Here is a 72,089-nt window from a genome sequence, read left to right as displayed (position 1 = left end):
CAACAGTACTCTTGCTAATCCAAAAGTTAGGTGCATAGTAATGTCAGTTAGGGTGGCCATAGCTCACTAGCCATAAAATTGTAGTCAACATATTAATGAAGTAAAGTCAGATGTAGAGATATTTTTGAGGCACTGCATATTCATTTGTGTATCTGATTGTCTAATTCAGTGGTTCCCAAACTCAGGGCAGGGGGCAGATGTAACATGTGCAGAGAGTTAGATTTGGGTGGGTTATATTGTTTCTGTGCAGGGTAAATACTGGCTGCTTTATTTTTACACTGCAATTTAGATTTCACTTTGAACACACCCCACCCAAATCTAACTCTCTCTGCACATGTTACATCTGCCTGCCCTGCAGTGCACATGGATTTGCCCATTAGCTAACAAATTTGCTTCTGTGATCAGGTCTAAATTAGGGCCTCAGTGCTCAAGGAACACTAACGGTCCAGGTTTTAAGTATATCCATGATAAGCCACAAGTGATTTATTTAATACCTCAGTCGATATAATTTAACCATCTTATGCTGAGACTTGGGTATACGTAAAACCTGGACCATTAATGCTGCTTGAGGACTGTGTTTGAGAACCACTGGTCTAATCATTTTCTTAATCATTGCTTATTAAAAATGAAAAAGGAAATAGATTTAAAAATCTCTAATGAAATATGATTGTTTTAAATTATTTTACAAACATTTCGTAGACACTGCATTTTTTAGTGGACTTTTGTATTTTACTTTTGTTATAATGTTATGCTTTTTCTAATTGCTTGCTATCCATTTTTCAATGTCTATTAAATTTAAATGTTTTCAATAAAAAAAATCCAAGTATTTTATATTTGTACTTACAGGCACTTATATTTACAGGGAAAAAAAAGCATTTTTACATGAATACAGACATTATTTTATATTTCATTAAAAGATAATAATGGAAGAGATGTGTTCTTAATATTTAATTCAATCTATTTCAACATAACTCAGTCGGAACAAATTATAACCCCTGATTTAGCATCAATAATAAAAAAAGACATATTCATTATATTTCTAAAATTTTACATCAAATATTAAATTTCATTAAAGCACTCAACAGATTAAATATCATTTATGACAGGCAACATACTGTCTTTATTTCTGTGGCAACATATGATTTGCTTTATAAGAGAAGTATAAATGCAGATTGCATACATATGTAAAGTACAGAATATTGCTCAATTTATTTGTTTAATAAATTAAAATGTAAATATGTCTAAAGGTCCTAAGTGAATATGTAATTTAAAATCATGTGTGAATAATGTCTTACTGTAGTACTGTCACTTACCGTCTAACACAGGCATTCCCAACCACGGTCCTCAAGGCACACTTTTAGGCCCTACACACTGGCCGATTTTTTGAAAGATATGAACGATCTCGTTCATAAATGAACGAGAACTCGTTCATATCTTTCAGTGTGGAGATTCCAGCGATGAACGATGCGCGGCCCCGCGCTCGTTCATCGCTGGTCTCCCGTCGGCTGTGCATGCAGGCCAATATGGACGATCTCGTCCATATTTGCCTGCACTTCAATGCAGCCGCGTGACGGGGGGAGTGAAGAAACTTCACTCCCCCCGTCACTGCCCCCCCCCCCCCCCCCGCCGCCGGGTCGGCCAGTGAGTAGGGCCCCTAACAGTGCAGGTTTTAGTGATATACAGGCACAGGTGACTAAATTAGTAGCTCAGTTATTTTGATTTAACCATCTGTGCTGCAGCCTGGATATCACTAAAACCTGCACAGTTGGTGTGCCTTGAGGACCATGGTTGGGAATGTCTGGTATAACATTTACCTCTCCTATAATTGAGGCATATCTAAACCTCCTCTCAATGGGGCTGTGACTGTCTCATGTTGGGGACATGAACACTTAACAGTGGACATGGGCGCTTCTCCATTAGCTTCTCCATAAACTGCACCCAACTGTCATTTCCTTTCCTAGAAATGCCTTGGAATTGCTGAGCACACAAAAGGCACCAACTACTGTTGCTGTGATATCTGTCCATCATGGTGACAAACCTTCCTACTTCATGAGTTGGAAAAATGTGACACCTGCAGGATTGTGGTAAAGCCCTGGGCTGTTCCACTAAAAGCAGGATGGTTGGGATGTATACTGTAGTTCTCATTCAAATATTTATTTTAATATTGTATGATGTTGTTAAGTGAGAATAGTTTAAATCAGGGCCGAATTAAGTCTGGTGGGGGCCCAGGGCAATGAAGGTGTGAGGACCCCCAACAGACACACTACCTGAATGTCACGGACCAGCAGCCTGGCCATGGACAGCGTGCCAGTGCAGCTCACACTCAGTGTCTAACAGGACTTTCTTTCACCAACCGACGAGACTGTACACACAGGTCCTTAGAAGCTGCTGATCATGAGCAGCTGAGCTACTGGAGAAATAGAAGAAAAAAAGAGCACAGCAGTAGGGATGGATGTGGAAAATATGGCAGCGGGCGAGAACGGTCATGCCGGCGGGGTGACTGCAGCCTCACTCTCAGACCACAGTATCACGCAGCTTTTCTCCCCCAGACTACAGCAGCAGCAGGCGGTATGATTATTGCCGGCAGCAGCGCCATGCACATGTGCTGCCACCTCCCGCTGTGTGAGCTGCCATGCTGGAGCTCTCAACAGCAAGTTATCCTCAATATAAACTGCCCTAGGTATCACCGGAAAGCAATACATTCATTAGAATATATATATATATTATATATATATATATATATGCGCGCACACACACACATATATATATATATATATATATATATATATATATATATATTAGGATATTAATACCTACCGGTAAATCCTATTCTCCTAGTCCATAGAGGATGCTGGGGTCCACTTCAGTACCATGGGGTATAGACGGTTCCGCAGGAGCCATGGGCACTTTAAGACTTTTTAATGGTGTGAACTGTCTCCTCCCTCTATGCCCCTCCTCCAGACCTCATTTATAGGAACTGTGCCCAGGGAGATGAACATTTCGAGGAAAAGGATTTACTTTTATACTAATGGTGAGATTCATGCCAGCTCACACCTCAACCATGCCGCACAACATGGCATTCAACATGACACACGCCACCAGGCATGAACCAATTACAGCAACATGCTGAAACCAAATGAAACACAACTTGTGTAACTATAAAGAACAAACTGCACGTGAAGTATGCACTGGGTCGGGTGCCCAGCATCCTCTACGGACTAGGAGAAAAGGATTTACCGGTAGGTATTAAAATCCCATTTTCTCATACGTTCTAGAGGATGCTGGGGTCCACTTCTGTACCATGGGGTTATACTAAAGCTCCAATATGGGTGGAAGAGTGCGGATGACCCTGCAGCACCGATTGACCAAACTTGAGGTCCTCATCGGCCAAAATGTCAAACTTATAAAATTTAGCAAATGAGTTTGACCCTGACCAAGTAGCTGCTTAGCAAAGTTGTAAAGCCGAGACACCCAGGGCAGCCGCCCAGGATGAGCTCACTTTCCTAGTAGAATGGGCCTTCACCGACTTCTGTACCGGCAAGCCTGCCGTAGAATGAGCGTGCTGAATTGTCCCTCTGATCCAGCGCACAATAGTCTGCTTAGAAGCAGGACACCCAATCTTGCTGGGAGCATACAGGACAAACAGAGCCTCTGTTTACCATATCCGAGCTGTTCTTGTGACATAAATCTTCAAAGCTCTAACCACATCTAGAGACTGTGACTCAGTGAAAGTGTCAGTAGCTACTGGCACCACAATAGTTTGGTTTATGTGGAAGGATTAAACCACCTTTGGAAGAAATTATTGACGAGTATCACTGACCTGGTTTGGGAGTGTTGTGGACTCGGGGCTTCTTCCGATGACCGGGAAGAGGAACCGCCACTGGGTCGTAGTAGAGATGGCCGGATGTAGGTCTTCCTCATGCAGAACTAAGACGGCAGGCGGGAGGCCCAGAGGAATTCTTGTAGGTCTCCTGTAAGACAAGACTTGTAGAAATAATGAAGGCTGGGGTACTGAGATATTGGAGACACTGTGGTATTGGAGGCACTGAGGTACTGGGAGTACAGGGAGTGCTGGGAGACCCTTGGAGGCACGGAGGTGTTTGGAGGCACGGAGGTGCTTGGAGGCACGGAGGTGTTTGGAGACACCGAGGTGTTTGGAGGGACGAGGTGCTTGGAGGCACGAGGTGCTTGGAGGCACGGAGGTGCTTGGAGGCACGGAGGTGCTTGGAGGCACGAGGTGCTTGGAGACACGGAGGTAACTGGAGGCACGGAGGTGCTTTGAGGCGCGGAGGTGCTTGGAGGCACGGAGGTGCTTGGAGGCACGGAGGTGCTTGGAGGCACGGAGGTGCTTGGAGGCACGAGGTGCTTGGAGACACGGAGGTAACTGGAGGCACGGAGGTGCTTGGAGGCACGAGGTGCTTGGAGGCACGGAGGTGCTTGGAGGCACGGAGGTGCTTGGAGGCACGGAGGTGTTTGGAGACACCGAGGTGTTTGGAGGGACGAGGTGCTTGGAGGCACGGAGGTGCTTGGAGGCACGAGGTGCTTGGAGACACGGAGGTAACTGGAGGCACGGAGGTGCTTTGAGGCGCGGAGGTGCTTGGAAGCACAGGATGCTTGCAGGGACAGGATGCTTGGAAGCACAGGATGCTTGCAGGGACGAGGGAGCTCTGGATCATAGCTTCCACAGGAGAAACGAAGATACTCAGGCATCGGATCTCTGCCTGGTATCTGATTTTAAATTCCCCGCCCTAGCCTGATTGGCGGAGCAGGCAGGTGACGTCAGACCTGCTCCGCCTCCTTGCCCTCGCTTGTGATGGCGGCGCCCTTGCTTCCGGGAAGCCGCCGGAGAGCAGCGCCGACCCGCCGCTGAAGCCGGAGACTGACAGGGGAAGAGAGGCGCCGGGCAGACCAGGCCACCCGCAGGGACAAGCGCGGTCGCCGCTGCCCGAGGTTCGTGACAGTACCCCCTCCTCCAGGAGTGGCCCCTGGACACTTCCCGGGCTTAGTCGGATGTCTGGAGTGGAAGATCCGAATCAGACGAGGAGCCGTTACTTCAGTAGCCCCAATCCAACTTCTCTCCTCAGGTCCATAACCCTTCCAGTCCACCAAGTACTGTAATTTTTTATGAAGATAACGAGAGTCCAGAATAGCTTTGATTTCAAACTCCGCTCCAGCTTCTGCCACTACGGACGTTGGCCTTGGGAGTGCTGAGTGGAATCGATTCAGTATGAGGGGACGGAGTAGAGAAACATGGAAGGCGTTAGGTATGCGAAGATGGGCAGGCAAACCCAGTTTACAGACCACAGGATTTAAGACTTGTAGCACAGGGTAAGGACCGATGAACCTTGGGGCGAATTTCATGGTGGGCACCTTCAACCGGAGATTCCGTGTGGACAGCCATACCCTGTCCCCAACTTTATATTGAGGTGCGGCTTGCCGTTTCTTATCTGCAAAGAACTTGTACCGAACAGAAACCTGCTTAAGATTAGCATGAACCTTTCTCCAAATTTGTCCAAAGTGTCGTAGAGTGGACGCTACAGCAGGAACCTCTATTATCGGAAGGCTTGGAAATTCCGGAACACGGGGATGGAACCCGTAGTTGACGAAAAATGGTGATTCCCCAGTGGAAGAATGAAACAAATGGTTATGGGCAAACTCCGCCCAAGGCAACAACTCCACCCAGTTGTCCTGTGAAGGAGAGAGATACAACCGAAGAAAAGTCTCTAGATCTTGATTGACTCGTTCCGTTTGTCCATTTGTTTGGGGATGATAAGCCGACGAAAACTTAAGTTTAATGTGTAGAGTTGAACAAAGGGCTTTCCAAAACCTTGCGGTGAACTGTACTCCACGGTCAGAAACAATCTCTTGTGGCAACCCATGCAAACGAAAATGTTCTCGGATAAACAATAGAGCCAGTTTCGGTGCTGTCGGAAGACCAGTCAAGGGCACAAAGTGTGCCATCTTCGAAAAACGGTCAACGATAACCCAAACGGTGTTGCAACCCTTGGAACAGGGCAAGTCAGTGATGAAGTCCATGGAAATGTGAGTCCAGGGTCTCACAGGGATAGGCAGAGGACGAAGTAACCCTGCAGGAGGCAGACGAGGAGATTTATGTTGTGTACATTGGGGACACGAATTAACGCAATCTTGTACATCCTTCCTCATGGTGTTCCACCAGTAAGACCTTTGCAGAAACTTGTACATCTTCTGAGCGCCGGGATGACCGGAAAACTTGGAGTTATGGACCCACAGTAGTATTCCTGGGCGGAATCTAGCTGGTACGGACATTCTTCCAGGAGGAGGAGCTGGAGTAGTTAAAGCAGCAGAGACAGAAACTGGATTCAGAATTAAACCCCGCTCCGGAGGTTCATCCTCGTCTGTGGGAACCTGTGAACGGGAAAGCGCATCTGCTTTAATATTGAGAGTCCCGGCACGGTACTTGATAATGAACGAGAATCGGGAAAAGAAAAGTGCCCATCTCGCCTGGCGAGGATTCAAACATTGTGCGGATTTGATGTACAGTAAATTCTTGTGATCCGTGTAGATGGTAAACACATGTTTAGCCCCTTCTAGAAGATATCTCCATTCTTCCAAGGCAGATTTGATTGCCAAGAGTTCCTGGTCTCCAATAGAGTAATTTCGTTCGGCTGGAGAGAATTTACGAGAGTGGAAGCCACACGGATGTAATTTCTTATCAGAGGAATGCTGGGAGAGGACAGCCCCCACCCCGACTGAAGATGCATCAACTTCTAAGAAGAAGGGTTCCTCGAAACTTGGTTGTTGGAGAACTGGAGCCGTCGTGAAAGCTAACTTTAAGCGAGAAAAAGCTACAATGGCTTCCGGAGGCCACAAACTAGGATTAGAACCCTTTCTCGTCAGGGCAGTAATGGGTGCAACAATGGTGGAGAAACCTTTAATGAATTTCCTGTAGTAGTTCGCAAAGCCCAGGAACCTTTGTATTGCTTTCAGGGAAAGAGGCTGAGTCCAATCACGAATGGCCGACAACTTTTCCGGATCCATGCGAAGCTCCGTCCCCGAGATGACATAACCGAGGAACGGAATAGATGTTACTTCAAAGGTACATTTGGAAAGCTTGGCGTAGAGATGATTCTCTTGTAAACGGTGTAGCACCTCTTTGACTTGAGTCCTGTGTTCGACAAGATTCTTGGAAAAAATCAGTATGTCGTCCAGATATACCACAACGCTCTGATACAGCATATCACGAAAGATTTCGTTGACGAATCCCTGGAAAACCGCGGGAGCATTACTAAGACCAAACGGCATCACCAAGTATTCGTAATGCCCATCTCGGGTATTAAAGGCAGTCTTCCATTCATCCCCTTCTCGGATGCGTATAAGATTATAAGCTCCTCTCAAGTCGAGTTTTGAAAAAATGCGGGCACCACGAACCCTATCAAATAACTCTGTGATTAGTGGCAAGGGGTATTTATTCTTAATAGTAATGTCGTTTAGGCCGCGGTAGTCGATGCATGGTCTCAACCCCCCGTCCTTTTTCTTCACGAAAAAGAAGCCTGCACCAGCAGGGGAGGAAGAGGGGCGAATGAATCCCTTGAGCATATTGGACTTAATATACTCCGACATGGCTTGAGTCTCGGGAAGAGACAGAGGATATGTGCGACCACGAGGTGGCGTCTTCCCTGGGACAAGGTCAATAGGGCAGTCCCAAGGCCTGTGAGGTGGTAACAGGTCAGCAGCTTGTTCCGAAAATACGTCCTTGTACCCTTGATATGCCTCCGGAATGTGCTCTTCATCCGTTTTGGAGGTAACACGGAGCGGACAAACAGGAGTAAGACAATTAGTGTGACAAAAGGAACTCCAGGACAGAATTTGTGACGACTTCCAGTCGATGTGGGGGTTATGACTTTTCAGCCAAGGCATTCCAAGAACCAGATCATGGGGCATTTCTGGGATTACCAAGAGTTCCAAATCTTCCTGATGTAGAGCCCCGACCCGCAGCTTAACTGGCCCCGTGCGCCACATTATGAGACCTTTGGAAATTCTAGTCCCGTTGATAGCCGTCAGTGAAATTGGCCGCTCGATAGGCCGTAACTTTAAACCCAAACTTTGGGCACAGAAGGAAGAAACGAAGTTCCCTGCAGCTCCGGAATCCAATAGGGCTTCACAAGACCTGGAGACTGAATTGGAGACTAGAGTTACTGGAAGCAAGCAGTCCGAAGTTGGAGAAGCTTTTGTCGTAACTCCCAGCTTGACTCCTCCGGAACAAGCTAGGTCTGCCCGTTTCCCGGACGGACTTTACAAGATTTAAGAAAATGATCTGCGGCTCCACAGTAAAGGCAGAGTTTACCCTCACGACGACGCTGTCGTTCTTCCGGAGACAGTCGGGAGCGGTTAATTTCCATGGGCTCATCTGAGCTAGGTGAGGCCACCGGCCTAGGAGTAGGATTCCGGAACCTGGAACGATCCGAACGGTTACGTTCTCTTCCACGCTCCTGCATCCGAAGATCCACCTTGACGCAAAGGGAAATCAAATCTTCTAATGGATCCGGCAGATCTCTAGTAACCAGCTCGTCTTTCAGCCGGTCGGAAAGACCGTTCCAGAAGGCAGCTCTCAGGGCATCATTATTCCAGCGTAGTTCGGAAGCAATGGTCTGGAAATGAACCACGTACTGGCCCACGGAACGGGCGCCCTGCCGAACACGGAGCAAATCGGAAGAAGCAGTGGTCATTCTGCCGGGCTCGTCGAAAATCCTTCGAAAGGATGAGATGAAGTTGGTGTAGTTGGAAACCATGGGATCAGATCGTTCCCATAATGGAGACACCCAATCCAAAGCAGAACCTTCCAACAGAGAAATAATATATGCTACCTTGGACCGGTCTGTAGGAAAGTTGTGTGCAAGTAGCTCGAAATGTACCTCGCACTGGTTCAAGAAACCACGACAATTTTTGGGATTCCCATTATAGCGGGACGGAGTAGGCAACTGAAGGCGTGGAGTGACACCGGCCGATGGTTGAACATTGCTGGCAACGGCAACTGGTGCGACTGCTGGAACAGGAGCCGGAATTACTGAGGCCAGAGACGCCTGAATCTGATCCAGACGCCCGGACAACTGCTGGAGGTACTGCATCACCTGACCTTGTGCTGCTTCCTGACTTTGCACTCGAGAAGCCAGGTTCTGGATGGCACTAGAGTCCGTGTTCCGATCCCCCGAGTCCATGAGGCCTGAGTATACTATCACTGACCTGGTTTGGGAGTGTTGTGGACTCGGGGCTTCTTCCGATGACCGGGAAGAGGAACCGCCACTGGGTCGTAGTAGAGATGGCCGGATGTAGGTCTTCCTCATGCAGAACTAAGACGGCAGGCGGGAGGCCCAGAGGAATTCTTGTAGGTCTCCTGTAAGACAAGACTTGTAGAAATAATGAAGGCTGGGGTACTGAGATATTGGAGACACTGTGGTATTGGAGGCACTGAGGTACTGGGAGTACAGGGAGTGCTGGGAGACCCTTGGAGGCACGGAGGTGTTTGGAGGCACGGAGGTGCTTGGAGGCACGGAGGTGTTTGGAGACACCGAGGTGTTTGGAGGGACGAGGTGCTTGGAGGCACGAGGTGCTTGGAGGCACGGAGGTGCTTGGAGGCACGGAGGTGCTTGGAGGCACGAGGTGCTTGGAGACACGGAGGTAACTGGAGGCACGGAGGTGCTTTGAGGCGCGGAGGTGCTTGGAGGCACGAGGTGCTTGGAGGCACGAGGTGCTTGGAGGCACGGAGGTGCTTGGAGGCACGGAGGTGCTTGGAGGCACGAGGTGCTTGGAGACACGGAGGTAACTGGAGGCACGGAGGTGCTTGGAGGCACGAGGTGCTTGGAGGCACGGAGGTGCTTGGAGGCACGGAGGTGCTTGGAGGCACGGAGGTGTTTGGAGACACCGAGGTGTTTGGAGGGACGAGGTGCTTGGAGGCACGGAGGTGCTTGGAGGCACGAGGTGCTTGGAGACACGGAGGTAACTGGAGGCACGGAGGTGCTTTGAGGCGCGGAGGTGCTTGGAAGCACAGGATGCTTGCAGGGACAGGATGCTTGGAAGCACAGGATGCTTGCAGGGACGAGGGAGCTCTGGATCATAGCTTCCACAGGAGAAACGAAGATACTCAGGCATCGGATCTCTGCCTGGTATCTGATTTTAAATTCCCCGCCCTAGCCTGATTGGCGGAGCAGGCAGGTGACGTCAGACCTGCTCCGCCTCCTTGCCCTCGCTTGTGATGGCGGCGCCCTTGCTTCCGGGAAGCCGCCGGAGAGCAGCGCCGACCCGCCGCTGAAGCCGGAGACTGACAGGGGAAGAGAGGCGCCGGGCAGACCAGGCCACCCGCAGGGACAAGCGCGGTCGCCGCTGCCCGAGGTTCGTGACAACGAGTTCTTAACTCTGCCCCATCTTCATGGAAGATCAGGTAAGGGCTCTTGTGAGACAAGGCCCTCCAACTCAGACACCCGCCTTGCAGATGCCAAGGCCAAAAGCATCACCACTTTCCAAGTGAGAAACTTCAATTCTATCTCCTGCAGAGGTTCAAACCAATCTGATTGAAGGATCTGCAACACCACATTAAGGTCCCATGGTGCCACTGGAGGCACAAATGGAGGCTGGATGTGCAGAACCCCTTTCACGAACGTCTGAACTTCTGGAAAGAAGGCCAATTGTTTTTTAAAGAAAACTGATAAGGCCGAAATCTGGACCTTGATTGACCCCAATCTAAGGCCCACATCCACACCAGGCGGCAGAAAATGGAGAAAACGTCCCAACTCAAACTCTACCGTAGGAGCCTTCTTGGATTCACACCAAGACACATATTTTCTCCAAATACGGTGGTAATGTTTAGACGTTACTCCTTTCCTGGCCTGTATAAGAGTGGGGATGACTTCCTTGGGAATACCCTTTTGGGTTAGGATCCGGCGCTCAACAGCCATGCCGTCAAATGTAGCTGCGGTAAGTCTTGATACACACACAGCCCCTGCTGTAGTAGGTCCTCTCGAGGAGGAAGAGGCCGAGGATCTTCTATGAGCAACTCCTGAAGATCTGGATACCAAGCTCTCCTTGGCCAGTCTGGGGCAATGAAGATTGCTCGAACTCTTGTTCATCTTATTATTTTGAGAACTTTTGGAATCAGTGGAAGTGGAGGGAAAACATATACCGACCGAAAACCCACTGGGTCACCAGTGCATCCACTGCTATTTCTTGAGGGTCTCTCGACCTGGAACAATATCTCTGAAGCTTCTTGTTTAGATGAGATGCCATCATGTCTACTTGAGGTACTCCCCAAAGACTTATCACCTCTGTGAAGACTTCTTGGTGGAGGCCCCACTCTCCTGGATGGAGATCGTGTCTGCTGAGGAAGTTTGCTTCGCAGTTGTCCACTCCCAGAATGAAAATTGCTGACAGAGCTCTTACATGTCTTTCTGCCCAGAGGAGAATCCTTGTCACCTCTGCCATTGCCGCTCTGCTTTTTGTTCTGCCTTACCTGTTTATGTACGCGACTGCTGTTACATTGTCCGACTGGATCTGCACGGGATGATCTTGAAGAAGATGTACCGCTTGTAGAAGGCCGTTGTAAATGGCTCTCAATTCCAGAATGTTTATGTGAAGGCAGGCTTCCTGACTTGACCATTTTCCTTGGAAGCTTTCCCCCTGTGTGACAGCTCCTCAGCCTCGGAGACTTGCATCCGTGGTTATTAGGACCCAGTCGTGAATCCCAAACCTGCGTCCCTCTAGTAGGTGAGAACTATGTAGCCAATACAGGAGCGAAATCCTGGCTTTGGGGGACAGGATTATTTCGGTGCATGTGTAGGTGGGATCCGGACCACTTGTCCAACAGGTCCCACTGGAATACTCTGGCATGAAATCGGCCAAACTGTATGGCCTCATAGGCCGCTACCATTTCCCCCAACAACCGAATGCATTGATGGATCGACACGCTTTTGGTTTCAATATTTGTTTGACCACTTTCTGGATTTCCAGAGCCTTTTCCACTGGAAGAAATACTCTCCATACTTCTGTGTCCAGAATCATCCCTAAAAAGGACAATCTTGTCGTCGGTTCCAACTGCGACTTTGGAAAATTCATGATCCAACCATGTTGTTGGAGTATTGACAGGGAGAGTGCGATGTTCTGCACCAACTGTTCCCTGGATCTCGCTTTTATCAGGAGATCGTCCAGATAAGGAATTATATTGACTCCTTTTTGACGAAGGAGGACCATCATCTCCGCCATCATCTTGGTGAATACCCTCGGTGCCGTGGAGAGTCCGAATGGCAACGTCTGGAACTGCCGCCGAGACTAATGCATCCAGCCCATCACCAAACAAGGCCTCACCTTTATACGGGAGAGCCTCCATATTTCTTTTGGAATCTGCGTCAGCATTCCACTGGCGAATCCACAATGCCCTCTGAGCCGATACTTCCATGGTAGTGGTTCTTGATCCCAAGAGACCATTATATTTCATGGTTTCTAGTACGTACGCAGCAGCATCTTTGATATGACCTAATGTTAGGAGTATCTTGTCTCCATCTATTGTGTCAATGTCTAATGACAAGTTTTCTGACCACTTCTCAATAGCACTACTCACCCACGCACAGACAATGGTAGGCCTGAGTAGTGTCCCATTGGCCACATCAATAGATCACTTCACTCACTTGTGCCTGTCGGCTCCTTAAGTGAAGCCATTCCAGGCGCAGGGAGAAACACCTTTTCTCTTTTATGACAGGGCCCTGTCTAAAATGCGGGGTAACTCCCACCTTTTGGAAAAAGGTAAGCTGCCTGAATTCCTTTTGGGAATCTGAAATTTCTTTTTAGGTTAAATCAGACTCCCTCCAAGAGACTGTTCAACTCCAGAGGTGGAGGGAAAATTACATTACTTCTTTACTAAAGTAAACCCTCTCCTTGTGGTAAAAGAGGGGACTTCGTAACTTCTAACACCACCTTTATAGCTAAAACATGTTTTGGATGCTTTTTTGCTAACTTAGGACCTATTCCCCTGGAATCACTAGTGTCGACACAGGAATCAGAGTCCATGTCGGTATCAGTTTGTACTACTTGTGCAAATTTGTATGTGACCCAGAGGGTTCCCTGTGGATGAAAGGCAGAACTATTAAAAATCACATCTTCAACAGATTATTTTCAGTTTTCTGTATGAAATTCAGTCCAACCTCTTACTGATATGATTCACACTATCATGTAACCTTTCACCCAGTCAGGCTCTTGGTGTCATATTACACCTCTGTGTCCCTAACATGTCTCCCACAGAGGAAGAGCTCCCTGCCACAGACATGTCACACACGTGCACAACCACACCACAGACACTCCAGGACTTATAGGGGACAGACCCATAGTAAAATCTGTCAGAGGGACACAGATAGGATTTGCCAGTTCACAACCCAGCACCAGTAACACAATGTCTGTGAACAAAAAAGGCCCACTGACATGCAGCGCTTTTATAATGTTAATCACACAATTATATAGCACCAAATTCACTGTGGCCCCCCTGTTTTGCAACCTGATACTTGTTCAGCAGTGGAGGAGGACCAGCGTTCTTCTCTGCAGTCTGGAAGAGAGAAAATGGTACTGAGCAGTGTGCTGGCTGACTGAGGAGAAAGCTTCACTCTTCAATGGCGTGTTTCTCCTCAGCTTTTATGAGGTAATTTTTTATACTGGCGGAGGAAGGACTGTGCCTCAGCAACTTATGCCCCTTATTTATGCCAGTATCCATAGGTTTCATGCTGCCCAGGGTGCGCGCCCTGCACCCTGCACCTTGCAATGCCTGTGTGTATGTGGGCAACATGGCGCGCTGTGCTCCCGCCAGCCATACGGTACCTTTAACCGTCACTTTCTTGATTGAAGATCTGTCTTCTAACACTCACCTGTCTTCTGGCTCTGTGAGGGGGTGACGGCGTGCTGTGGAAGTGAGCATCTAGGCATGGCTAGCGTTCAGATCCCTTCAGGAGCTAATTGTGTCCTGTCACCCAGAAGCAGAGCCATGAAACTCTTCAGGAAGTTGGTTCCTACTTCTGCCCCCTCAGTCCCATGAAGCAGGGAGACTGTTGCCAGCAGTTCTCCCTGAAAATAAAAACCCTAACATAAGTCTTTTCAGAGAAACTAGAGTGCATCCAGTCTGCCTGGGCACATTTCTAAAACTGAGGTCTGGAGGAGGGGCATAGAGGGAGGAGCCAGTTCACACCCTTAAAAAGTCTTAAAGTGCCCATGGCTCCTGCGGAACCGTCTATACCCCATGGTACTGAAGTGGACCCCAACATGCTCTAGGACGTATGAGAAATATATATATATATATATATGCTGCATATATACAGTATATATATATATATATATATATATATATATATATATATAGTGTGTTGGTGACTGTCTTACTTTGAAAGCCATAAGTGTGGCAGGTAAGCTTTAAACCAGATAAGCACTTTTTCCCCTATGAGACAGCAGTTGCCAGGTTTCTATAAAATGTATGGCTCTGGAGCTACCGCAGGTGGCTCTGCTCAGATGTGCAGGAGCAGAGCTGCTGCCATGCGGGGAAAGACTGGAGAAAAAAGCTGCACTGCATGGGTCACCGGCGCCACTGCCTGTCATATAGTTTGACAGGCACAGCGGCGGCTGGTATTGGACATCCCCGCAGTTCCCAGCCATGTAACGTGTCACTGTGTGGGGGCTCTTAATGTGTGCACTGGCGCCTTTGCCTGTCATATAGTTTGACAGGTGCAGCGATGGCCGGCAGCACCGAACATATCAGCAAAGTAGCACATCCATGTGTGGGGGCCCCAGGACGGCCGCCCCTTTCACCCCTCCCATAATCCGACCATGTTTTAAATTGTACTTGAATCGATGGTTGTGCAGATTGGACACAAGTGGAAGCTCTAAGGAAGCTAAAAGTTAAGATAGAATAGTAAAGCAATGTGGTCCATAAGAGACTATTTTTAATATCTGTATATTTTTAAATGCTCATTCATTCAAATTATTTTTATTGAATTGTTTCAAATGTGTGTGTGTGTGTGTGTGTGTGTGTGTGTGTGTGTGTGTGTGTGTGTGTGTGACAATCCAATAAAATTAAATATTAACTTCCAACTTAATGATTATCTAACTCATGATAATTAAGTCAATATCTGTGAATGTACTATACCACACAGTATATGTCTTCTCCGTTTTTATGTACATACCCGGAATATTACCTATGGATTGATATCTTATCCATAGAAGATTTTGATTGTGACATAATATGTGACAATATAATAATATTTCAGGTTTGAAAAAGAAGTCCCCTGCGACAATCACCTCTACGATGCCCTGAACACCGACGGCCAACTCCAGTCACTGCAAGTCACCCAAGTAGAGGTGGAGGCACTTTTCAAAAGGGCCAAACCCAGGAAAGCACCAGGGCCCGATGGAGTGTCACTATCTGCCCTGAGAGCCTGTGCGGGTCCTCAGGGCTGTGTCCTCTCACCCCTGCTCTTTTCTCTGTATACAAATGACTGCACCTCAGTGATGAGATCAGTAAAGATCAACAAATTTATTGACGACACCACTGTCATCGGCCTCATCAAGGACGGGGACAAATCAGCCTACAGACGGGATGTGGACCGTGTGGCCCATTGGCGCAGCCACAACAACCTTGAACTCAACCCAAAAAAAACCCAGTCAAGATGGTAGTGGACTTCAGGACGAAGTCGGCTAGTTCACCTCCGCTAATGATTGCTGACAGCGTGGTGTCACTAGTGGACTCCTTCAAGTTCCTGGGGACCATAGTAACCCGGGACCTTAAATTGGGGCCCAATGCGGATGCCACTGTCAGGAAAGCACAGCAGATGTTATTCTTCCTCAGGAAACTAATGAAATTCAGCATTACACAGAAGCTTCTGCTCCTCTTCTACTCTGTGATCGTGGAGTCCGTACTGTACTCCTTGATACTGGTATGGTACGGCTCCACCAGCACGAGAGACAGATGCAGGCTCCAAAAGGTGGGCACAACTGCAGAGAAGATCATCCTGGTCGACCTTCCCTCAGTCCAGACCTATACCTGTCGAGAGCTAAAAAATGTTTACATCCTCTCTATGGTTCCCACAATTGATCTTAAAGGAGCTTCTATGAAAGTGCTCTTTCTCAACGATTTTACTAGTACAAAATTAACTTGAGATTATACAACAATGGTCCCCAAGCAGTGTTGGACTGGATCATGGAGGCTCCACTGGGGGAATGCAGTGGTAGGGGCCCATGCTTAGGGTTGTGACCAGTCTCCAGTCGGGTTGGGTATGCTTGATCAGTGGTATCCCAGCAGCAGAATGCTGGCGGGGGGGGGTACAAAACCCTTGTGTTCTTGGTGCACTCACCACAGCTTCTATTCCCACTCTATGGGTGACGTGGACACCCATGAGTGGGAATAGTACTTGCTAGTCAGCATGCCGACTGTCTGGATTCTCAGGGGGTGGGATGTAGGGGGAGGTGTTGTGTCTTGTGGTCTCCTTACCGTTGGTCACATAACTACAACCTGTGGTCAGACACACAGATGCTTGGCTAACCATTAGAGAGTGCATGCCTGGGCTCCTTGATAAATATGTACAGTGAATACTGCTAGTGCTTGCATGATAATGTACCAGACTGATAACAGCAATGCACTGTAGATAATACAACATAATCCTGCTCATCGTAAGGTAACATACCATATGTATCACTAACCTGGTTTGGTAGTGTTGTGTACTCTGGGTTTCTTCCGGTGACCGGGAAGAGGAACCGCAACTGGGCCGCAGCAGAGATGGCCGAATGTAAGTTTTCCTCATGCAGGATCAGGTCGGCAAACAAGAGGCATGCGTGGACGCTGAAGGTCTCCTGAAGGACAGAACTTGAAAGGTGGTGGTGATTCAGAGAAGAATACCAGGTGCTGGAGGCACAACTGCGCTAACGTGCACTGGGGCTTGGAGACACTGAAGTGTTTGTAGGCGCTGAAGTGCTTGGAGGCGCTGAGGCGCTTGGAGACACTGAGGTGCTTGGAAGCGCTTGGAGGCACTGAGGTGCTTGGAGGCGCTGAGGCGCTTGGAGACACTGAGGTGCTTGGAAGCGCTTGGAGGCACTGAGGTGCTTGGAGGCGCTAAGGCGCTTGGAGGCACCGAGGTGCTTGGAGGCGCTGAGGCGCGTGGAGACACTGAGGTGCTTGGAGGCGCTAAGGCGCTTGGAGGCACTGAGGTGCTTGAGTCACGGAGGTGCTTGGAGGCACGGAGGTGCTGGGAGGCACGGAGATGCTCGTAGGCACAGAGGTGATTGGAGGCATGGAGATGCTCGGAGGCATTGAGGTGCTGGAGGCACGGATATGCTCGGAGGCACAGAGGTGCTGGGAGGCACAGAGATGCTCAGAGGCACAGAGGTGCTTGGAGGTACGGAAGTGCTTGAGGCACAGAGGTGCTTGGAGGCACGGAGGTGCTTGGAGGCATGGAGATGCTCGGAGGCACAGAGGTGCTTGGAGGCACAGAAGTCTGGCGATCAACACTCCTGGGGAACTGATGATACTCAGGCACTGATGCAGTGCCTGAATTTATACTTCCCACCACCAGCTGGTTGGTGGGAAGTGCCTGATGACGTCACCCGCCCAGACGCCGGGCCGAGCGACGGGAGCCGGGAGCTGCCAGCGAGAACGGCCGCAGAGAGGACCAGCGCGCCCGGAGAGGTAAGTAAGGGACCCGGGGCAGTGGCGTGACAGTACCCCCTCCTCTTGGGGTGGCCCCTGGACACTTCCCAGGTTTTGTAGGGTGCTTGGCATGGAAGATCCGGATTAGTCAAGGAGCTGAGACCTCAGAAGCTCCTATCCAACTTCTCTCCTCAGGACCATAACCTTTCCATTCTACCAGATATTGCAGGTTCTTATGAAGATAACGAGAGTCCAGAATAGTTTTGATCTCGAACTCTGTCCCAGTTTCAGTTTCTACCGAAGTGGGGCTTGAGGGCTTAGAAGGAAAACGATTAAGGATGAGATGACGAAGGAGAGAAACATGAAAGGCATTTGGTATGCGTAGATGGGAAGGTAATCCCAACTTGCAGACCACAGGATTCAGGATTTGTAGCACAGGGTATGGACCGATGAACCTTGGGGCGAACTTCATGGTGGGTACCTTTAGCCGGAGGTTACGTGTGGAGAGCCATACTCTGTCACCAACCTTGTATTGAGGAGCGGCTCACTGTTTCTTGTCCGCGAAGAACTTGTATGGGACAGAAACCTTTTTAAGACTAGCATGAACCTTACTTCAAATTTGTCTGAAGTGTAGTAGAGTGGAAGTCACAGCTGGAACCTCTCCTGTTGGAAGAATTGGTAATTCCGGAACTTGTGGGTGGAAGCCATAGTTGGTGAAGAACGGAGATTCGCCAGTGGAGGAATGAAATTAATGGTTATGTGCAAACTCTGCCCAAGGCAATAACTCTACCCAGTTGTCCTGTGAAGGGGATAGATACAGGCTGAGGAAAGTCTACAAGTCTTGATTCACTCGTTCTGTTTGCCCATTAGTTTGGGGGTGATAAGCGGACGAAAACTTAAGTTTAATTTGTAAGGCCGAGCAGAGAGCTTTCCAAAACCTTGCGGTGAACTGTACCCCTCGATCAGAGACTATTTCTTGAGGCAAGCTGAGCGACCTGGCTCAGGGAAACGCGTTAAGGCACTGCTGTGGAATCCCAACCTTGTCGAGCCTGATCCAGATAAGGACTTCTTTGCATACTTGGATTTCCAAGGACTAGACTTTCAAACCACTCCTTTTCAGCACAACCAGCAAGAATATGGAAACCCCTTGAATATCTACACAGACGAGCAATTATTACCATCTTTACATGGAACTGTGTGAGAGGTACTATTAAGGGTATTACCAGCTGACTGCAAAAATAATTCTAAGGAGGAGGAAATCTGCACTTTAATAAGTCCGGGATCACTAAAATAATGGTTGGGTCCTTTCCAGCAATTTGAATCAATATTACCTCAGAGCCAATCTTTATTTTTTATTTTTATTTTATATTACATTTTAATTGTATGGTTAATTCCTAATACCTTTATCCTCACGCTTTTAATACATGTGATAATTATGTTTATTAAATATTACAACTGATCCAGTGGTATTTGATTCATTGAATAATTGGTGATACAACTCCTAGCGCTGGTACCCCATTACTTATTTCTTGAGGCAACCCATGCAACCGAAAATGTTCTCGGACAAATATTAGAGCTAATTTAGGAGCTGTCGGCAGACCAGTCAATGGAACTAAATGCGCCATCTTCGAAAAACGGTTGACAATCACCCAGACAGTGTTGAAACCTTTGGAATAGGGCAAGTCGGTGACAAAGTCCATGGAAATGTGAGTCCACGGTTTCAAATGAATGGACAGAGGAAGAAATAACCCAGTAGGAGGTAGGCGGGGAGATTTATGCTGTGTACACTGTGGACAAGAATTAACATAATCCTGTACATCCTTCCTCATGGAGTCCCACCAGTAAGATCTTTGCAGAAACTTGTACATCTTCTGGGCGCCGGGATGACCGGAAAACTTGGAGATATGGGCCTACTGTAGTATCCTCGACCGGAATTTAGCTGGTACGGACATTCTTCCAGGGGGAGGACCTGGTGTAGTTGAGGCAGCGGAGTCAGAAATTGGATTCAGAATTAAACTCCGCTCAAAAGAATCCTCTTCATCTGTGGGAGTTTGTGAACGGGACAGTGCATCCGCTTTAGTATTGAAAGTCCCGGCTCGGTACTTGATAACAAAAGAAAACCGAGTGAAGAAGAGTGCCCATCTAGCTTGGCGAGGATTCAAGCACTGTGCGGTTTTGATATACAACACATTTTTGTATCAGTGTAAATGGTAATCACATGTTTGGCCCCTTCTAAGAGATATGTCCACTCTTCCAAGGCAGATTTAATTGCCAAGAGTTCCTGGTCTCCAATAGTGTAATTTCGTTCAGCCGGAGAGAATTTACGAAAGTGAAAGCCACACGGATGTAATTTCCTATCTGAGGCGTACTTGGAAGCGCTTGGAGGCACTAAGGTGCTTGGAGGCGCTGAGGCGCTTGGAGACACTGAGGTGCTTGGAAGTGCTTGGAGGCACTGAGGTGCTTGGAGGTGCTAAGGAGCTTGGAGGCACCGAGGTGCTTGGAGGCGCTGAGGCGCGTGGACACACTGAGGTGCTTGGAGGCGCTAAGGCGCTTGGAGGCACTGAGGTGCTTGAGTCACGGAGGTGCTTGGAGGCATGGAGGTGCTTGGAGGCACAGAGGTGCTGGGAGGCACGGAGATGCTCTGAGGCACGGAGGTGCTTGGAGGCATGGAGATGCTCAGAGGCACGGAGGTGCTCGGAGGCACAGAGGTGCTTGGAGGCACGGAGGTGCTGGGTCGGACCCAGGTTCAAAATACCATGTCGGACCCGGGTTTGTGGTGTGAAAGGGGTATCAGCCAACCAGTGGTTTGTTAAAATGCTGATAGGATCCGACAGGCTGAGCAGGGAAGGAATATATGTACATCATGGGAGGTGATATCAAGTCAGGACACAGGAGGTGGCTCCCGGTCACAGACAGACTGAAGGTGAGAGGGAAGATTTTGGGCAAGGGGAATGTAGTGGTAATGTGTAATACAGGTAAGGGTTCTAACTGGGTCACATGTTCTGGAAATACCGAGCTAAGGACCCTACAATAGTTATCTTGAAGAGACCGTTAATTTAATTTCCAGTGCCAATGGTGAGGTGGTTGCGATGTGAAGTCAGGGAGATGGGAGCATGATCTAATCCTGTTATCTGGCCAATAGTGTAATCTACCAAGAGATCTTAATGGGACAGATTTAATCTATGTGAAATTAGGAGCCATGTGTAGGAGAGTAAAAACTGTTGTCCCTCTGCCAGATGAATGTGCCGCTTGGTGTCCACTAATGGAAAATCATGTAGGGACGATCAAAATTTTCTGGCTTTCTTAATCACTTGCCTGGCATGGTCATATCAGCACAGGACGGGACCAGTCAGATAGACAGTCTGGGAAAATAAACTCCCCACTGCTGCAGCTATCAGAGAGACCAGATGGTCCCTCTGCCTCCCTGCACCCTCCCCCAGTGTTTGCTGTGCTGCCGAAGGTGGCTGTCTGGGCTATTAAAATAAAAGTTGCAATGGTTTTGATTTTCCTTATATTCCAATGGTGCTGGACAATGTTCCGATGTTTTAAAAAATTATTATCATTTTTTACAAATATATATTTAAAAAAAATTTTTTTTTTTTACTAAAATCATTTTGGATAAGTTGAAATACATGTTCTTCACCTAATTTACTCATAAAAAAACAACAATTTCTGAGAGTTTTTTTTAGGGAAAAATTAAGTGGTTAAGGGAAAAGTGAAGAGCTCTGGAAAGAGGCATCTAAGGAATGTTACAAGGCCCAATTGAAATCTCCTCCAAACACCAAAATCCCTTCAAATTGGTCTTCTATTTGTTCTAGGGGTTTACGCACAAAGTTAGTTTGACCCTGGTTTGGGCATATATAAATTAACAAATGAATACCTTTGATTGGCAATTGTAGCCATAACTAACAAAAACCTTTCATCTCAGATATGTCAATTTTGTCTGAACATATTTAGGAAACAAGATAGCCACAGAATAAATGTAAGCAAAACCCAGTGAAAAATGAAGAGTGTAACATCAGAGAGCCTCCTTTTTTAAAGTAGATCTCCTGCAAAAAAGCTACATTGACTTTATCAGCTTGTAACAAGCGTAGATGATTGCACTATAGATTGAGGCCCTTTACATTGTTAGACCGATCTTTCAGAAGGCTGTCTGGAAAGCAGCGTGAGATATCTGCATGGGGAAGAGATTGGGGAAATGGGGAGGAAAAGACAAAGAGACCTCCCACTCACTGCTTGACCCATTCCAGTCTGGTTTCTACTCTCTCCACTCCACTGAAACTGTCCTCATAAAAGTCTGCAATGATCTCCATGCAGCCAAATCTAAGGGCCACTGCTCTCTGCTTATTCTTCTTGACCTCTCTGCTGCTTTTGACACTGTGGACTACCCTCTACTTCTGCAAATCCTTCACTCTCTTCGTCTGCATAATACTGCCCTCTCCTGGCTTTCCTCCTACCTCTCTGATCATTCCTTCTCTGTCTCCTCTCATGACGCTAACCCCCTCGACTTACACTAACTGTTGGTGTCCCCCCAGGTTCTGTTCTTGGTCCTCTCCTTTTCTCTCTCTATACGTCCTCTTTAGATTAACTCATTAGGAACTTCCAATATCACCTCCATGCTGATGACACTCAAATCTACCTTTCTTCTCCTGATCTCTCCCCAGCTCTCCTCACTCGTACCTCCAACTGTCTCTCTGCTATCTCTTCCTGGATGTCCCAGCGTTTTCTTAAACTCAACATGTCCAAGACTGAGCTGATCATCTTCCCAACTACCTGCACAACCTCACCTCCCACAATCTCATTATCCATTGATGGCATGACTATCTCCTTTATCCCCCAAATATTCTGTCTTTGTGTAATACTGGACTCCTCCCACTCCTTCAAACCACATATTCAGCACCTCTCACAAACCTGTCATTTTCATCTCAAAAACATTTCCAGGATCAGACCCTTTCTCACCAAGGATGCCACCAAGATCATTATCCACTCAATGATTATTTCCAGATTGGATTACTGTAATCTCCTCCTAACTGGCCTTCCTGACAATTACCTCTCCACTCTAAGATCGGGCAGATATATCTATGGATGGATCGCACAGTGTGCTGTGCATACACACTGCCCAATCCATCTGGGATTGATGTCATGAACTGGGCGGGCATGTACACATGCCCGACCAGTTCAGCTGTCAATCACCACCGGCTGCTGCAGCATGTGTACGGGCGGATGGCTGGTCACCCGTATACACACAGCGATGCACCAATATATCGGTAGATATATTGGCCATTGGCTGTGCTGCTGGGCCGACATGATATGTCTGTGAACGACGGAGTTCACAGACATATCGCCGTGCACACTGGCCGACGGACCCATGATATATCGTCCGTTCAATAGAATGCCCGATATATCGGCCACTGTGTACCCACCTTTCGTGTAATATTGGCTGAGCTAGATACTTTACAGGCAGTTATAAAGTAACTGTTTATTCTTTTTTATAGTGTAATAGCTTGGAAGTTACATCTATTTGTCTAAGTGTGTCACACTGGTGATGTTGTGTAACCCTAAGTGTCACACTGGTGCTGAGCATTAATCCTTTGTGCAAATGCACACTGCATCTGCTGGCCAGAGCTCCATATAGGGCAGCATTAACCCTTGGTGTTTTATACTTTTTTTGTCACTGCCTGCAGTGCAGCCCAGAGTTATGCTAATATATTTTTTGTACAACTGGTGTGTGTTGCAGGTACCATGCCCCACTGCATTCAAATAATTAATTATATGCCCTGTTGATTTGCAGGCTGTACCCCACTGCTTTCACATACATTTAAGTAATGTGAGACCACAGCATGAGATGTCATTTTCAAAAAAATTTCAAGCAAATAGATAATACTATTGTATGTGTTGTACACCATTGTATTCACATGACATAAGCAGTGTGATTGGTCTTAAAAAAAAGTTAAAGCAAATAAATAATACTATATTTGTTTTTTTGTACAACTTGTACATGCTGTACCACACTGTTCACATCACATTTTCAAGGAAAGTTCAAGTGAATTAATAATACTATTAAACAATACTTGTTTTTTGTTACAAATTGTGTGTGTGCTGTACCCCACTGCATTCCCATCACATAAATAGCATGAGTGGTCATTTAAAAGAAAAAGTTCAAGTAAATAAATATACTATTATTTTTTAGTACAACTTGTGTGTTCTGCACCCCACTGTGTTCACATAAATATAAGCATTGAGTCACTATGGATCTGGCACACACTACCTTGAAAAAGATCCCAGTTTGGGATTGAAACGCGTCGGTGCGGCAGGGGGACAACCCGTTTGGCAGCAGGCAAGACCAGTGACAGGAGGAGTAGCAGGAGTGTCCGGGACTCCATTACATACTACCATGCTTTGAGAACTGTATTTACAGTTCAGAAACAGCTGGTAATTATCCTGCTCATCCTAAGGGGAGCACTGCCTTTATTGTGTGTATTCTATGATAGAAAGAACAAAATGTTTTATTGATGTTTTTAATGTAATAAATGGTGTTTCACTATATGTGGCATTCCTCCCCCTTTTTTATGTGAACTTTTGGAGTAAATGAATAACAGTTCACCAAAGGGATATCTCTGAAGGGGAGATGACAGCAACTTGTTTTAGCGCCAGTTAAGTCCCACCTTTAATTTTGTCTGATGTATTATTGGTGAAGGGTTGAGAAAAACCTTCTTAAAAGGAAGGGATTTTTTTGGCTGCTTAGTGCGCCTGATTGGAATTCACTAATTTTTACATTGATAAACAGAACAGGAATTAACCTTTGCCATAAGGGTTACGGCCACACTCCAGAACTGTTGGATCACTGGTCATTCCCATCAGATATGAAAAAAGTGCCTACCATGCCACAGCCATGCCAGCATTGGGCTGAGGAATGTGGGTATATATGAGGAATTTTATCAGGGGACAAGTTCCAATGGGTGTATACATTGTAGGCCATCTCCCCCCAATGCCGACACTAATTGAGGCTTTAGCGATCCGACTTCTGATTCAAGACCATTCCTCGTCTTCAAGCTGTATGCCAAGATCACATTCCCTGGCTGTTTCAAAAGATTATTTGTGGGGGAATTCGAGGGCCAAAATGGAGTGGTATAGCACATAAATGGCACCACTACAATCAACCGAGTATAGGCATTGGCATTCAAAAAGGGCTGGTTGGTGAAAGGGTATAGAATAGCAGTGAATGTGGACAAAATGGTGAATCTGCAGGTAAGAGTAGTGCAGTGCGGCAGGGAGGTAATAGCATTCTTGAAAATCTGCCAAAGTGGATGGAGCTGATTGGCCAACAATGTGCATAAAACTGGTGATTCCGGCTAACAGCCAGGGAGCAGCCCACTTGTCAGAAAACCCTGGTGGGAACAGGGGGTGTCTGCAAAGAGACGTTAAAGTAGAGGGATAAGTCATAAGAGAAAAGCATTTGTTAATTGTGTCCCATGTCATCAGGGTGAAGTGGATAGATATTGGCCGAGGCTGGTCTTTGAGTACGGGGCGGCCATGGGAGAGCGTCTAAGCTGAGATCTGGCAATAACACATTTTCAATGTCATCCCACTTTTTTTAAGTCTGGGGGAGAGTGCCAAGAGATAATGTGGCTCAGTTGTGTAGCATAGTAATAGTTTTGCAGTAGGGGGAGGCCTAGACCGCCACTATCTATGGATTTGGGCAATACTAAATTACTTAATCTTGTTTTTTTTGCCTGCCCATATGAATTTTCCATATAGGGCTTGTAGGGATTGTAGTACATGTGCGGAAACCCTAATCAAAAGTGTTTGGAATAGGTATAATTATTTGGGAAGGGCATTCATTTTTAGAGCATTGAGCCTGCCAATCCTGGATATGTATAATGATTTCCAGGTTGAAATGTCATGTTGGAGCCATCTGAGGAGGGAGCGTAGTTGGCCAGGTATAAATGGGAGTACTGTTTGGTGACATAAATACCAAGATAACGGATCTGAGTGGGTCACCATTGAAAATTATAAGTGGTTTCTAAGTTCAGTCGTGTTTGGCATGGGATGTGAAGGGACAGCGCCTCAGATTTTCCTTCGTTGATTTTGTAACCTGACAGGGAAACAAATCTACCTAATTCATGTAGCATGGAGAGAAGAGACACTGTGGGGTTGGTCAAGGTAAATAGAATGTCATCTGCAAATAACAATATTTTGTATTGTTGGTTACCCAGGGAGACTCCGGAAATGACATTGTTGGCTCTAATTTGAGCAGCTAATGGCTCAACAAAAAGCATGAATAGTAAAGGTGAGAGGGAGAATCCCTGCCTAGTACTGTTACTCAATTTAAAGTGTGCAGAGCAGATACCATTGGACGTGACCACCGAAGAAGTGGGCCGGGTCCGGATGACATGAAGGAAATGACCACCGAGGCCGAAAGTTTCAAGGGCATGGAACAGAAATGGCCAGGAAACTCGGTTGAATGCCTTTTCGGCATCCATTGCCAGGATCACCGAAGGCAGCTTCAACCGATCAGATCGATAGTTCTATGTGTATTGTCTAGTCCTTGGTGATGAGGGACAAAGCCCACTTGGTCCAGGTCTACTAGGGTTGGTAATACCATGTTAAGTCGGTTGGCCAGGATTTTGGCAAATAGTTTGAGGTCAGTATTCAGAAGGGAAATGGGCCTATAGTTAGAACATAAAGTATGATCTTTGTCCTGTTTAGGGATGACGATAATCTTAGATCATGTGGAGTCAGGGTGAGAATAAGAGCCATCTAGTATTGAATTGAACAGTTTGGCAAGACGGAGAACTAAGAGGGTTGTAAAGTATTTATAGTAAATCATGGGAAAACTGTCCGGGCCAGGCTTTTGGATGGTTTCTGAGTTTTAAGGGCTTGTGTGACTTCCTCTTCGGAAATATCCTGGCTAAGACCGAGATGCGTGTGAGGACTAATGGATATGAGAGCACGAGAGGCGAGATAGTCCTTACATTGTTGTGAAAATGTAGGGGAGTTTAAGTGTGAGGGGAGGTTATATTATTTTTCGTAGTATTCCCTAAATGTTGAGTTGATGGTGTTGGGATCATAGGACAGTGTGTTAGTTCTATCCGTCAAAGAGACTATTGCTTGTGCAGCACATTTAGCCCTCAGTTTGCCAAGAGGGTGTCAGCTTTGTTGCCTTTGTCTCAGAATTTATGACCTAACCAATGTAAGGTTTTTGGCTAAAATGTTGTGTAGCTCGCTTCTCGCTTTATCCAGCTGTTTTAATATCGTGGCAGAGCGAGTGTGTTTATGGTCAGCTTCCAACTGATGGATTCGGGCTGAAAGTGTGGACATGTTGGCTAGTTTGGTTTTCTTATGGTGAGAAGCATAGCAGATAATTTCCCCCCTGATCATCGCTTTATGAGCTTCCCATACCATGCACAAAGATATGTCAGGTATGGTGTTAGTCTCAAAGAATTCAGATAGTTTAGTAGACATGGTAGTCTGGAAGTCTGGTACTTTCAAGAGTGTTTTGTGAAGCCTCCAGAAATGCCCATCAGTGTAAGGGGATATGAGATCAAGGTGAATTACTACAGCAGAGTGGTCGGACCAGGGAACAGGGTGTATGGTTGAGTCAATAAGGGAAGCAGTCAAAGACACACAAGAAAGTAGCATATCAATTCACAAATAGGAGTCATGAGGATAGGAATAATAAGTATAATCCCTGGCTGAGGGATAGAGAACTCTCCAAGTGTCGAACAAGCCAGCATCGGCCATTTGCCTCCCCAAGGTCCTATAGCTAGCAGGGCTAGAGGGAAGATGGGTATTACTTAAGTGATCTAGGGTGTGGGAGACAATAGAATTGAAGTCACCTTCCAGGATGACCTTACCATGGAGAAAATTGTGTAATTTCAGGGAAAAAAATGAAAAAATGCAGATTGACTTGTATGTGGGGCATATACAGAGGCTAGAAGCTGACCTTTCAGGATAAGGAAATGCCCATTATCATCTTGAAGAGAGTTGGTCAGTACAAAGGGAACTGAGTTACGTATCAAGATTGCCACTCCACAGCTCTTTGACTGATTATTTGAATAAAAAACTGTCGAGTACTGTTTGGATGACAATGAGGGATGGTCTCCATGTTTAAGGTGAGTCTCCTGTAAAAAAAGGATGTTGGCAGAATGAAAGCAGGCACATGAGAACAGCATGGAGCATTTTTGAGGAGTGTTAAGACCCCTTGCGTTCAGCGTCAAAACACAGAGCGACATGGTGGGTGGAGGTATGGAATAGACCTATGGAAGGAGAAGGAGAGGGAAAAAAGAGAAGCGGGGGAAAAACAAAAAAAGGGGAGTAAAGTGATAAAATAAAACAAAATGTGGGTATAGACTTCCCGAAGAGGAGGTCGGCCACACAATTAGAGCACCCAGGCAAAACGGGGGGTGCCCTGGGTTGGGAGCGAGAGAAGGTAAAATAAACCCCAATTGGGGGCGCTAAGGAAAAATTCTACCAGAAGACTGTATGTTAATTTCCTATAGGTAGAGGAGGGGCGTGGTCTGGCAGAGGGGGAGAAAGCGGGCTGAGAAAACACATCCCAAGCCCAAAGTTACAACGTCAAACAGTAAGTACAGATATATTAGTCTATGAATACATTAAACTGCAAATACAACAGAAATATTAATGATATAGTATCTCAAAGTCCCTATGGTATGATGCTAAGGAACCAAAACAAAGGGGAAATCAATGTTGCCTCCAGAGAGCCATCACCTGAGGGAGGGCAGGGATACATTAATAGAGATTTTGCAAGGTCCAATCAGATGAGGGCACCATCATTCATTGCAGTTAAAGAGGAGGCAGGCCGAAGGTCCAGCTGCTGGAGTAGACTTTTACTTTCATCAGAGGTGCAGATAATGTGCTGATGACCATTGACGTCCACCAGAAGATGGAAATGGAAACCCCTACAATACTTAGAGCAATGGTCATGTAGAGGTAGTGTAATCTCTCGATGATCTCTGATTTTGGCTATAGCAATGGGTGTTAAGTACTGGAATATCTGAAGTTTCGTTCCTTCAAAAAGTATCTGGTGGGATTTACGGCTGACCTACGGAATTTGCTAAAAGTGGGAAAGAAGGCTCTTGTGTGGGCGCACTCTGTACAGGAAAAAGTTCCTATGAAATATGTCAAAGAATGTTTAAAACATAACTGTTATTGGTAATAATGTACCCATCTAAATGATCCATGAAAAAAAATATGGATTTAGAAAAAATATTAAAATGTTCTGGTCTCTTTTTAAGAAGAGTGATTTGAAAGGTTGTAGACACAGAATTGTCATACCACCATTTCCCCTGACCAGTACAGATTTCTGTATTAATCGGACCGAGGAGTGGTCAAAGCATTATTGTAGGAATATCCAACTATAATCACTATTATTAAGTGGATATGTTGCTAATCAATGATCACCAGACTCTAGCACCTGAATCACTTGACAAATGTCACAATTGTGAGTAGAAAAGACATTGGGCTGCACTGAACATTCACTGAGTAAATAAAGAGATATAGAATAGAAATAGTGGTGATACTGCTGTTGGAGAGTTCTTCTCACACAGAGAGGACACAGATTCCTGCTCTACAACACCAAGTATTCCCAGGCACTCTCCTTTCCTGGTACTGACCCGGCCCAACGCTGTTTATCTTCCAAGATCAGACGAGATCGGGCGATGGCAGCGTGGTATGATAGTAGAGAATAGTATGATCAGTACGCCAATGAGAGTGCACCTATATAGGAAGTAATAGGTAGGAAATGATAGAAAAATGAAAAACGAGAAAGAAATTGAAAGATAAGCAAAAATAGGTGGATCTGCTTTCCACGTTAGGCACGGTTCAACAGTACCCACGTCCGTGGTTCTGTGATCCGTGGATCGTTCATGAGAGTCCACGAGACAGGTAAAGAAGTGAATGAATCTAGATTGGTGTTCTTGATTGTTAGGGTTATGACCCAGACTGGGTAATAGATTAAGTTAATGACACAGAGTATTACTGTGGATACGGTTTATCTAACAAAAATGATCACCACAGTAAATTGTTTAGGCAGCCTGCCCCCAAATGCTGTCACTAGGATCTTCCTAGGAAATATCAATTATCACAGAGTATGGTGCTAGGCGGCGGTATTATCGCCACAATAAACAAATAAGTTAATTAGGCAGCCTGCCCAAAAATGCTCTAAGAATAGTAAATGAACACAGGCATGTATATAGCATGCACAATGAATTTCCTACACAGAGAACACAGTGATGAATTTAGCATGCCAACAATTCAAAATTCATACAGATCAAATGCAAACAAATGCAAAAAAATCAAACAGTATCATACAAATTCATAATCCTAAATAGGAAGAAAAAAACAGCTGACCTGTGATTAGGAATGAACCTGACAGGCTATATCTGTCAGGTGCCGCAAAGAAATAAATGAATAAACATGTAGGTGAAAATGTAAAAGATAATAATGTGCTGGCCTCTGTTGGAGACTGGAAGTGTAGCCCGTATCAGAGGACAATACCTTACATATGGAAAAAATTCTATGCTCTAATAGGCAATTAGTATAGATGCACTGGTGGTGTGCCTGAGTGTGATATTGCTGTCTGTGTGTCCACAGAACAGCGGGGGCTTACAGCACTCCAATCAGAGGGCAGACGAATGGATCAGCGCATGGTCAGGTGCAGAAGGCTGGTGCCATGTAGTCACTCCATATGCAGACCCCCGTGGGAAGACGCGTTTCACCCGTATCGGGCTTGTTCACTTCCGGGTTCGGATGTGTAGGCAGGGGGACGAGTTTAAAGCAGTTTGCTTGGTGCATCAGACCAGTAAGCAGAACGAATGCGGTGGGCGGTGGCGCCGCGTCAGCGGCCACGCCCGCCGTCGCTAGGGGGAAGTGCAGGAATGTTGCGCATGTCAGCTAGTCGCTGATGGAGCCGGAGTCGCCATGTTGGAAAAGGGATGAAGGTAAAAGAGATGTGAGCATGTCTGGGGACCTTACGCGAGGCCCTAAACGCCATTGTAAATAAGGGATAAGATAGTACCAGATATGTAGAAGTGTGGGCAGACGGAGATTCACAAAAGTTATTGATATCAAAAATGTGTGCCTTGCAGGTTAGAAAAAAGTGGATATGAGAGACTATAAACTTAACAGGATATGAAGATATTAATGAGTATAGACAAGAACATTGTTGAATGACATTGAAAGGAAACAGTTAAGGGAAAATGGGAGGAGAGATGAAAGAGTAAATAGGAAATACCGTATATAGGATAAATGACAGAAAAAAGGGAAACCAATAGGGGCGTACGGGAAATGATAGAAGGGGAAGAATTGGTTAATGTGATTGCATTATGTGCAAAAGGTGAAATGAAATGACAGTGAAGGTACTGGAAAAATGAAAGTGACATGGATTTGAAAATGGGAAAAAAATGCAAATATTATTAAAATATAAATAAACATGAAAATAAAAATAAAAATAAAATAAAAATAAAAATAAAAATAATAAAAAGTAAAGATAAATGAATAAAAATAATAATAATAATATAATTAAAAAAAAAAAAAAAAAATTGATTGTGTGCTGAATGGATAAGATAGAAAGGTGAGGGTGAATTGTGGACTGATGATATAAATTAGCAGTGTGACTGGTTAACAAACATTTAATTAAAGTTGGTGCCTCTTAATCGAAAGGGGAAAAGAATGGCAGGGGACATGATAATGAATGGGGGGGAAGGAGGGTGATGGGGGTAATAGATGGAATGTGGGAATACGAGGGGGGTGTGAGTGTAGGTAAGTGAGGTGGAATAGGGTGTTGAGAGGAGGAAATGGAAGATATTGCAATAGGGAAGGTGACTGGGATTACATGGTTGGACCTGGGTTGGGACACTCTGGGATGCGGGAGGCAGGTGAATATGAGGGTGAGGTGAAAAGTGAGATGCGAGTGTGATTAGTGACAAGGAACTAGGAAGGAAACTAGGGGCAAAAAAAAGGCACCGTAAGTAGGCAGATAGGATATAAAAGGTGCATGGGAAGAGCAAAATAGTGTAAAGAGTGATCATAAAGTGATGAAGTGAATTGGGGAAATGAAAGGGGAGGTGACTAAATGAGATAAATGGTGTATTGTATTAGGGAATACAACAAGTATAGGCTGGAATGGTAGAACTGTTAATTCACAGGAAACCGCGTAATTTATATTTTCGTTCATACCAAAGGGCTTCAGACTGTTGAGGCGAAAGATCCACTCGCTCTCTTTTTTATAGAGTTCTTTGGTGATGTCTCCCCCTCGTATGCCCAAATGAACGCGGTCCAAGCCAAAGACCTTAAATTCTTTGATGGATCCTTTATGGTGAAAGTGAAAATGCCTGGCAACTGAGGTAAGCTGTTTCATGCGTGCCAGATCTTTTGCAAAATGTTCCAGGACCCTTTCTTTTAATTTACGTGTGGTCATTCCAATATATTTAAGATTGCACCCACAAGCTATGCAGTAAATCAGTGCTTGGGTATTGCAGTTGAATTTTGCATTGACCACACGGAAAGGAGCCAGAAATGGATGGTTTTTTGGGGGTGGATGTGACAAAATGGCTACGTACTAGTTGGTCTTTTATATTCTTAGATCGACACCAACTCATCTGTAATGGAGAGTCCAGGAACAGGGATAAATCTGGATCCAGCTGTAGGATGGGAAGGTGTTTAGTTATAAAATTTTTCAACATTCTCCATTCAGGACAGAATGTCCCTATAAATCTTAGGGTGTCATCCAAATTTGGTGTCCTCTTTCTTCTTCCGAAAAATGAAACTCTCCCTCTTGACTGCTGTGGTGGCCGAGTATGCTCGTTTGAGTGAGCGTTTACTATAACCTCTGGCTAGGAGGCGTTGGGTAAGTTCTCTGCTCTTGATTTTAAAGACTTGATCCTACGAGCAGTTGGAGGAAAATGTGAACTGGTTTGAAAGAGGAGACTATTGGTTGCAGTCTCCTTGCGATATAATTCTGTTTCCAGAAAGCCTGTGTCAGATTTGTAAATATTGAGATCAAGAAAGGGGACCATCTCCGTGCTGATGGTATGAGTCAATGTAATATTGAGATTATTGGTGTTAAGGAGTTGAATAAAGTCCATAAGAAGACCTCTTTCTCCGTTCCAAATAATGAATATGTCGTCAATATATCTTAGCCACAATGTCACGTGCGTAGTGTATTTTTCATTGACGGTATTGAAAACGTAGAGGTGCTCCCACCACCCCAAAAAGAGGTTCGCATAAGTGGGTGCACATGCAGCACCCATTGCAGTTCCTCTTACTTGCAGAAAAAATTGATCTTGAAAAAACAAAATAGTTTTGGGAAAGAACAAAGTGAAGTAATTTTAGAAGAAAATCCGAAAAATCCTTTTCTCCTCCTTGGTCCAGGTAGTACTTGACTGCTGTCAGACCATGATGGTGATTAATACTTGTGTACAATGCCTCCACATCCAGAGTCACTAGGAGAAAGTCATTCTCAAAGTGTATATCATGAATTTTACGTAATAGATGCGATGTGTCCTGCAAGTAGGAGGGTAAATCAAGAACAAATTCACGTAAGTGTAAGTCCAGAAGTCGACTGGGTTGCTCCAAAAGCCCACCATTACCGGACATTATTGGTCTGCCAGGTGGCTGATGGGCATTTTTATGGATCTTAGGCAAAAGATAAAAAGTAGGTGTTTTTGGATTCTGGACAGTAAGATATTGTAATTCTTGTTTAGTGATGGTGCCTTGGGTAGCAGCCTCTTGTAATAAGATATTATAGGCATTCAAAATTCTGGTGGTAGGATCGCTGAGAAGTTTCTTATAACATGAGAGATTGTGTAATTGTCGATGTGCTTCAGTAATGTACATTTCACGAGGCCAGAGTACAATATTACCACCTTTGTCGGATGGTTTTATGATTATATCATGCCAAGTTCCCATTTCTTGCAGGGCTTTTCTTTCTTTGAATTTGAGATTTTGAGAAGAGTGGTGAAGGCCATTTCTAGTTTGAACATAGAGATCATCAAATTCTTTAGACACCCGGTTCAAAAAGACCCTGACCTCTGGGCTGGTATTGTCAGGAGGAAAAAAGGAAGATTTGGGTTTACATTTCGGTCTGTGGGTGATTGTTCCATCCATATTGGATTCCATTTGAAGTTCTTCTAATTCCTGAATGGCACGGAGGTCATCTGTGGTCAGTTCTGAGCTGCACGGATTCTCCACCTGTCTATGTTGTTGCCTGGCAAATAATTTTTTGAGAAGAAGCTTCCTCCCAAAGAGCCTCAGGTCCTTTTCCCAGGAAAATCTTTTAAAGGGTCTGTATGGTGTAAAGGAAAGTCCCTTTGCAAGTACCTCCATATGGTCGGTAGAAAGAGGCCTATCAGATAAATTGCTAACCTGTAGTTTGGAAGGATTATTGCGATCTACCGCACCGTCTTCCTCTGTCGAGCTGGATATCGGGCGGTCCTTTGTGTGTCCCAATCTGGATTGCATCTGTCGCTTCTTCTTTCCACCTCTCCTGGTTTTCCTTGATTTCTGATACGGCCTCTTGGCCTCGAACCTTGGCCTAAAAAACGTGGGGAGAAGTCTTCAATTTCTGACTGGATGTATGGGGTATTTTCAAATGTTTCACTGGCCGAATCTCCATTGTTGGAGGACTCGAATTCTGAGAGGGTTGGGTCTTCCCTCTGTTTTCTAGTCCTGTTAAGGGGTGTGGGATTCCACCTAAAGATGTCACCTCGTGCGAAATCACGTTTATCCCTTATAAATTTGTTGCGTTTGCGGTCCACTTTTGCTTGTTCGTACTGCGCAATTTCTTTTTTGTGTTTCTCAAACGCAGTCTGAAAAGATAGATCCTTTTCCCAGGTTTCCAAATTTTTGCCAAGTTCGTCTATTTCTTTATCTACCTGATATAGGAGTAAAGTGTCATGTTTCACCAGGAGATGTAATAACTCATAAGAGCACCTCAGAAGTGCTGCCTCCCATTCGGTCTTCAAGTTTTCAGTCGCAAGTGGGAATGAAGGAAATACTTTGGGTCTCAGACCCCGAGGTACAATCTTGTGTTTAATGCAATTTTCTAATGTCGTAACATCCCAAGATAGGCGTGTCCTCCTCTGTAAGCTTTTTTGTAGTCTAGAGAAGGGGTCCTCCAATCTGTGTTGGAAGAAGATTGTTCGTAGGTCTCAGAGAAGGGATCCCCAAAATTCTCCAAATTTTGACGTTTCAATAAATCCGTTTTCAAAGAGAATGTCGTCATGCCAAATGATGAGTTGCACTTGGGTAAGGTTTAGGTAGGAGATGACCTACAATCTGCAAAGAAACTGCTAAAAGGATCTATGGGTAAGGAAGGAAAATAGAGGAGGTTGATACAAAGAATAAGTGAAGACCGTGCCAGGCAATCAGAGACTGTATTTACAACAGTAGGGTTACTTAGAGCAGAACTGGGGCGATCGGGCACAGGTCACAAAATACAATAATGTATGTACATGAGAAGACCAAAAATGGACAATTAATTACCCTTAATAACGGGAACGAGAAAATATCTAAGATTTTCTCCTATGTATGCTGTCCTTGTTGGTGGTGCGCCCAGAGCCAGAAAGTACATAGACTAAAAGTGGGAGAGAAAGAAGGCTCTTGTGTGGGCGCACTCTGTACAGGAAAAAGTTCCTATGAAATATGTCAAAGAATGTTTAAAACATAACTTTTATTGGTATTAATGTAAACATAATTTACCCATCTAAATGATCCATGAAAAAAAATATGGATTTAGAAAAAATGTTAAAATGTTCTGATCTCTTGTTAAGAAGAGTGATTGGAAAGGTTGTAGACACAGAATTGTCATACCACCATTTCCCCTGACCAGTACAGATTTCTGTATTAATCGGACCGAGGAGTGGTCAAAGCATTATTGTAGGAATATCCAACTATAATCACTAACCTGACATATAGATTGGTAAATGCTCAATTAGCTTAGTGATATCATTCAGGTGCTCGAAAGGAAGGGGTATTTCTGAGCAAGAAAAAAGGCAATTGTTTCCCCAGCACACTGAATGGATAACAGTAACCAGATATAAATCCCACATGATAATAGAATTCAGAGATCTTCGTTACACATATTTGCGCAAATGTGTGGTTAAGCCCCAAAGCCGCATCAAGGCCTCTCTGTATATTTGGGGTCCCTAGCGCTATATCTAGGTGCAGGGTGTGGCACCCCAAAACACCAGAATGAGCCAGAAAGCGCAGCGTGACATACCAGTGTAAAAAACTATAGTGTTAATAAATTAGTATTTAGGAAGCCGAAGCTATAGAGGGGGTGATACAAACATGAAATGTAATTAAAATAGAGAAATAGTGTTAGAAAATTAATAAGTGAAAAGTGTTAATAGATTGTAAAGGTATGCCACACTAAAGCCATCCAGCTCAGCCAGTCCAGAGGCACCACACCTCACACCTCACTTACCCCAATCTGGGTCTAATATTAACCAGCAAGGAGTCACATGATAATGGCTCCTTACTAAAATATGTCTAAGCTAAGAGCTACTTACCTTGGAGCAACCCCATAATGCTCCATGTGGCATGTTAGGGCCTGCACCTCCTCCTAATGCAGAAACCTCTCTGCCTCTCACAACAGACATATAGATTGGTAAATGCTCAATTAGCTTAGTGATATCATTCAGGTGCTCGAAAGGAAGGGGTATTTCTGAGCAAGAAAAAAGGCAATTGTTTCCCCAGCACACTGAATGGATAACAGTAACCAGATATAAATCCCACATGATAATAGAATTCAGAGATCTTCGTTACACATATTTGCGCAAATGTGTGGTTAAGCCCCAAAGCCGCATCAAGGCCTCTCTGTATATTTGGGGTCCCTAGCGCTATATCTAGGTGCAGGGTGTGGCACCCCAAAACACCAGAATGAGCCAGAAAGCGCAGCGTGACATACCAGTGTAAAAAACTATAGTGTTAATAAATTAGTATTTAGGAAGCCGAAGCTATAGAGTGGGTGATACAAACATGAAATGTAATTAAAATAGAGAAATAGTGTTAGAAAATTAATAAGTGAAAAGTGTTAATAGAATGTAAAGGTATGCCACACTAAAGCCATCCAGCTCAGCCAGTCCAGAGGCACCACACCTCACACCTCCATTACCCCAATCTGGGTCTAATATTAACCAGCAAGGAGTCACATGATAATGGCTCCTTACTAAAATATGTCTAAGCTAAGAGCTACTTACCTTGGAGCAACTCCATAATGCTCCATGTGGCATGTCAGGGCCTGCACCTCCTCCTAATGCAGAAACCTCTCTGCCTCTCACAACAGACATATAGATTGGTAAATGCTCAATTAGCTTAGTGATATCATTCAGGTGCTCGAAAGGAAGGGGTATTTCTGAGCAAGAAAAAAGGCAATTGTTTCCCCAGCACACTGAATGGATAACAGTAACCAGATATAAATCCCACATGATAATAGAATTCAGAGATCTTCGTTACACATATTTGCGCAAATGTGTGGTTACGCCCCAAAGCCACATCAAGGCCTCTCTGTATATTTGGGGTCCCTAGCGCTATATCTAGGTGCAGGGTGTGGCACCCCAAAACACCAGAATGAGCCAGAAAGCGCAGCATGACATACCAGTGTAAAAAAATATAGTGTTAATAAATTAGTATTTAGGAAGCCGAAGCTATAGAGGGGGTGATACAAACATGAAATGTAATTAAAATAGAGAAATAGTGTTAGAAAATTAATAAGTGAAAAGTGTTAATAGAATGTAAAGGTATGCCACACTAAAGCCATCCAGCTCAGCCAGTCCAGAGGCACCACACCTCACACCTCCATTACCCCAATCTGGGTCTAATATTAACCAGCAAGGAGTCACATGATAATGGCTCCTTACTAAAATATGTCTAAGCTAAGAGCTACTTACCTTGGAGCAACCCCATAATGCTCCATGTGGCATGTCAGGGCCTGCACCTCCTCCTAATGCAGAAACCTCTCTGCCTCTCACAACAGACATATAGATTGGTAAATGCTCAATTAGCTTAGTGATATCATTCAGGTGCTCGAAAGGAAGGGGTATTTCTGAGCAAGAAAAAAGGCAATTGTTTCCCCAGCACACTGAATGGATAACAGTAACCAGATATAAATCCCACATGATAATAGAATTCAGAGATCTTCGTTACACATATTTGCGCAAATGTGTGGTTAAGCCCCAAAGCCGCATCAAGGCCTCTCTGTATATTTGGGGTCCCTAGCGCTATATCTAGGTGCAGGGTGTGGCACCCCAAAACACCAGAATGAGCCAGAAAGCGCAGCGTGACATACCAGTGTAAAAAACTATAGTGTTAATAAATTAGTATTTAGGAAGCCGAAGCTATAGAGGGGGTGATACAAACATGAAATGTAATTAAAATAGAGAAATAGTGTTAGAAAATTAATAAGTGAAAAGTGTTAATAGAATGTAAAGGTATGCCACACTAAAGCCATCCAGCTCAGCCAGTCCAGAGGCACCACACCTCACACCTCCATTACCCCAATCTGGGTCTAATATTAACCAGCAAGGAGTCACATGATAATGGCTCCTTACTAAAATATGTCTAAGCTAAGAGCTACTTACCTTGGAGCAACCCCATAATGCTCCATGTGGCATGTCAGGGCCTGCACCTCCTCCTAATGCAGAAACCTCTCTGCCTCTCACAACAGACATATAGATTGGTAAATGCTCAATTAGCTTAGTGATATCATTCAGGTGCTCGAAAGGAAGGGGTATTTCTGAGCAAGAAAAAAGGCAATTGTTTCCCCAGCACACTGAATGGATAACAGTAACCAGATATAAATCCCACATGATAATAGAATTCAGAGATCTTCGTTACACATATTTGCGCAAATGTGTGGTTAAGCCCCAAAGCCGCATCAAGGCCTCTCTGTATATTTGGGGTCCCTAGCGCTATATCTAGGTGCAGGGTGTGGCACCCCAAAACACCAGAATGAGCCAGAAAGCGCAGCGTGACATACCAGTGTAAAAAACTATAGTGTTAATAAATTAGTATTTAGGAAGCCGAAGCTATAGAGGGGGTGATACAAACATGAAATGTAATTAAAATAGAGAAATAGTGTTAGAAAATTAATAAGTGAAAAGTGTTAATAGAATGTAAAGGTATGCCACACTAAAGCCATCCAGCTCAGCCAGTCCAGAGGCACCACACCTCACACCTCCATTACCCCAATCTGGGTCTAATATTAACCAGCAAGGAGTCACATGATAATGGCTCCTTACTAAAATATGTCTAAGCTAAGAGCTACTTACCTTGGAGCAACCCCATAATGCTCCATGTGGCATGTCAGGGCCTGCACCTCCTCCTAATGCAGAAACCTCTCTGCCTCTCACAACAGACATATAGATTGGTAAATGCTCAATTAGCTTAGTGATATCATTCAGGTGCTCGAAAGGAAGGGGTATTTCTGAGCAAGAAAAAAGGCAATTGTTTCCCCAGCACACTGAATGGATAACAGTAACCAGATATAAATCCCACATGATAATAGAATTCAGAGATCTTCGTTACACATATTTGCGCAAATGTGTGGTTAAGCCCCAAAGCCGCATCAAGGCCTCTCTGTATATTTGGGGTCCCTAGCGCTATATCTAGGTGCAGGGTGTGGCACCCCAAAACACCAGAATGAGCCAGAAAGCGCAGCGTGACATACCAGTGTAAAAAACTATAGTGTTAATAAATTAGTATTTAGGAAGCCGAAGCTATAGAGGGGGTGATACAAACATGAAATGTAATTAAAATAGAGAAATAGTGTTAGAAAATTAATAAGTGAAAAGTGTTAATAGAATGTAAAGGTATGCCACACTAAAGCCATCCAGCTCAGCCAGTCCAGAGGCACCACACCTCACACCTCCATTACCCCAATCTGGGTCTAATATTAACCAGCAAGGAGTCACATGATAATGGCTCCTTACTAAAATATGTCTAAGCTAAGAGCTACTTACCTTGGAGCAACCCCATAATGCTCCATGTGGCATGTCAGGGCCTGCACCTCCTCCTAATGCAGAAACCTCTCTGCCTCTCACAACAGACATATAGATTGGTAAATGCTCAATTAGCTTAGTGATATCATTCAGGTGCTCGAAAGGAAGGGGTATTTCTGAGCAAGAAAAAAGGCAATTGTTTCCCCAGCACACTGAATGGATAACAGTAACCAGATATAAATCCCACATGATAATAGAATTCAGAGATCTTCGTTACACATATTTGCGCAAATGTGTGGTTAAGCCCCAAAGCCGCATCAAGGCCTCTCTGTATATTTGGGGTCCCTAGCGCTATATCTAGGTGCAGGGTGTGGCACCCCAAAACACCAGAATGAGCCAGAAAGCGCAGCGTGACATACCAGTGTAAAAAACTATAGTGTTAATAAATTAGTATTTAGGAAGCCGAAGCTATAGAGGGGGTGATACAAACATGAAATGTAATTAAAATAGAGAAATAGTGTTAGAAAATTAATAAGTGAAAAGTGTTAATAGAATGTAAAAGTATGCCACACTAAAGCCATCCAGCTCAGCCAGTCCAGAGGCACCACACCTCACACCTCCATTACCCCAATCTGGGTCTAATATTAACCAGCAAGGAGTCACATGATAATGGCTCCTTACTAAAATATGTCTAAGCTAAGAGCTACTTACCTTGGAGCAACCCCATAATGCTCCATGTGGCATGTCAGGGCCTGCACCTCCTCCTAATGCAGAAACCTCTCTGCCTCTCACAACAGACATATAGATTGGTAAATGCTCAATTAGCTTAGTGATATCATTCAGGTGCTCGAAAGGAAGGGGTATTTCTGAGCAAGAAAAAAGGCAATTGTTTCCCCAGCACACTGAATGGATAACAGTAACCAGATATAAATCCCACATGATAATAGAATTCAGAGATCTTCGTTACACATATTTGCGCAAATGTGTGGTTAAGCCCCAAAGCCGCATCAAGGCCTCTCTGTATATTTGGGGTCCCTAGCGCTATATCTAGGTGCAGGGTGTGGCACCCCAAAACACCAGAATGAGCCAGAAAGCGCAGCGTGACATACCAGTGTAAAAAACTATAGTGTTAATAAATTAGTATTTAGGAAGCCGAAGCTATAGAGGGGGTGATACAAACATGAAATGTAATTAAAATAGAGAAATAGTGTTAGAAAATTAATAAGTGAAAAGTGTTAATAGAATGTAAAGGTATGCCACACTAAAGCCATCCAGCTCAGCCAGTCCAGAGGCACCACACCTCACACCTCCATTACCCCAATCTGGGTCTAATATTAACCAGCAAGGAGTCACATGATAATGGCTCCTTACTAAAATATGTCTAAGCTAAGAGCTACTTACCTTGGAGCAACCCCATAATGCTCCATGTGGCATGTCAGGGCCTGCACCTCCTCCTAATGCAGAAACCTCTCTGCCTCTCACAACAGACATATAGATTGGTAAATGCTCAATTAGCTTAGTGATATCATTCAGGTGCTCGAAAGGAAGGGGTATTTCTGAGCAAGAAAAAAGGCAATTGTTTCCCCAGCACACTGAATGGATAACAGTAACCAGATATAAATCCCACATGATAATAGAATTCAGAGATCTTCGTTACACATATTTGCGCAAATGTGTGGTTAAGCCCCAATGCCGCATCAAGGCCTCTCTGTATATTTGGGGTCCCTAGCGCTATATCTAGGTGCAGGGTGTGGCACCCCAAAACACCAGAATGAGCCAGAAAGCGCAGCGTGACATACCAGTGTAAAAAACTATAGTGTTAATAAATTAGTATTTAGGAAGCCGAAGCTATAGAGGGGGTGATACAAACATGAAATGTAATTAAAATAGAGAAATAGTGTTAGAAAATTAATAAGTGAAAAGTGTTAATAGAATGTAAAGGTATGCCACACTAAAGCCATCCAGCTCAGCCAGTCCAGAGGCACCACACCTCACACCTCCATTACCCCAATCTGGGTCTAATATTAACCAGCAAGGAGTCACATGATAATGGCTCCTTACTAAAATATGTCTAAGCTAAGAGCTACTTACCTTGGAGCAACCCCATAATGCTCCATGTGGCATGTCAGGGCCTGCACCTCCTCCTAATGCAGAAACCTCTCTGCCTCTCACAACAGACATATAGATTGGTAAATGCTCAATTAGCTTAGTGATATCATTCAGGTGCTCGAAAGGAAGGGGTATTTCTGAGCAAGAAAAAAGGCAATTGTTTCCCCAACACACTGAATGGATAACAGTAACCAGATATAAATCCCACATGATAATAGAATTCAGAGATCTTCGTTACACATATTTGCGCAAATGTGTGGTTAAGCCCCAAAGCCGCATCAAGGCCTCTCTGTACATTTGGGGTCCCTAGCGCTATATCTAGGTGCAGAGTGTGGCACCCCAAAACACCAGAATGAGCCAGAAAGCGCAGCGTGACATACCAGTGTAAAAAACTATAGTGTTAATAAATTAGTATTTAGGAAGCCGAAGCTATAGAGGGGGTGATACAAACATGAAATTCTACAACATACATTCTATTAACACTTTTCACTTATTAATTTTCTAACACTATTTCTCTATTTTAATTACATTTCATGTTTGTATCACCCCCTCTATAGCTTCGGCTTCCTAAATACTAATTTATTAACACTATAGTTTTTTACACTGGTATGTCACGCTGCGCTTTCTGGCTCATTCTGGTGTTTTGGGGTGCCACACCCTGCACCTAGATATAGCGCTAGGGACCCCAAATATACAGAGAGGCCTTGATGCGGCTTTGGGGCTTAACCACACATTTGCGCAAATATGTGTAACGAAGATCTCTGAATTCTATTATCATGTGGGATTTATATCTGGTTACTGTTATCCATTCAGTGTGCTGGGGAAACAATTGCCTTTTTTCTTGCTCAGAAATACCCCTTCCTTTCGAGCACCTGAATGATATCACTAAGCTAATTGAGCATTTACCAATCTATATGTCTGTTGTGAGAGGCAGAGAGGTTTCTGCATTAGGAGGAGGTGCAGGCCCTGACATGCCACATGGAGCATTATGGGGTTGCTCCAAGGTAAGTAGCTCTTAGCTTAGACATATTTTAGTAAGGAGCCATTATCATGTGACTCCTTGCTGGTTAATATTAGACCCAGATTGGGGTAATGGAGGTGTGAGGTGTGGTGCCTCTGGACTGGCTGAGCTGGATGGCTTTAGTGTGGCATACCTTTACATTCTATTAACACTTTTCACTTATTAATTTTCTAACACTATTTCTCTATTTTAATTACATTTCATGTTTGTATCACCCCCTCTATAGCTTCGGCTTCCTAAATACTAATTTATTAACACTATAGTTTTTTACACTGGTATGTCACGCTGCGCTTTCTGGCTCATTCTGGTGTTTTGGGGTGCCACACCCTGCACCTAGATATAGCGCTAGGGACCCCAAATATACAGAGAGGCCTTGATGCGGCTTTGGGGCTTAACCACACATTTGCGCAAATATGTGTAACGAAGATCTCTGAATTCTATTATCATGTGGGATTTATATCTGGTTACTGTTATCCATTCAGTATAATCACTAACCTGCAAGGCACACATTTTTGATATCAATAACTTTTGTGAATCTCCATCTGCCCACACTTCTACGTATCTGGTACTATCTTATCCCTTATTTACAATGGCGTTTAGGGCCTCGCGTAAGGTCCCTAGACATGCTCACATCTCTTTTAACTTCATCCCTTTTCCAACATGGCGACTCCGGCCCCATCAGCGACTAGCTGACATGCGCAACATTCCTGCACTTCCCCCTAGCGACGGCGGCGTGGCCGCTGATGCGGTGCCGCCGCCCACCGCATTCGCTCTGCTTACTGGTCTGACGCACCAAGCAAACTGCTTTAAACCCGTCCCCCCGCCTACACATCCGAACCCGGAAGTGAACAAGCCCGATACGGGTGAAACGCGTCTTCCCACGGGGGTCTGCATATGGAGTGACTACATGGCACCAGCCTTCTGCACCTGACCATGGGCTGATCCATTCGTCTGCCCTCTGATTGGAGTGCTGTAAGCCCCCGCTGTTCTGTGGACACACAGACAGCAATATCACACTCAGGCACACCACCAGTGCATCTATACTATTTGCCTATTAGAGCATAGAATTTTTTCTTTATGTAAGGTATTGTCCTCTGATACGGGCTACACTTCCAGTCTCCAACAGAGGCCAGCACATTATTATCTTTTACATTTTCACCTACATGTTTATTCATTTATTTATTTGCGGCACCTGACAGATTTAGCCTGTCAGGTTCATTCCTAATCACAGGTCAGCTGTTTTTTTCTTCCTATTTAGGATTATGAATTTGTATGATACTGTTTGATTTTTTTTGCATTTGTTTGCATTTGATCTGTATGAATTTTGAATTGTTGGCATGCTAAATTCATCACTGTGTTCTCTGTGTAGGAAATTCATTGTGCATGCTATATATATGCCTGTGTTCATTTACTATTCTTAGAGCATTTTTGGGCAGGCTGCCTAATTAACTTATTTGTTTATTGTGGCGATAATACCGCCGCCTAGCACCATACTCTGTGATAACTGATATTTCCTAGGAAGATCCTAGTGACAGCATTTGGGGGCAGGCTGCCTAAACAATTTACTGTGGTGATCATTTTGTTAGATAAAGCGTATCCAAAGTAATACTCTGTGTCTTTAACTTAATCTATTACCTAGTCTGGGTCATAACCCTAACAATCAAGAACACCAATCTAGATTCATTCACTTCTTCACCTGTCTCGTGGACTCTCATCCACGATCCACGGATCACAGAACCACGGACGTGGGTACTGTTGAACCGTGCCTAACGTGGAAAGCAGATCCACCTATTTTTGCTTATCTTTCAATTTATTTCTCGTTTTTAATTTTTTCTATCATTTCCTACCTATTACTTCCTATATAGGTGCACTCTCATTGGCGTACTGATCATACTATTCTTTACTATCATACCACGCTGCCATCGCCCGATCTCGTCCGATCTTGGAAGATAAACAGCGTTGGGCCGGGTCAGTACCAGGAAAGGAAACTGCCTGGGAATACTTGGTGTTGTAGAGCAGGAACCTGTTTCCTATCTGTGTGAGAAGAACTCGCCAATAGCAGTATCACCACTATTTCTATTCTATATCTCTTTATTTACTCAGTTAATATTCAGTGCAGCCCAATGTCTTCTACTCACAATTGTTACATTTGTCAAGTGATTCAGGTGCTAAAGTCTGGTGATCACTGATTAGCAACATATCCACTTAATAATAGTGATTATAGTTGGATATTCCTACAATAATGCTTTGACCACTCCTCGGTCCGATTAATACAGAAATCTGTACTGGTCAGGGGAAATGGTGGTATGACAATTCTGTGTCTACAACTTTTCCAATCACTCTTCTTAACAAGAGACCAGAACATTTTAAAAAAATTTCTAAATCCATATTTTTTTTCATGGATCATTTAGATGGGTAAATTATGTTTACATTAATACCAATAAAAGTTATGTTTTAAACATTCTTTGACATATTTCATAGGAACTTTTTCCTGTACAGAGTGCGCCCACACAAGAGCCTTCTTTCTCTCCCACTTTTAGTCTATGTACTTTCTGGCTCTGGGCGCACCACCAACAAGGACAGCATACATAGGAGAAAATCTTAGATATTTTCTCGTTCCCGTTATTAAGGGTAATTAATTGTCCGTTTTTGGTCTTCTCATGTACATACATTATTGTATTTTGTGACCTGTGCCCGATCGCCCCAGTTCTGCTCTACAGAATTTGCTCTTTGATGCGAAAGGACAGGAAGCGGAGAACTACATCTCGAGGAGGTTCAGAGTCCTTAGGCTTGGGATGTGGGGTGAGATGCGCGTGTTCCATGCCCAAATCTGGAGGGGACAGGGATGGTGCTAGGGAGGTAAAGAAACAAGTGAGGTATGAGAAGAGGTTTGCCAGTACCACAGACTCGGGAATATTCTTGACACTGATGTTGTTGCGATTTTACCTATTTTCCAAGTCCTCATTTTTCTCCATCAGAAATTCGAATTCGCGGCTGAGGTCTTTATATGTGTCAGAGTGAAAGGAGGAGAGCAGAAATATCTTGCTTCAGTTCACCCGCCACTTTGTGGAGTTCAGTGGTGAGCGAGGTGTTAAGAGATACAAGAAGAGCCTTGAGGTCGGAGATGTCCTTCTTGGTGGCTGGCGCTTCATCCTGGTCCATGTTGGAGTCAGTAGGTGGATGGGGAGAGGTTGAATGGGAGTTGGAATGGGCAGGTTTATCATGCTTATTAAAGTGGTGTGTAATATCAGTTTGAGACCAGTTCTTGTTTATAGGTTGAGATTTGCTCATGGTGGAAGAGTGGTTGAGTAATTGCAGAGAGAAACTTACTTGTTGAGAAAGAGAAGCCTGGAATGCATCCCTCAGAGATCAGCAAGGCATCAGTTTACAGGAGGCAATATATGGAGGGGAATGCCACGTGCTGGGCAGGATGGGTTTGTCTCATCCGGGGGACACCACTGGCAGAAGATCGTTGTCAGTACCAAAGAATTTGGCATGCAAGAAACAAAACAGGTGCATAATCGCTGGAATGTGTGGGCATGGGTACAGCACCAGATACAGTGTAGATAAGGCACAGGTGGAGTAGAAGTAGAGCGGCAGTGGTTCCACAGCACAATATCATTGCAGCACTGTGGTAGTAGATGCAGTGTGACAGCAACACTGGAATAACGGGGTTGGTCTGACGGCGTCACCTGCACAGTGGTTAGAAAGTGGGAGCAATGTCAATACACAGGATGCAGTGTGGGTGTGGGTTCAGAGCACAGCGTACCAATCAATTGCATGTCAGAGATATAGCTGTGGTGTGCAAAGTATTAAGGTACTGTGGTCCTAGTGCACATGGTAAAGTCTGGAGGAATAGTCAGGCCCCTATATAGTATTAACACAATGTTGGACAGGAGTTGTTAACAATCCTCCCAGCACGCATGTGAGAGGGGCTTGCCAGTGTACATATACAAAGGACAATTTATATATTATGATGGTGGTGGGGCTGGTGAAGCAGCCGATCAGGAGGGGGGTCTAATGAGCCCAAGAGCAATCACTCACCAGTCTGATGGGGGATTGCAGAGGGCACCACCGGGAGAAAAATGGAAGCCAGGGAGAGCAGTCAGGCAGCCAGTGTCAGCCCCCGCAATGAAGGGGGGGAACAGAAGAGACAAGTGATGGCAGCAGGGAAGGACTCCACAAGGCGGTGGGAGAGGGACTCCAAGCCCCAGCGGTGTCTTGCCCTCCAGCTAGGTAGGACGGCCACTGCAGCACCAATCACCAGGCATCCTCCTTCTATGTGGCCAGGCAGCCTAGCTCCATGGCAGGAGAGGGACTGCAAGCCCCGGCAGCAAGTTCCCATCCAGCTGGGTAGGGCGGCCGCTGCCCACGATCACCAGGGGCAGGATGCCACAGCAGCGATCTCTGGGGGTTCTTTGTCTAAACATCCAGGCAGTGCAGCTCCATGGCAGGACAGTGACTCCAAGCCCCGGCTTTGAGTTCCCGTCTGGCGGATAGGGCGGACACTGCCCACAATCACTGGGGGCAGGCCACCGCAGCAGCGATAGCCAAGGGACCTCACTCTATACAGCGCAGCTCCGCGTTCACATGGGGAGAGCTACCAAGAAAGTCACCATCACCAGGGATGGTCCATAATCGTCAGCCGGGAGGCTGTCAGATGTAAGTCTTCAGGATCCGCAGCAGAGAGGCAGAAATCGGGGTCCCGGCATGACAATGGTAGATAGGCCACAACCTGCAGGGATGGGTAAAAGTCGACCCCTGGCTCCGTAGCACAGACCCACCAGGTGTAGGGATGTAGGCTAGGTGGGGACACTGTTTATAGGGGCAAGATTAGGGCCAGAGGAGGAGAAATGGTCTTATACATTTAAGGGCTTTTTCAAGAGCTCTGTTCTAGCACATCTGTGCAACTTGCCCGCCAGGCCACGCCCCCTAAAATATATTTTTTATTGATATGCGTTAAAATCAAGTATTAACCATCACATAAAACCAGTAAAGGAATACATGTATACAAAAAGTGTATGAAAAAATGTCATAGCCAAGTTTAGAATGATTACAATGGTTCTGGATAAATAAATATCCTGCAAATCATATTGGTGGTTGCATTAATAAAGTGAAAAAGTTAAAGATAAACTGAAGGATCCAGCATGATTTACCAGCAACCAGGATGCCGACAGTCAATGTACTGATGGCTAATCTTGTAACCTGAAAGCTAAGCTGATCATTGTGGGCGTCTGTTATATGAGAGACACATTGGGGTAAATTTACTAAGATGGGAGTTCTATTTAAGATGGGATGTTGCCCATAACAACCAATCAGATTCAAGTTATTATCTTCTAGAAGGTGCTAGATAAATGAGAAGTAGCATCTGATTGGTTGCTACGGGCAACATCCCATCTTAAATAGAACTCCCATCTTAGTAAATTTACCCCATTATGTGCAATTATTCAATAGTATAAATCAGTGTCCACTTCCTGTGTGGCTAGTGTGATAGACAGCTAATGGAACCAATCATAGAGTGGCTTCTGCAAATATTAAGTCCTACAATTGTGGGCCTGTTCCTAGGGTGCTGCCGATATCAATAGTAGCTGTGTCCTGAGATAGAAGGTACTTTAATATGTGTCACATGATTGGTATCCAGCCTGTCTTTTACAAGCAGGTCCCAATGCATTATAGGGATTGTAGTTTTTTTTTATATTAGTGCCGATCACGTGATCAGCATTGAATGAACAGAAACTTCAGGTATTCGGTTGGACTGCCTGTGTCATGTGACTTAATCATCCAATCAAGTAGGGTAATGTGTAATCACATGACCATTGTGTATGTTACATGCCCGGAACCATACCGAATATCCAGAACTTGTCAAATATAAAAGGTATTATTTTTTATGCTTTTTATTAAATATTATTTAGAAATTGACTATGAAATGTATTAAAATATTTAGATAGGTCTGCCTCCTTATATATAGATTAATTGTATATATTTTTAGAAATTGCTAATGAGCTAATTATTAGTTAATGAGATGCCAATCAGAGGGGGTATACATATGTCCAAAAGGACACAGCAGCATTACCTTGAAAAAGCTGCCACATAGAGCAGTGAAACGCATTGGTACCTACCCCATCCACCCACTGAGTACCATATTGCGTGAACCAGCTCCGGACCTGATCTGTGGAAAGGTGCATTGAGCCCATAACAAATTTGCTCTGGTTGCTGAAGGAACAAATGGCACAGAGGACAAAGGCCGCAACATAACTTAGGATTCACCTTGAAAAAAAACATACATCAGGTCGAAATGTGTTGGTGAGGAGCTGAAAGGATATAGGGTTTGACCTTTGGTACTGATACCCCGCTGACCAGTAGTGGTGAGGAACCCGGGTTTATTTTTTCTTCCCATGGTTGGTGACTCCATCTGGTATCTAACCCAGAGGTCTTTTGACTTTTATTGTGTAATTTGTGTTTTTTTATTGGAATAAATAGAAAGAACTGTTTTTACTACAAGGATTTTATCACATTTTTATGGTATCGTTTGAACCTATCTGGCTCTGGGAAAAGAAACCATTATGAGCTTTGAACCACTCTTGCTGATGTAAGCAGATAAAGTGAGCATATTAGATTGTCCAATGTGATGTTTCTAAACGTGAGATTTGAGTATTTGGGATAAAGATACCTTTATGTGTGATTTCATAATTGTTTACATGTAAACCTTCATGTGAGCAGTTTTTTCTATCTGGTTTCACGGAACAGGTGGTCCCATAAATATACTCCTTTGCACCTTTCCCAGACAGAAAAGGGTGCCCCTAATAGGTGGAAACCCATTCTAGGTATTCTCAAATTAACCACTTCCTTCTGCTTTACTTTCTGTGGCTCCATTCCGGAAATCACGAGGAGAGATCTGAAGGAACCTGGGAGGATCGGTGAAAGATACCTTGATGTGTTTATCTACACTTTCCCTGATGTAAGCACACATGTGAGCATCTCCCTATTTCTTGTACTGATAATAGTGACGGGAAAAGAAACCTTTATGAGAATTTTCTCTAAGGCATTATGTAAGAACATTGGGGGTCATTCCGAGTTGTTCGCTCGTTATTTTTTTCTCGCAACGGAGCGATTAGTCGCTAATGCGCATGCGCAATGTCCGCAGTGCGACTGCGCCAAGTAAATTTGCTATGCAGTTAGGTATTTTACTCACAGCATTACGAGGTTTTTTCTTCGTTCTGGTGATCGTAATGTGATTGACAGGAAGTGGGTGTTTCTGGGCGGAAACTGGCCATTTTATGGGTGTGTGCGAAAAAATGCTACCGTTTCTGGGAAAAACGCGGGAGTGGCTGGAGAAACGGAGGAGTGTCTGGGCGAACGCTGGGTGTGTTTGTGACTTCAAACCAGGAACGAAACTGACTGAACTGATCGCAGATGCCGAGTAAGTCTGGAGCTACTCAGAAACTGCTAAGAAGTGTCTATTCGCAATTCTGCTAATCTTTCGTTCGCAATTTTGATAAGCTAAGATTCACTCCCAGTAGGCGGCGGCTTAGCGTGTGCAAAGCTACTAAAAGCAGCTTGCGAGCGAACAACTCGGAATGAGGGCCCTTGTGAGCACACAATTGACTGTTTACCACAAGGGTGACCCCATAAGAACTTTAAGAAACGAGCACCACCCATATGAAGGAAGATTGAGGATTTACCCTATGATATATATACCCAACCGGGCTAGGATATAAGAACTGAGATCTTCCTCTCTTCTCTTTTTATCCCCTCTCATGATCTGAACCGACGGAGACGGCTGGAGAATCTTTCCTCGGTAGAAAGCTTCAGGAAAATCACCTGGAATCATATGAGAACTTATTATTGATATTATTTACGGCATTGTTGATGTATGGAGCGCTACTGAAAGTGTGTACCAAAAATCTTTTTTGTATAACTGAGGATTCCGACTCAAGTACCATCAGTAGGGCCTGGGAAGCTTCTCCTCTGGTGGTGAGCATTAATAAAAATGTAAGAAGTCCCTCCATTTTCGGCATACCAATCTACAACAAACAGTACCACCTAATAGGGTATCACCCATGGACACAGCTACTATTGATACTGGCGGGAAACACTAGGAACAGGCCCACAATTGTTGGACTTAATACATTGCTATACCTCAGTGGGTGAGAATCTTGCTTTTTTTAAAGAACCTTAACAACCAGTGGTTTTTAATATTATATATATTTTTTATTAATTTTCTCTTTTTTTTATATGTGATATTTGACATATAATAAATATGTGTTGAGTGTATGACTATTTAGTGTTTTCATATATTAGCGTTGCTTTTCTGTTGTCCTATTGTTTTACCAAGGAGACTGACTATCTCCAACAAAGCAGTCGCTAGGTAGAAACAAACCATTTCAGCGCCTGTATCTACCTACTTGGTAATTTCTTTCTGTTCTTCTGCAAATATGTCATAGTAAATACATGAAGTTATTTTTCTTTGTGTGAGTTACAGATATCCTGGAGACATTGTAGTATTAGGGGAGAGAGCGCCAGGATTTATGCCAAAAAATTAGCAATAGGAGACCTTTAAATACTTATAATTATTATAGCCAGTTGTTGGCAACCGGAGATGACTTACTGGACTAGACCAGATATCAGAAGTGCATCCCCTTCAGCATACTCCGATGCCATGATGTAAGTCACATGAGGTGGGAGTGGGTCATGTTGCCTAGCAGTGCACCCAATGCAGTCAGGTATGCCCTGGACCTGGAATCGCATTTTCCGTCCTAAGCTCTGTACTGAGTACTGCCAATAAACACTCTTCACATTTCCCCAGTATTCAAAATGGACTTTTTTTAACCACAGTCTATTTTACATTTTTTGGACACTACCCCCCCTATAACAGCAACACACTGTACGTAACTCAGCATTCATGAACACTTCATTTATCCATCTTGGTATCACTACTTACTTTACATTGTGCTCACTCTGCCTAACCTGCACACCTCCAGTTTCCTGAGCACATGCACAAACTATATTTCACTGTGCAGCCCTACTCCTGCTTACTGACATAAGCATGATGTGGCCTGCTATACACTGACCATGTTATGAAGATTACAAAAAAAATAATTGGGAGGTAGTGCTAAACTTTTTGTGCTTACTGTAATGAATTACATTATATACTGTAGATAAAAATAAAACATTTTAATATGCAATAAAAAATACACAATACATTAAAAAAAATTGTGATCACCCAAATGGCTACGCAGTCATACATAAGACTGGATACAGTGGGTGATTCAGACATGATCGCTGGGATGCTAAATTTGTTGTGCTGCCTTCAGATAATTGCTGCTTAAAGGGAGTATATATTTACCGTCCAAGTGTGTTAATGCATGTGTACGCCGAGCTGCAAAAAATCCCTCAGTCAGTCAGTTCGCACCTCACTCACCCTTGAACGATTTTTCCACTGTGTGTAGTCTGTGCGCAGCCCAGGACTTACTCCTCCATTGCTATGAGAACAGGCTGATTGGGTCCGGACTGACATCACACACCCTCCCTGAAAACGCATGGGAATGCCTGCATTTTCCCTGACACTCCCAGTAAACGGTCAGTTTCCACCCACGAATGGCCTCTTCCTGTCAATCACCTTGCGATCGCCCGTGCAATCGAAATTTTTTCACCAGCCTGTCGCTGTCCGGCAATGCCTGTTGTTGTTTGCTAACGCGCATGTGCATTGCGGTGCATATGCATGCGCAGTCTATCGCTGATCGCCCGCTGTGCGAACACACAGAGCAGCAATCAGAACTGAATCACCCCCACAATAAAGTAAATTAAAAGCAGTGTCCATTTCTCTTTAAGCCCTTTTATTAGTGGTTCTCATTTGAAGTACTGTATAATGGCGCCAGTGACTTTTGGTGATTCTATTGACCAAGAAATAGATAATATTACTGGGTGTCTGTTTAGAAGAAATGTCCCTGACAGATACTGTAGTTCTGTGCTCAAATGAGAATCCTCAGAATTGCATGGTAACAAGTCCTGGTTTACTCCTGTAGTTTCTGGTTGTTTCTGGTTGCATTCACTTAATTTTGGCTTAAAAAAACATAGAATTCAGGGGTGGTTTGGGCACAGATGGATGGAAGGAGGGTCATCTTATGCGTTTTGCTGCATCCAGAATGCATCTTTATCATAGACCTTTTCCTATGATCTCCTACCTTGACTAATTTAACCTACTGTACTTTCAATCCATAAATGTACAGTTTAGCACTGCACAATTTCTGCAACACTCAAATTCCTACACTCTCTTCTAAAATCCATGCCAAACCAATTTAAATTGCTCTCCTTTACCTACAAAGCCCTTAACCATACCACACAATCTTGCATCTGTAATGTTATCTTAAAATACTAGCTCTCTACGGCTCTACCACTGACTTGTACTTCACCTTCACCTCCTTTCTAGTAACCACCTGACAATCCAGTCTACAAGACATTTTCTGTGCCACCACTCATCCTTGTAATTGCTTTTCCATACCTCAACCTCTAACTTTGAAAATGCTTTCTGAAACTCATCTCTGTATTACAGCCCACCTTTATCCCTATACTATTGCTAGTGTACTACACAACTGTACCAATCTCCATTCAGTGTTACACTTACTCCTCTTGATTAAGCAGTGCCCTATTTCCAATAGACTGTAAGCTCTCACATCATGTGGTCTCTTACTACCTTTTACAGACTTGTATGCCTGCTTTTACAGTACTTTGTCTATATTGTATGTCCATTTTTTATGTACTGTATGTCATTTTCCCCCCATGATGCTGCATAGCAATATTGGACCATACAAATCACTAATAATAATAATAATAATAATTCTGAATCAGAGATGTACACAGTACCAACGTTTGTGTAGTTAAGCAATTAGTTGCTACTGAGCATGTGTGAAAAGGGGTGTCGTACGGTATGCCGGCGCTCGGGCTCCCGACGCCCAGCATACCGGCGCCGGGAGCCCCACCGCCGGCATACTGACAGCGTGGCGAGCGCAAAGGAGCCCCTTGCGGGCTCGCTGCGCTCGCCACGCTGGCATGCTACGCACGCCACACTATTTTATTCTCCTTCCAGGGGGGTCGTGGACCCCCACGAGGGAGAATAGTTGTCGGTATGCCGGGTGTCGGGATTCCGGAGCCGGTATACTGTGCACCGGGATCCCGACATTCGGCATACAGAAGACCACCCGTGAAAAGGCTAGAAGACCTTTACTGCACATGTACAAGTTTGCGATGGCATATGCTTTTGTGTATTACATCGCTATTACTTGAGATGGCTTCAACAATCTTTGGGTGGTGGGTGGAGATCAGGAAGCGACCTAAAGTCTTCACAAATAGGGGAGGTGACATAGGGGGGTTTTGCCCTGCAGCTGCAATCTTTTTCACAGCACCGCAGCTGGCCATATCTTAAGAAAGTTACAGAGCAGACTCTGCACCAGGCAGAGGCTGCTTGAGGAGTCTGTGTTGCAAATGATGGTGCATCGATGGTGGATTCATCAGATATCCCAGAGCACTTAAGCATTGCTCATATTTGCAAAGTGGGCATTGCAGGGTAAATTACAGCCATGCATGATCTTCATGCACATCTGAATCAGCCTCAAAGACCAGAAAGGGAGTGATAAATTCTGCCCACCATGAACTGAGTATTCTTTCCTTTCCAAAGGTTAATTACTATACTTGTGCCCAGATTTTGCTTAGCACAGGACTACTTCATAATTGTCTGCTTTGGCTTTTATTTCCTATTGCACTTGCAGGCAGGTTTAGATTTAACATATTTTACATTAGGCTTGTATCTAGTAGTGACAGGATTAAAAAGTTGCATTTTCCCTACTCAGTGCCAATGCATACCTTCTAACTCTTCATGATTTTTGGGGTATAAAAAGTTATTTTAGAACTACAGTCAATGAAAAGGGCACACTCTCTAAAGCTGGGTACATACTTAAATATATAACTGTTCAATTTGTCTGGTGGGAGCAAAATCTGGTATGGTATGGGAACAAATGACAATCAACCGTTTGCTCACAAATGCTGGAAAATAAACAAAAATGAGTGTTTGGATACATTTGTTAAATCAAATGGTTTTAACCAATTTGTTTGGATGACCATTGTCTGTTTACCAGCATTTGGAAAGAAATGGTTGATTGTCATTCGCTCCCATACATTACCAGATTTTTATTTCCACTAGAGTGATTGCACAGATAAATCATGTGGCCATATCCCCTTTTTGGGGGAGTTAATGTTATTACCTGCTTTGGAATTCTTCCAACATTGTGAGATATAAATATGTCACACTTACACCAGAAAAAATACCAGATGTAATGGAAAAAAATAGTGTTGATGTACTGTGTAAAATAGTGCACTATTACAGCAGCTGATTGTAAACTACTTAAAAAAAAGATTACTAGACTACTTCTAATTAAAAAAAAACCTCTTCCTCTTTATTAAAATTTCCAAATGACACTAATTTCCATTGACAGGAGATTTCCAGAAATAGGAATGTTTAAGAATGAAATTGTCTGGAATTTTCTCTATTTCTCAAAATTGACCAAATTCAAAATATAACTTAATTTATTTTGCAGCATATATTTGATACAATTATCACAGAAAGTATTGTGCTTCATGTGCTTACATTTAGATCCTCTGCACCTCAGCCAAGTTTCCCTTGAATAAAATGTAAATGTGCATACACTGTACATAACATTACCTCCTGTGCCACAGAAAAAAATGAAGACTGTATGGCCTCCACCAGAGAGCACTGTTGCTTTGTAAGACTGTTGGCTGTTAATCTAACCTTTCACTGAAATAATAAAAAGACAAATACTGTACAGCTCTTCTAAATATTTCTTCTCACTTTCCACATGGCAAATGTCACCAATGCAGATGGCATAATGATTCAGTCAGACATGCAACAATTTTTAACAATGTGATGTCACCTTTGGTGGCTTGTTGTTAAATGTTTATGTGCTTAAATATTGTATATATAAAATGTTGTGCACTTTTTATGGTAAAATAGGTACAGACTGAATCAATTGTTGACAAGAGTAGAATATATATATATATATATATATATATATACATACACACATATATATATATATATATATATATATATATACAGTATGTATATATATATATATATATATATAGTGTCAAAAAAATATGCATATGTCAAATAAATATCTGAACATTGATTTGTGATGTCATTTCTGTTTTAATGTTTAGCGTATTACAGGAGGTAACATAACCTCAATGAGTAAAATCAATTCAGATGATATATAGTATCTTTAAGTGTACACATTCTACTATGTCATTGGGACATCTTCTTCCAGTACAGCCTCACATTTTAAGTTTTCATCAATTAAATCAGTTTAGCAGAAGTGGTGTTTTAAATAAATACATTTTCATAAATATTTAAACAATTTATTATGAACCACATTAATAAACTATATACAGGGAATCATAAAAATTATGGGCTAGCTGACAAATCTACTTCCTGGTCTCACTTACAGGAGAGATGACTTCGAGAAATGTTATATCTTAGCTCTAATTCAATTAACAATTAAAATAATAACAATAATTATATTATATTTTAATAAAGCGCATAGATGCATGAAAACCTAACATTTTATACTTCATAAGTCTTCTAACAAAAAGGTGGTCCTGGGTAAGCTGTTGTTGGTTCTGCAACTTTTGCTGTACTGCAGAAACCAATCTTAAAGGAAATATTTTAATTAGTAGAACTTATATGTTTGGTACTTTGAGCATGCACCGGATGCTTACTGTGCATGTGTGATACAGATCAAGCACTTTTGGATGTACTACAGCTGCAGACTTCAGTACATTGACAGTCTGCAGTCATTTGGGGATGGGGAGGGAGTGGCGACGGCAGACGTTTCTCAAAATGGAGTAGTATCACCTCCATTTTGGGGGAGTGCCTGGGCAAGGATCTCTGTCAGAAGACAGAGACTTCCTGGCCTCTTGCTTAGAGTTGTGGAGGATGGCTTGCGCAACCCCATGGGTCACTCAGCCAGTCGATGGTGTTGCAGGTGATCCAATACTTTATAGCACTATATCACAAATGGATGCAGGAAGCATGTGCTTATATCAGACACCTCATGCTGTATTACTTTCAAAGAACTAAGGATCAAATAGAGTTCACGTTACCAACATGTTAAAAAGAGGCAGACTGGATAGAAACATAGAAACAGAGATTTTGATGGCAAATAAGAACCACTTGTTCATCTAATCTACCCCTATTTTAACAATATTGTTACCTCAATTCCTAGTTGATCATTTTTTTGCAAGGATATCTTGATGTATATCCCATGCATATTTAACTTTCTCTACTGCCTTAGCCTCTGCCACCTCTGCTGGAAGGCTATTCCACTTGTACACTACCCTTTTTGTGATGTAATTTTTCCTAAAGTTTCCCCTGAAACTACTTACAGTAACTACAATTTCAGTACATGTCCCCATGTTCTATTATTTACTTCTCTTACATATTTTGAAATATGTCTCCCTCCTGTACCTTGTTATAACCCTTGATATATTAGAACGTTTCTATCATATCCCCCCTTTCCCTTCTCTGCTCCAAACTATACATGTTTAGATTTGTTGTAATGTAGGTCATGCACCATTTTAATTGCCCTCCTTTGTACAGTCTCTAATGTATCTATATCCTTCTGAAGATATGGCCTCCAGAAATGAACACAGTATTCTAGATGAAGCTGTACCAATGACTTACTACTTCTTTCTTTCTGCTGCTGATTCCTCTCCCAATGCAGCCAAGCATCTGACTTGCCTTACTCATTGCTTTGATATATTGCTCACCTGCCTTTAAGTCACCTGAAATAGTGACTCCTAGATCCCTTTCCTCCTCAGCAGTTTCCAATATAGTGTCATTAATATTATATTTAGCCTTCGGGTGCTTAAGACCGAAGTGCATGATTTAGCATTTTTGGCATTAAAATGTAATTGCCACTCTTTTGACCATTCTTCTGGTTTACATAGAATATCATTCATTTGTTTCACATCACCTGGTGTGTCTACCTTGTTGCAAACTTTTGTGTCATCTGCAAAAAGGCATACTTTCCCTATAATACAATTTGCAATGTCACTAATAAAGATATTAAAAAGCACTGGTCTAAGTACAGATCCCTGGGGTACTCCACTGGTAACATTTCTCTCCTGTGTGAATGCACTCCATTTTTTACTGTACAACTCTGTTTTCTATTCTTCAACCAAGATCTTATCCATTCAACCATCTTAGTATCCAATCCCATGCTTTCAAGTTTCTTTAACAGTCTGTGATGTGGGACAGTGTTGAAAGCTTTACTAAAGTCTACATAATCTATATTTATGGTACCCCTTAACCCTATTACTCCAGTTACCCAGACATACAAGTCAATAAGATTTGTTTGACATTATCTCCCCTCAGTAAAATCCATGCTGTTTGGGATCCTATAAATTGCTGCATTTAAGATAATCTACACATTTTTATTTTAAGAGTGTCTCCATCAATTTCCCTACTACTGATGTAAGGATCACTGGTCAGTAGTTGCTTGCATCTCCATGTCTACACTTTTTTTGCAGTGGGACTATGGGGGTTATTCAGGGTTGTTCGCAAGCCAAAATAGTAAGCAATTGGGCAAAATTGCACTACAGGTGGGGCAGATGTAACATAAGCTGAGAGACATAGGTTTGGATGGGTTATATTGTTTCTGTGCATGTTAAATACTGGCTTTTCTACACTGCAATTTTTTTTGTATACTACGTGAACCATAAAAGGAGACATTATGCTGATCACTTATTGTCACCATAAAACGCGTGTCGGAGAAAGAAAAAAGTAAAAATAAAAATAAAAAAGAGACGTATAACTACTAATACTCAGGTTTCCTTACTATACAGTAGAATTATTGAAAACTCCAATAGGCAACTCAGTCAAGGGGAAGATCTTGAGGACTAATTCAAAGAATATTTCTTTAAAATGTGTGTCCATAGAGAACAGAAACATATTGTAAAATTTAATATATCAAAAATTATGGGTACTTGAACCACAATACTCAGTCTCTACATTATGAAAGGAACACAGACTGCAAATGGACTAGACAGTGTAACCTAAAAACACAAGTACGGGGGAAGGAAAAAGGGGAGGGGGTGAAAATCACTCAATGTTGGCATGTACAAAACACATCCTAAAGCTCATAGTACCTCCACATTCTACTTAAAGGATCTTCTCATGAATCAATGCAGGTTTCTAATTAGCAGTGTACGTAAGTACAGGGGACCTAAAATTTCTATATAGATCCTAGGAAGACTTATACAGTATCTAAAGTGTTCATACATATATTCTGCATAGAATAGTCTGAATTCTACACCAGTCTTTCTTGCCATAATGTTCAGATATACATTGTTGGGATAACGTATCAAGAGATTTAATATACCATCTCCACTTAGTTTGAAATTTCTCTATAGTAATGTCTACACCTAGAACCGTGTAGCATAAGTCAAAATAAAGTAGTTGCAATAATTTACATTTTAATTTGCTAATACTAGGAGCTGTTTTCTTGGTCCAGTGTATTAGAATTTGTTTTTGTTTTTTTGCTAGTGAGAGAATAACAGTAAGTAATGGAAGAACTGAGTTTGTATCATGCCCTAAGCCAATTTCCAAAATTATTAAGAAGGCAAGCATTTGGGTCTAGATTCAGAGATAAATTAAAGAGAATATTAATAATTCCCAAGAATTTGTTCCACAATCTCCAGATTTTTCTGCACTCCCAAAAACAATGCATAAATTAAGCATTGGTCATATGGCATTTCACACATTCATCTCTTTCACCCTGTATCATTTGTTTACGTTGTGCTGGGGTGATATATGCCCTGTGAAGTAACTGAAAATGTACTACCTGCAGGTATGCAGATTAGAGAATTTTCATTGTGGAATAACAAGCACAAATAGATTCCAAACTGTTCAAAGAAGGGATGTCTGCCTGCCATAGAGCTAGAAGTTAAATGGAGTTTGAGATAGATTTAATAAAAGTATATATAGATAGTCTTATATGGCGAAGCCAAGATGCGATTATTTAATCAAACAATGGGATCAGAGATGTCAGGCGTCTCCATAGGTAATGGAGGGGAATTAACTTAATGTCTAGTTTGTAAAAACATATAAAAGTGGTTATTGGGTAACTGATAACTATCTTGGATATCATTAAAAGATAAGAGAAATCCTCCTCGGTCAAAAACATTGGTTATGACATTCAGGCAATTCTGTCACCATTGACTGAAGGGGGATTGTCTAAAGTTGAGGGGGGAAGGCCGGGTAACCCAATAATGGAACTAAAGGTGTAATTAGTTGATTTCTCTTAAATTTTTTGTTTAGACTAATCAAAGCTCTATATTTGTCTTGAAATATAACTTTTGTTTTGGAATGTAGTAGAGCTCCAAGAGAGTGTGGGAAGAATACTGCCACATAAAGTTAAACATTTGTATTTGTAAAATGATCCATCAACCAGTCATTTATGTATCTGAAGAACACCACCACAGAATAAGCATCAACATCAGGGATCCCCAATCCTCCATTTAAATGAGGCAGTATCAGTTTGGTCATGGCTATTATAGGCCTTTTCCTAAACCATAAAAAGTTAGACTTTAACTTTGTTATATGCATTAAATCAGTTTTGGAGAGATATAGGTAAAATTTGAATACAATAAAAAAAATGGAATTATTACAGTCTTTAAAACTGCAGCTCTACCTTGCAAAGATAACAGTAAGTTTCCAGACATCCAATAACGTGGTTATCTTTTGTATTAGAGGGGAAAAGTTAACCAAATAAAGATTATTCATACATGGAGTAATATATACACGTAAATATTTAATTTGAGAGGAAGGAAGTTTAAAATTATACAATATTGGCAGCGTCTTTAGTGCAGAAGAAGATTGTCCTATGGGTAAGAGCTTAGATTTATCTAGAAAATTGTTTAAAAGCATGCATAATATCCATGATCTTCAGGAATCGATGTAGCAGGGTTAGAAACAAATAATATCATGTTATTTGCAAGCAGTGTGACTTTTAATTCTATATCATATATCATAATTCCATTAAAACTTAGAAAAGCTCTGAGGGCTATAGGAAGGGGCTCAATTGCTATAGCGAACAGAAAGGAGATAGAGAGCAGCCCTGTCTTGTTCCTTTTTTGATTGGAAAATAAGATGACATATGACGATTATAGGAGATTTGTGATACTGAATCAATGTATAAAATTTAAATATAGGTGATAAAGTGACTGGAAAAAAACTACATTTTTCCATTGTTTGAAAGCGATGGGGCCAATATACGAGATCTAAAGCTTTCTATGTGTCTATCAATAACATTACACTAGAGGAGGTATCCACTGAGGATAACTGGAGATGCTGAATAGCAAAAAAGATATTAAGGACTGAATGAAGGCCCTGACTAAAACCTGTTTGATCCAGATGTATAATGTGCATAAGAAGTATCTTCATCCAGTCATCTAAAAGTTTTGTTAAATGCTTGTAATCTGAGTTTAACAGAGAAATTGTTCTATAAAACCCAAATAAAGACAAATCTATGCCAGATTTATGGATGACTTTAATAACAACTGTATTGAAATAAGGAGGGATTGATTGGTTATCCATAATGTGATTGAAGACTGCTACTAAAATGTCACCAATCTCCAGGAGAAATTGCTTATAAAAAAATCTGCTAAAACCATCTGGACCAGGAGCTTTGTCAGTCTTCAGAGATTTTATTGAATTAGATACCTCCTCCAACGTAATACTGTAGGGCTAGTTAAGAAATCTTTCATATCAGATGTCAGTTGTGTGTAGCATAAATTTGTCCACAAATTACCTACATTAGAAATGGTACTGGAGGAAGAACCAGAAGTGAATTCTAGGGCTGAATACAAAGTAGTGTAAAAATCTTTCAGAAGCACAGAACTCAGGCTGTTCGAAGAAGTGAGTGTCCTATCTGGATTTCTCAAAGGATGAACAAGCATAGGGGCTCTAGTGCCCTTCAGCATGTTCATGAGAAGCTTTCCTGTTTTATTTTTACATTTAGGATAATGATAATATAAATATCTACTCCCATTTTTGACAAGTGTTCATCAAAATTAACTTTCGCCTTTTGATATCTCAATCTGTTATTTTGGGTGGGGGCTCTCTGAAAATTCACAGAGGCATTGGCTAGAGAGATTTGTAATCTCAGATAAGACTTAGAGTATGTCTTATTTAAGGAGGAAACAGGATATAATGGCTCCCCACAAACACGGACTTGACTGTACAAAGTTGGGTGTGACAAAGCATGTGACCAGTTGTTGGTTCTAAATTCTTTCCATACCTTCTGGAGCATATGTTTAAATTTAGAAGAATGAGTATTATGAGTTGGAAACCACCACATAGGCTTTGACGACCATTCATCATTAACCGTAACAGTAAACCTGCCTGAAATGAGATTGGCTCAATATTCACACCTGTACCCCAAGAAAAAAGGGGGCGAGACAACAAAAGAGGATAAATTCTAAAGATTGTTTGGTATGTTGCAAATAGATATGTAAATTCTTTAGTTGTGGGGTTCAATGTCAATTAAATTGCAGCTGAGTTGCCAACATTGGTACTCCTAATTTGGGTAATATAATCTCATGGCGGGAAGATTGTGATCTATCTAGCTGGGAGTTCAAATGTCAATTAATTTCAGCTGAGTGGCAAACATTGGTACTCCTAATTTGGGTAATATAATATTATGGCAGGAAGATTGTGATCTATCTAGCTGGGAGTCAGAGATTAAATTTAAGACACCACATGCTATTAAGGAGCCCTCAGCATATGGGGTAAATTCAGATAGCAAAATACTCTTTGATATATGTTTTTTGTGTACACATTACACAATACAAAGGTTTTAGCAAACAGGGATATATGAGCTACTACAAATCTCCCTTATGGATCTGTTGTTGTTTTAACAACCTCTAATGGCAAGGTTTTTTTTGCTAGAATAAGTACACCTCAAGGTTTCAAAATATAAGGTGCAGAGGCTACTAGTTTCCAGCCCAGCATTTGTAACTTATCCATTTCTGATAATACTAAGTGAGCCTCTTCTATAAAGTCTATATCCAGTTTTTGTCTTGAAAGGTACATTAACATTTTCATGAATTTTGCCAGAGAGTTAATCCCTCCAACATTAATAGAACAATGTTTACTTCCAACATATCACAACACAAGGGAAAAAGGACACAGGAGGAAAGGATCCTACTGAGACAGAGACAGGGGATAGACACAACACTAATATCTACGAGCATACGCAGCACACTGAAATTCCACATTTTTGGGAAAGAATGACTTCTGGAATATAACTGAACTGAATATAACTATGAAAAAACTTAGGGAGTATTTTCCGAAGCATTGTTCCACTCTAAATCTGACAAAACTGGGGTTACCAGGCCAGAAATATTTATACATAACAATAGGTTTGAACACTACTTGTGAGCACATATGACAGTAACTTTAAACAAAATACATGTCCTCTTGAGTATAGGTCACATATATAGGACCACAAAAATAATATTAAGCAACACAGACAAGGAAAATCAAGAAACATAGCATGCATATTACTTTGTCATTGCCCAAAATAGGATCAGAAACAACTTGATCTTGTGCATTATGCAATTCTTTTATGTAAACTGCTGCATCATCGGAAGATTTAAAATCAACATGTTTGTCACCCTCGAGAAAAATGCAGTTGATCATGGTATATTAAAGCAAATTTCTTCCTATCTGTGACTAAGCATGAGCACAGTGGGGAAAATGCAGAAAAATCTTGAAATATTCTTGGTTTTCTCACCTATTATATAGTAGCAGTTTGTTTCCGGGAGGCTTCCCAGAATTCTAGCTTGTGCAGATAACGCAAACAATTAAATATGGGTTGTGTATCATTTGTCCGAGGGAAGGGCACACTCTGTGGATTATTTCCATTGCCAAATATTTGCAGACTACTTCAATACCCAGTAATTGGTGGAGAGTAAATTTTACACATTTTTCCAAGGCTGGATATTTCACGGACTCATGTAGGCCAACCAGGCCTACAGTATATTGTTCCTCCTGGAATGATTTTCAATATCATCAATTTTCTATTTGAGCTAATAATTTGCCTTCTCTAATCGTTTAACATCACTCCACACTGTGGCTCTATCGTGACATAAAGCCCCTATCCAGGTTTGATTCTGTGGTATTCTCTGTATGAGCTGCTGAAGCAGCAATGATATATCAGAGATAGCATTTGATAACAACAGCCCAATAATGGGTTTTATAGCATCTACAATATCTTCATAAGTGACTGGAGGGTCTGTGTACATGTGGGAGGTCAGAGTCATCCAGTGCTGCTGCAGACTTCTTGGATGTGGGGCATGCTGCAGTTGTTCCAGCATCTTGTACCATGAGAGGGTCTGCCCACCATTTCTCCTTCCACTGCGGCTGCAGGCAGGATGACAGTGCTGCAGATTCAGATTCATCCATCGGGTGCTGGGGGCTCTCATGCAGCTGCAGCCGGTGTGTGGAGAAACATAGAAACATTGAATTTGACGGCAGATAAGAACCACCTGGCCCATCTAGTCTGCCCTTTTTTTCTTTACCACATTTTTAGCTCAATCCTTATTGATCCTTATTTCTTTGTAAGGATATCCTTATATCTATCCCATGCATGTTTAAATTACTCTACAGTCTTAGCCTCTACCACCTCTGATGGGAGGCTATTCCACTTGTCCTCTACCCTTTCTGTGAAGTAATTTATCCGCAAATTTCCCCTGAACCTCCCCCCCTCCAGTCTCAGTGCATGTCCTCGTGTCCTATTGCTTCTCTTCATTTGGAGAATGTTTCCCTCCTGGACTTTGTTAAAACCCTTGATATATTTGAAAGTTTCTATCATGTCCCCCGTTTCCATTCTCTGCTCCAAACTATACATATTGAGATTTTTTTTGCCTTTCTGGGTATGTATTGTGATGTTGCCCTTCTCTGTACAGTCTCTAATTAATGGAGGCCATTAATTAGTCTTGAAAAGATAATTTGAAGCTGGGAGTGAAGTAGAGCCATGAGGCAATGCTGATTACTCCATGCAACCAGAAACCAGAAGTCTTCTAAACTGCAATAAGGCTTTCAGTTTGAACACACCCTACCCAAATCTAAATATCTCTGCTCGTTACATCTGCCCCACCTGCAGTGCAACATGATTTTGCCCAATTGCTTCCTTTTTGGTTTGCTAACAAACCTGAATAAAGCCCCATGTTTGCTCTTTTCCAGTCCTCTGGAATTACTCCTGTAGCTAGTGACTGGTTGCATAATTCTGTTAATGGCCAAGTGGTTCTTATCTGCTGTCAAATTGTATATTGGTAATTGGGTGTTGCAGTGATCACACTTGAGAAATGACAACACTACACAGCATGCTAGCAGCTGCACAGCTCACATGCCACCTAACCAGCACCACAACAATACATTTGTGACTCATGGGGTCTTCAGGAGCAGAGGATTTGAATGTCAACAACATGTTTTTGAATTACTCATGGCCCTTACTGGCATCTCTATCTATAACGGGTGTAGTATGGTATGCCGGCAGGCGGGCTCCCGGCGACCAGCATACCAGCGCCGGGAGCCCGACCGCCGGCATACCAACAGCGTGGCGAGCGCAAATGTGCCCCTTGTGGGCTCACTGCGGGCACGGTGGCGTGTTACACATGCCACACTATTTATTCTCCCAACAGGGGGATCGTGGGCCCCCACGAGGGAGAAAATCTGTCAGTATGCCGGCTCTCAGAATTCTGACGCCGGTATACTGTGCGCCGGGATCCCGACAGTCGGCAACCTGAAGACCACCCATCTATAACACATATGACATGCTACAAATAATATAAGTTGTAGAGAATAATTGGGAGTATGTTTATGTTTGAAAGTAATAATGTGAACTGGGACTCATCCAGATTTGGGAACAAAGCAAGAAAGAGCAAGTAACTTTGCAACTTGGTAAATCCATGTTTCACAAAATGTGCAAAGATATTTTAGATTTGGGACTCAAATCTAAATTGCAATGTAAAAATAAACTTATGCAGCATTTGTGTTTACATGTAAATATGGCCAGTATTTACTCTGGAAGCAAAAACCAAAAATGTTTTTGCACCGCTTGTATTGCAACTTGGGGCCTAATTCATATCTGATCACAACAGCAAATTTGTTAGCTAATGGGCAAAACCATGTGCACTGCAGGGGGAGCAGATATAAATTGTGCAGAGAGAGTTAGATTTGGGTGGGTTATTTTATTTCTGTGCTGGGTAAATACTGGCTGCTTTATTTTTACTCTGCAATTTAGATTTCAGTTTGAACACACCCCACCCAACTCTAACTCTCTCTGCACATGTTATATCTGCCCCACCTGCACTACACATGGGGCCTAATTCAGACCTGATCGTAGCAGCAAATTTGATAGCAGATGGGTGAAACCATGGGGGTCATTCCGAGTTGTTCGCTCGCAAGCGGATTTTAGCAGATTTGCTCATGCTAAGCCGCCGCCTACTGGGAGTGAATCTTACCATCTTAAAATTGCGAACGATGTATTCGCAATATTGCGATTACACACCTCGTAGCAGTTTCTGAGTAGCTCCAGACTTACTCGGCTTCTGCGATCAGTTCAGTGCTTGTCGTTCCTGGTTTGACGTCACAAACACACCCAGCGTTCGCCCAGACACTCCCCCGTTTCTCCGGCCACTCCTGCGTTTTTTCCGGAAACGGTAGCGTTTTTTCCCACACGCCCATAAAACGGCCTGTTTCCGCCCAGTAACACCCATGTCCTGTCAATCATATTACGATCGCCAGAACGAAGAAAAAGCCGTGAGTAAAATTCCTAAGTGCATAGCAAATTTACTTGGCGCAGTCGCAGTGCGGACATTGCGCATGCGTATTAAGCGGAAAATCGCTGCAATGCGAAGATTTTTACCGAGCGAACAACTCGGAATGACCCCCCATGTGCACTTCAGGGGAGGCAGATATAACATGTGCAGAGAGAGTTAGATTTGGGGGGGTGTGTTCAAACTGAAATCTATTTTGCAGTGTTAAAATAAAGCAGCCAGTATTTACCCTGCACAGAAACAAAATAACCCACCCAAATCTAACTGTCTCTGCACATGTAATATCTGCCTCCCTGCAGTGCACATGGTTTTGCCCAACTGCCAAAAAATTTGCTGCTGCGATCAACTCTTAATTACCGCCCTGTGCACTGCAGCGGGGGACAGATATAACATGTGCAGAGAGAGTTAAATTTGTGTGTGGTGAGTTCAAACTGAAATCTAATTTGAAGTGTAAAAATAAAGCAGACAGTATTTACCCTGCACAGAAACAATATAACCCAACCAAATCTAACTCTCTCTGCACATTTTATATCTGCCCCACCTGCAGCGCACATGGGCCCTCATTCTGAGTTGATCGCTCGCTAGCTATTTTTTGCAGAGCAGCAATCAGATAGTCAATGCCTCCATGAGAGTGTATTTTTGCTTTGCAAGTGTGCGAACGCTTGTGCAGCCGAGCAGGACGAAAACATTTTTTTTGCAGTTTCTGAGTACAGTAAGTCTGAACTTACTCAGCCCTTGCGATCACTTCAGCCTGTCTGGTCCCGGTATTGACGTCAGACACCCGCCCTGCAAATGCTTGGACATGCCTGCGTTTTCCCTACCACTCCCGGAAAACGGTCAGTTGACACCCATCAACACCCTCTTCCTGTCAGTCTCCTTGCGATCAGTTGTGCGAATGGATTAGTTGCTAGAAGCCTTGCACAGCAACGATGCTGTTTGTACCCGTACTATGCGTGTGCGCATTGCGGTACATACGCATGCACTTTAGTAACCTGATCGCTGCGCTGCGAAAATCTGCAGCATGCGATCAACTCAGAATGACCCTCATGGTTTTGCCCATCTGCTAACAAATTTGCTGCTACGGTCAGGTCTGAATTAGGCCCATGGTTTTGCCCATTAGCTAACAAATTTGTTGCTGAAATCAGATCTGAATAAGGCCTTTGGTTTATTTAAGGTGCACAGTTACTTGCTCTTTTTTTTTGCTCTGCTCCCATCACAGAAACACACCCACTGTATTATAGAATGTTCTAATAAAATATAAAGATTAAAAACTTTTAAGTCAAGCCTATAAATCTAACTGGAAGATTAGGCACAACATTGATAGTGATGTAGATTTGGACTTATATCAGTTATTTTTATTTAAATATGTATTTACATACTATCTGTATGCACCAAACATGTGGATGCATACATCAGTATGTGGATTTCATTGTAGAACCACAAGATCCAGTATGGTCTGCAGAGCAAGATTAAGGCCCCATTGGGACCTAGGCAAGATACTGGATAGGACCACATCCTCTTCCATGTTAAAAGGCCTTTTCTATGGCAGTCCCTATCACTTTTCCTCTGCACTACTCTATTTACAGTACTTTAAATACTTACTGGCATTTGCTTTACATGCCCCTGACCCATCTTTTTGCTCAGATATCCATCTGCCCATCAGCTCTTCCCTCACTTACTCCATCAGTTCATATCTGATATCCCCTTATTCCCTCCAGCTTTTCCCTCCTACCTCTCTGCATATTAGTTTTTCATTTACAGTAGACACCCATCCACCCACTAGCTTTTCCTTTATATGACCCACTGCCCACTCATTAGCTATTGCCTTATACTGTATGTACATCTGGCTGCAAGCTTTTCCCTCATACAGGATCCCTCTCTTTCTGCCATCTTTTCATATGACCCCTGACCACCCTTATTTCCCTCAATACACTCCTGTCCAATAGCTTTTTCCTCACATGTCCTCCTGTCTACCACATTTGTCCTCATATACAGTATGAGATGCCCCATGTCTACTAGTTTTTCCCTCATATGCTACCTAACAGTCCTCAATATTGCCCCTACTATGTATCTGATTCTCCACCATGGCTGTCCAGGAATTGCCATCCTGTTGTGACTGTAATTGTAAAGGTGACAGAGCATGCAGCAGAAAGGACTTCCATTCAGACTCATGTCAGGAGCTGTAGTGGCCTGACAGCATGATCTTGTAACTCATAAAGGGAGTTACATATAAAGTTACAAACATACTTTATATAAAAGCCAGTTTATGCATAGAAACACACACATATACTGTAGGTGGAGTGTCTATAAGTTAGAGAGACATACATATATGTAAAAGTAGGGTTATATGTACCATAGAGACACATCTACAAATCTATACAGGCATGGTTAGATATAGATGATGATGATGATGATGATGATAATAATGATAATAAATACACAAACATATATACATGCAGAGTTCCATATAGACAAATAGAGATATATACATATAAAGTGAGAATCACAGCAGCAGATAGACATACTGTACACACAGGGACAAACAGTATACATAGACACATGCAGCCAAAAAGACTGGATCACAAAGATGTGTTTACCTTTAGTTACCCCTCCTCCTCACATTGAAGTGTGAAATAGCAGCAGCTCCTTTCACCTCCATGCCCCTATGATACCTGGAATGCACATGGCAATGTACCCCCTTTCCTTTGATCCTGTCATCCTGGGCTCCACCAATCAGGATGCAGCACATGCTGCTCTGATCCCTCATGTGTCTTATCAGCCATAGGGGTAAATTTACTAAAGCTTATAAAACAGAGAATTGGTATTGTTGCCCATTGTAACTAATCAGATGCTATAATTTTCTAAAAGGCAATAGAGAAATGATAGATAGCATCTGATTGGTTGCTATGGATTTAGAAGCTTAAGTAAATATACCCCATAGAGTGGAATAGCCATTGATGGGATCACTAAAAAAAAAAACATTACTGAACTCCCTACCTTAGATGGCAAAGAACCATCGGATCTCTACTATCAATGACAAAAGCATTGCCCATTTGTGTTCATAAATTATTGTATTGTTATCCATTGATAGTCAATGGCTATCCCTTCCATAGAGCTACAGCAGGAAGGAGCAACTGCTCTGTAAGTAAGTATGCCCCACTATTACCCCTTCCCAAATGTGGTTTTCCTGAAAGTGGGAGCATTGCATGCACTCAGTTTGGGATAGGGAAACATCATTATTTTCCATAGATCTTGATAAAAATAAAGATTAAAAGAACAGACCCTAGGCCATCTTTACTACCTATATGGATAATCTGGCCCTTATTCCCTGGCTTTCAATACAAATCAAACCTGCAGAGCCACATTTTTGAATACTTAATAAAATATCTACACCATAGTCAAAGTTCTTTAATTAAAAAAAAACCCCAAAAACAGTTATTTTCCATTTTAGCAAAATTATAAATCCAGTGGAATGCAGGATTGTAGCCCCCCCAGCAGGGCCAATGCTATGTCTCTCTGCACCCTAGGCAAAATTTCACCCTAGCGCCCCCTAATCTGCAAACACTCCACCACCACCCCTCCCCACCTCCCAGAGGTATCATTATACATAGACAGAGTAAAAGGATGACACTCAAGGATGTTTAAAATGAAAATATAAATTGTAATATGTGTAAATGTTAGGTGGCATGTTAGGAATCAAATAGGACACTGAGGCCAGTTTCACTTTTATGCTGAGTGATTTACATCTGGTGGGGATATTTAATTGTATGTGTATACATACATGCATACATATATACGCACCCACATACTGTATATTTTTATGTTCCTGTGTTTTCTCTAATGTGCTGTGCAAACCCTCCCCCCAAACCCCCCACCCTCTGTGGTCCGGCAGAAATCCCTATGGGTTACTTACCTTGTTGTTTTCCCTCATCATTGCCAGGGTTCCTCTTACAGTTGGCAGCAGCATTATATATTAATCGTAGTTGGGTGCTGCTTACTGCTGGAGAGATGGGATCCAGGGCCCTGGAGGAGGTGAATCAGGACTATGAGGAGTGACAGCGGGGGCGCCCCTCGGGAGCCATAGTTACATCTAAAATAAAAACAAGAATACTCAAGCAAAAAGGCGCTCAGTGCAGTTTCATAAGAAATGATACTTAATGTCATAGATGTCAAGAAAAATGATCTTGCTCCTATATGTCTCCTCCTGCAGTGATAAGGATCAATCTTCCACTCCACCAATTATTTCATGAAGATATGGAAAAAAACATAAATAAAAACAAATCATGGTGTAGTATGTCCCATAAAATCCGTATCAAGCTGAAACAAATCCACTAAAAGCAGATGGCGTACCCCACTCACAATCAATGTAAACGATTTCCTCATATAAAGGTATCTTTTATCTGTACACACATGAAAATGGATGAATGGTGATGCGTACCATACTTACTAATGTCAAAGCATGGATCCTCCCATAACGGTTTCTTTGAAGGCTGGTACCAAATCAGTCACCTTTCATTATGGACAATTTCAAATGGTGTATGGAAAGTTTCCATACACCATTTGAAATTGTCCATAATCGTTTACATTGATTGTGAGTGGGGTACGCCATCTGCTTTTAGTGGATTTGTTTCAGCTTGACAATAACCTGCTCCTTGCTGACAGAAAACAAGCTATGGACACAAACTAGGTGTTGCCATCCCAAATTGCATCCCCCTTAGGCTTTGCTCCCCTACTCACAAAGATTTTTTTCTGAGCAGGCTGTTGGTGGGAGTGGCATTAAATCGTATGGCTTCTGAGCAGCGGTTTACTAGGGTTGTCACCAATTTGCTAACTCATGGTGTCACTCCCCATGGACTTTCTCTCATATCAGACCAATCAGAATCCTTAATAACATTTTTTGTACAAATCATACTCATAAGTAGTCATTACTGTAAATCACTTAATGTAATGGCAATAGCAGTGACATAAACAACTATACCTTGAAGTATATAAATTGAAATTACAATATGATACATATTAATCCTATAATCAATACCTCCATTCCCCCATTATATTTTCCTATAGCCAGTGACCCCTCTCACCCTAGCTACATTTATCTTATAAGCGGTGCCCCCCAGATTAATTTATCCTATAACCAGTGCTTCTTGTCCTTTCCACAGTTATATTTAATATACTGTATAGGCAGGGAGTCCCACAAATAGTGCTTTCTGTGGCTACAGGCTCCGTTGAGTCCATCCTTTTTACTGTCCTCCTTCACACTCATGGTATAAGATGTCATGATGTCTTATCTTTGCCCACAGTAAACTGTGGCCACCCAGAAAAGGAGGAGGGAAACCAAAAGAGCATGCTGCATGCATAACTTCTTTTGGTGATGCGGTCATCATACCAGTGGTGTAGATGCAAGTGGTCAGGTGGCCGACGCCAGAATCCAGACTCCACTAAG

At 43.2% G+C, this 72,089-nt stretch overlaps 2 pseudogenes; one reads left to right on the top strand and one right to left on the bottom strand.

The window, feature by feature from the left end:
• Positions 1-29,225: 29,225 nt before the first annotated feature.
• LOC134937957 (5S ribosomal RNA) lies at positions 29,226-29,344 on the bottom strand (annotated as a pseudogene).
• Positions 29,345-44,628: 15,284 nt separating this feature from the next.
• LOC134937505 (5S ribosomal RNA) lies at positions 44,629-44,747 on the top strand (annotated as a pseudogene).
• The last annotated feature ends 27,342 nt before the right edge of the window (positions 44,748-72,089 follow it).

The sequence above is a fragment of the Pseudophryne corroboree genome, chromosome 6 (assembly GCF_028390025.1).
Source record: "Pseudophryne corroboree isolate aPseCor3 chromosome 6, aPseCor3.hap2, whole genome shotgun sequence".
In the NCBI taxonomy this organism is placed as follows: Eukaryota; Metazoa; Chordata; class Amphibia; order Anura; family Myobatrachidae; genus Pseudophryne; species Pseudophryne corroboree.
This window is presented reverse-complemented; position numbering and strand designations above follow the sequence as displayed.